Genomic DNA, 72,089 nt, shown 5'->3' on the forward strand with positions numbered 1-72,089 from the left:
AGTACAGTGCAAGAGAACACAATTTGAAAAAAATTACAATTAAGGATATAGAATAGAAAACTTGTTTCTTGAGGTATACTTGTTTGAAGTGCAAGTGTCTAATTATATTGGCTTATCCTTGCATTAAATAAGTTTTCAGGAATACTGAACCAATAGTCAATGTACAGAAAATGAAATTTAAATTTTTTATTGTTGTTGTTGTTGTAGGACTTTTGCTCAATTGAATGTGAAGGATTTTATGCAGGTATCATTACTGCTATACAACTGAAAATGGAGCTTAGGCAACCTTATTAACTATTTATTTAAACAATCACAGTAAAGGTGTTCAACACTTCAGAAATGTGTTCCATGTCTGCTTCTCATGGGCTCTTGAAGTAGCAAAGCTGCAACACTCTATCCTGCATAAGCATAATTATTATTCCAAAATTGAACTAAGAACAGGAGATATGGTAACATTTAAGAAAAAAGAAAGCCTCTCTGTGGAGGCTACAAAGCTCCTAAGGGCAACTGTAATTATTTCTTTAGAATAAGCAGATACAGACTATGTAAACTGTAAAGGCTTCAAAACTGCAGTCACAGCACTTCTTGTCAATAATCTATGGATCACAAATTGCCCAAAGGGAATGTTAACTCCATAAGGTGAGTTTTACTTTTTTGGAAAAACACATAAATGAATTTGGCATACTTAAAGGGCTTCTCAGGCAAAATTTCAGCTTCTTGTCTGTGCCCAGAGTAATTATGTACATATAGCAATATAGCCAGGCTTGGAGCCAGATGAAGAGCAGAAAAAAGATGTTGGTGATTTGGAAAATTTGCAGCAGACCTGTGGATATATTTGCTGCTTTGTATGATTTTACCTATGTAGTGGTCTCATAGGACCACAGAAATGTTAAGCTAAGAGAAGACCATTGATTAAAAGCCTTTGTTGCCTGTTTCTATTTTGCTCTGACAGAAGGAGAGGAAAGGGAAGAGGAAATAAGTCCAAGTCTTGGAAATAAACCTAAATCACCAGAGAAACATTTACTATTAATTAACTGGGCATCTTGATGAATTTTTATTTGGCTGAACATATTTTGACCTTGCCCAGACATCAGACAGATGCCACAGATATCCCACAGGCCACTAATAGGAAGGAAGGGGATAAAGGCACAGGGTCTATTCCCTTGAGAGGCCAAATCTGTCACTGCAGGTGGGACCTTCCTGGGCCCAGCCCAATTTTAATAGGAAAATGATATATGAGCCACATTGGTTTAGAAGCCAATTCCACACACTCTTGGAATGCTGGATGCCAGAATGGAGAGGCAGGGATTGGTGATTCATCCCAGCCAAGGTCACCCAGGGTGCAGGCTTGTTATGACACACAGTGTACACTCACTTGTAATCCGAGCACCGGATTAGTGCCACAGTCCACACTGATTAAAGACCTTATATAAAGACTTTGCTGCTTATAAATTTGCAAAGTCTTAAGTGTCTGGGATGAGACTCCCCGTATGTTTTATTTTCAAGGTGAACTAAATTCAGTGAAAAAAATGCTCAGTGTTTTCTGAGAATTGTTTTAGAAATAACTAAAAAAAAATATGGTTTATAAAATTAAAAGTATTTGATCAAGAATGAAAATGAATGAGCAGTATAATTCAAATTATATTTGTATGTAGGATCTCACTCCTAATGTTTTCAGACTTCACAGTAGAATTGCCTTAGCCCAGATTTTATGTATTCTTATTCTGTATCACTGTAGCTATTGTAAGATACAGAAACAAGAAGAAATTTACTGGCTAAAACAGCAGACATTCCACCAACACAGAGCCAAGGTAATTTTTTTCCTCTCAATATAGAAAAGATTGCCAATGGAATAAAAAAAAAGAAAGTAAATACTACAACTATAGAGAAACACGAGAGTTGAAATTCAAAAAGGTGAATTGTTTTTGAAAATGCTTATTAAAATGATTGCTCTCTACTGTTATCTTTACTTTGACATTGAGATAAATAATGAGAAAAAAATTTTAAAATGGTTCTGCTGAGATAACTAAGAAAGAAAAAAAATATAAAAGTAGATAAGATTTACTAAAGTGCTTGCTGCATTCCAATTTACTCCTTTTAAAACTCCTTTCTGAAAAATAAAAAGGAAAAGACTCTCATATATGGTACTATTAAGCAATTCTTATTTATTGATACAGAATGAAGAAATACCCAAAAATATATAATGTAATTTTCAAACAGCAACATTAATTTATTGGACTGGATAAGTCATAGAACATAGATACTTCTAGCTCACAGAAAATTTATATAGACCAAAAAGTTAAGCACAATGGTTCAGAAGGTGTGTATCCTTCTACCGTCATTGAAAATTAAAATCAGGAATACAATTATCATTCACAAGATGCTGTGTTTTGAAAATCAAATCCTCAAAGCTGTCTTTTTGGAATACCTTTAATACATATGTCCAATATAAACAATCCTTTCTCTTCTGCTCAGAAATATTTTCTTCACTTGCAACTCTTTTCAGGCAACAGTCATCAAAGAGGTTTTAATTCTTCCTACTCTACAGCTGGATGGATCTAACTTTCTAACACAGTCAACTTAATGAGGGAGAAAAGCAATTAAAATTGGGATTAATGACCTTGGCCTGATCTATGTCTGGAGGGAAATGAATCACAGCAAGGTACGTGGATTGTGTTCCTCCAAACATGGTTCACATGTCTAAATGAACTCTGTTTTAATCTTCAGGACTGTCCTGGTCATTGGGATCTCATTTCTAAACAATAAAATACTAAATTATCTTTTCTGTTCCCAAAACTAAGCTTTTAAGAAGAGATGGCAAGCCAATGGAATTAAAGAGGATATAACGAATATAAAGAAAAATTATGGAATTCTTCATGCTGGAAAAAAGGAAAGGAGACATGATTGAGGGCAAGAGGAATGCACTGCAGGCCTTGGCCAAGCCTGTGTGTTCCCAGTAAGTAGCACCTCCTGCTTCAGCTGCTGTAGGAAAAATATTGTTCTGGGCAAAGCATTCATCTCACCCAGAAAGGCATTTCTTGTGTTCTTACTGTTTTCAGCTACAGTTGTAAGTTATAAGTTATCCTAAAGTATACATTTAATCAATGGAAAGATAGAGGTGAGTCAGGTCTGATGAGTTTTGTAAGGTTTTTTTCTATTATACATATGTAGAAATTAAAGTGAGGCCATTTTTCACGCATAATGAAATTAGCCATATTAAGCTGTATATACAATCTTTGATTTTTTTTTACTTTAAGAAAGGCTGGTGTTCCCATAAATCTCCATCCTCCTGCTGCCCCTGTACAATGTATGCACTGGGCTGCCAGAGGTGAACAATGATTCCTTGAGAGAAAAACCTAGCAGCTCCCAGTCCACAAAAGTGCTGAGAAGTATGATATGGTTGTGAGGGCAGCTGGGATGGTGAGAAGCTGATGATGAAACATGGCTTTTGCCCTATGCAAGCCCATCAGATATGGGCACTGCATGCACAGCTACATTGCTAAGTACACAGGCCATGCAGTCACTATGTCTAGCTATGGCCAGATTTCCTTTTTCTAGGAAACTAGAAACTTTTAACATTTTGTTTATGTGTTTTGTCTATTTTGTAAATGTCTTTTAACATTTCGGAAAATTTATTTTCTAAATATCTTGGTTTTATTGTTTTATTCTCTGGAGTTCCTATATTTAGTTAGAAAATTCTTGAAACTGGCTGCACCAAACCAAATACAGGTTTTAAGAAAATGTTATTTTTTGCTAAGGTCATGGGGAAGTACTGAGTCCTTGAGAGACCCACACTGAGGGAAGTAGAACAACTGCAGCATTGCATTCCCACAAATATTCCCAGTTAATGCAATTGTTTTATAACTACTAAATGCAAAGAAAGGATTAACCCCAGGCAGAAGATGGGCAGGAGAATGGAATGGATCCAACCATACAAGAGGAAAGAAAAAAGGGGGACATGACATTATGCCATAGAATGCCACATTTCATGTGGCATACGAGACATTTTTTTGCAGCACAAAGTCAGGGAACTCACAAAATGAGGACAGACAGCAGACATCTGCCTTGGGAGGAAGCCAAATGGACTAGATACTGCAGCAGACAGCGACTGACTTATTTACAGCAACAACAAAGGAAATACCTATTTCCTTGAAGAGCTTAGCAGCAGGATTTGCTCAGACTTCAAACAAATCGGGCCAAAAGGCCTAGATCTTAAAGAAAATAAAAATATGCCAAATGATCAACAGGCTGGAGTCGTTCAGAAATTGTCTTTTGAAGGTGGAGCTGGACCAGGGCCACTTCACAGGATTGCTGTTAATATAAACTCTAAATACAAAAGTTCATGGAAACAGGGGGAGTAAGTTCCCCACCTGCTTTCAAACCTGAGCTTTGGAATCACTGCTTTTGATAACGTAGCTCCAGCTTCTTATATGAAGATTGTCAAAAAACCTTGCTGAAGTTGAAAGTAAGCTGCATCCTTTGTTTTTTTCTTTTGTATTCATCAGGTCAAGTAGTCTGTGAAAAGGAAAAGACAGCTTTTTAACTTGACATAACTTTCTCCATCAATTCATCCCATCTTTTTTTTTCTTTTCTTTTTTTTTTTTTTTTTTAATGGGCATTGCAAATTAAATAGTTAGCACTAATGTTTTTCTGACTATCAAAGTGAATGATTACTAAGTTTTCCTCTTCTTGCTGTTAGGTCTGTCCTTCTCTAAGGAGAACTGCCTGTCTTCCATGACATCTCAAGGACAAGTAATAATGCAAATGAGCTATCTTCTCCATGGACTCTCACCCTTCATAACCTAATTCTTTTAGTGCCATGGGAAAGGAGCTTTAGGAATAGGTAAAATGGATTGATCAACACATCACTGAGCAGACCTCTGGCATACTGAAAATGCATCTCCAAGCCTTGTGTATAATATAACAAGGCATACAGCATATTACAGTTTAGCAGCAATCTTTAGTCTCACTGAAGCAGAGGTAATTAAAATCACCACATGTACAGAGGCACTCTCAATTTTATATCAAAGGCAAACTTGGGACACACATACCCCACACTCCTTTCTGCTCCAGATTTAGTATGAAATAAGACAAAAATGTGGAAATAATTATCACTTTGATGCTGCAGGTGCTGTATGGCTCAAAACATCTATAACTAGTAGGTACTTGTTCTCATGCACTGCTGGCAGCTGAAAGATATTGCTGCTTCACTGATTATCCTCTCTGTCTGACTGAAGCTGTATTTTTTAACAAAGGTCTTTATTTATCTTTTCATACATACAGAACTGTTTTGATTGTGTGCTTAACTAATTTTTTTCTGCTTTCTAATTATCATTGAATCACTTGATTTCAAGGCATCTGTTGTGATAATACAGATATAAAATAGGTTTCATACAAAGAACTGAATTTTGTTGAAGTTAGCTCACACTGACTTAAGTTTGTTTTAATTCCCCATGAAAAAGCAGAATCAGAGCCACTAATCTGGGGAAATTCAGGTCCGTTGTAAGTAGTCTAAAAAGGTAATACACTTCCTCCACCTTGGTGGATGATAAGTAAAATATGTCAACTATGAAAAAGAGAACAATTTTTAATGTATATGAGCCCCATTCTTAAAAAGGTTGTTTTAATTTTTTTAAAAGTTTAAGCAGCATATTTATGAAATGGTTAAAAAAACACTCATGATAGACCAAGGTACATTTTTATGTTCGGTGAACCAGGTATCCATGCACAGAAAATCAATATTTTATAGTAACAAGCCAATCTCTTGTCTTTCAAGCTCTGTTTACTCATGCCTAATTACAGAATGTCTCTTGCAGTATTCCTATCAAATATTGCCTCAGATGAATAATGGCACAACATTAACTGAAACAAACATATTTAACAAAGGGAAAGAGCAGGAATGGTTCTATACTAAATAAGCTACAAAACTTTGGTCAGTATCATATAGAAGAAAGAAAGTACAAGGTGAATATAATATTCAATTAATTGTTTTGTCATTTACCTGGTTAAGACTTCCTAATCCATAAAAATCCCACAATTACTCATCTGCCTGCTAGGATTTTTAAGTGTTTTTCTTTCACTACACCTGCAGGTTATTTAACTCATGGCCTTACAACTTAAAAAACCCAACAAAACAACAAGGTGTAGAGATGATGTTTCCATGAGGCATTTTAAGATGTTCTTGAAAAGGACTTTGCTGACTTTCATCTACTTACACTAACAGAACACAGAACTACAAAGTTAATCGAACTATATCTTCTTCAGCATGACTCAATTACTAGTGGTCCACATGGTGAATCTGGGTTCATTAATTCTGCCAATACCACTTATGTTTTGCTGGAGGAATAAGGAAATGGCTTTTGGGGAAACAAAAAGTATTCTTATACCTTTTTGGAAAGGATGGGGAAATGCACAAATGCAGAGTAGCATTCTACAACTGGGATTCCTTGGAGAAGGGCTAAGGCTGGGTTGCCTTGACATATCAATTCCATAAATTTGATTTGTTTTTGAGAGAATAAAACAACTGTTAACATTTTAAAACAAAGCACCTTGCAGGGTGCTATGCTTTTAACTCCTCCTAAAAACCAAAGGACAAAAGTATGGGCCTAGAATACTAGAGGTCCAACTGCAATCCAGGATACTGGTAATAACCAGTGCCCAAATAGCCTCAGCAAAGACAGAGGCCACACTGATTCAACAGACCATTAATCTTAGAAGGGAAGAAGAGCTATAAGGAAAAAATGAACAAAAAATTAAAGAAGGTGTAAGGTGGCAATAAGGAGATGAGAACTACAGATTCTTGGTAAGAGAGTTCTTTAGGAAATTTAAAGATTCATTGCTGACTGTAATATTTTCAGGGAACAAAATCAATTTCTCAGGAGAAAAAAATCACTTTTTAGAAGAAAAATAATATTTTTTATAGAGAACACTTCTTTTTTGTCAAAATCTTATCCAGAATACTTTATGTATGTATGTCACACAATAAGGAGGGTTAAATTGGTTACATTCTAATAGCAATACCAGAAGACATTGTGCGATTTGATTTTAAAATAGCTGCGTCCTGACAATTTGCATACAAAACTTTTAATACTGCTGCCTGACAAGCTCTGTGAACCATTAACATGGCTTTCCAGCAACTCTTTAAACACTGGGAGTTCAAGAAGAGTGACAGAGAAGAAATGTGTTTCAGTTTTTAAAGAGGGCAATTATAGACCTGTCACCTAGATGCCAACCATATGCAGAATAATGGAATGGATACTATAGGACTATAATCAAGAATTAGAGAAGGATGACATAATTAATGCCAGTCAGCTTGGATTTGTGGTAAATATACTGCACAAAAATAATTCGGTTTCTTGTTTAAAATAAGGTTACAAGTTAAGTTGATAGTGGTGGTAAATAACACTCTCAATACAAAATATGTAGATTTCTATTTGGGATGTAACTTTAATAACATGCTAATTTTTATTATAACATTGCAACAAAACTCTTAAACTGAACATCAAATGGATTGGTGTACTTCCTAGGTCTCAAAGGGTTGGTGAGAGGAAATGATCATGTACTTGTGTGTAGTGGAAGTCTAGGAGAGGTTTTCGTTGCTTATAAACATTTTAACAATTCTGTTTATTATTTCTAGGAAAGTTATTTCTAATACAATTAAAAATAACAAAAGACTGAGGATTATTTAGGTAATGAGGAGCATAAATCACTGATACAAAGCAAACTGAATTGTACTGTAGGGTTGGCATTATGAAACCTGGCATTTGTGATGAGGCCGAATGTAGTTACCCATCTAGGTACAAAGAAAGTGCTTTCTGCTTCTATGGCACCAGCATCAGCTTCAGAAATTTTGTGGCAACACAGTTACCCTTGAATGCATAAATAGTTCAATAATGAGAAAGGGAAAGCTATGCTACTAGCTTTTTCTCATTAAAAAGTCATTAATGGAGAACAATGCAAATGTGATAGGAAAATCAATTAACCGGGAAATAAAGGAAAACAATAAAAGAAATGTAATTCCTTCAATCAAAACCTTAGGGAACTTAGTCTGACTTACAAAGAAGACCTTAAGGGGGGGCTACTAATCAGTTGAGAATCTTTCCAGATGGTCTTTTCAGTCCTGGCAACAGGACGCTGAGTAATTCAGAATAGATATAATTCCTCGTTTTTAAAGATCTAAAACTAGGCAGCTGTTCGAGTAATCATCCAATGTAAAGTATTCTGCATCACTAATAGCCTTCTAAATCAAGACTCTAGCTTTTATTAGTCATTGTATTATAGTGCAGAGAAGAATTAAATCCAGAAAGTACTAGAAACTCTTACTAAGTGCAGGTGAAACATGAAGGACGTTTTTTTCCTTCTGTCTAGAGCCATATGATGCTTTTTTGAATATTTTGAAATGTCTAGAATGAACTCTGGATGATTTCAATTTACTTCATTAACTTTAGGCTTTTTCATTTCAGAATGCTGTAATATATTCCTTACAAAGTATCTTCTAAGATTTAGAACATTCTCAATAAAACTAGCTGGATAATAGAAGGGTGAAAATACATTTAAAAATACTATATTTCTATAAAAACACTATTTCACTAGAAAGAAAAAAAAACCATTTTTCTCAACATGTTGTTTGTTAAAGTAATGAAATCATAGAATAGTTTGGGTTGGAAGGCACCTTTAAAGGTCATCTCCTCCAACCTTCCTACAATTAGTAGTGACATCTTCAACTAGGTCTGGCTGTTCAGAGCCTTGTTGAGCCTGGGTTGAATGTTTCCAAGGAGGGGGCATCTACCATCTCTCTGGCTGACCTGTTCCAGTGTTTCACCACCATACATTAGCCCTCTTTGAATTTAACATCATTGTGGATGCTGCTGAGAGTCAGGGAAAACAGCAGTCTGAGTTTTCCCAAGACACTCAAAGGAAAACAGAAGGGAACAGAATATGAGCCCAAGGAAGTAAACAGAATATAATTCTAAGATATTGTCTTTCTGGTAAGTAGAATATAGAAAACATATCTCTTAAATGAAGAAAGTTTCCAATATAAAGAAAAATATTCTGTTATGTATTTCACTATATATTCATCTTCCTCTGTAGGCTATAGCCTAGAAACATGCAGTTTGTCATAATTTATAGAAACAATAAAAGATGCAGTATTTTCATTAGACAGACATCAATAATCACAGATGCTTTCTTTCACAAACTAAAACACTGCAGTTTCACTCAGTTTCTGCTGTGATTTTTGAAGATTAGACAGGAAGATGCTAACTACCTTTTCTGCTTTATTTTTAAGGCAAGAAGTATATATGTGTCTGCTACTTTTGTCAGCTTGGCTACAACAGAAATATTCAGCAATCAGCATCATGAAGTGCCAAGAAATAGAGGATTAAACTGCATTTTCAAGCACAATTAGAGAATAACTTGATATATTGCAGCAACCTGACAAGTTAGTGTCAAGGAACAACTCCAAAATGTCAATCTGTCCTAAGAGGCAAAATACTAACTCCAGTCACTGCTGCCCCTTTGTCCATCATTACTTTGGTTAAGAAAGGTGTAGAGCAGATACAACAGGAAGTGCGGATATTGTACAGGATGCTTTTTCATGACAAAAAAGGAAGAAAAAAGAAAGGAAGAAAAGAAAGGAAGAAAGGAAAAGGAATTGCTAGATTTTGTCCTCCCAAGAACAACACGGGCCTGTCAAACTCAAATACCCCGAGGAAAACTGAGTGACTACTCCAGTTAAAATACTGGCAGACCAGGTTAGTTAATTAAGGTGTCTGATCAGGCACCTCGCTGCCACATAGACATTTATTTAGAAGACAAATGTTAGTGACTTGTCCTGTACAGTGTTTAGTGTAATATTTCAAGTTCTTTTCAGGGTAAACTTTGTCCTTTTAATTCAGGTCATTACTGTGCAATATAAGGTCTTTGAATTTGGCTTAAGAGAGTGTATTTTACAGATGGGGAAATTTCTGCCAACGTTGTCTTTTAGGTAGTGATTCCCTTTTAGCATCTGCTGGCAGCAGTGCCACCCAGTGACAAGAAAGACTTTTGTCACAGCTATTTCATTCGCACAGTACTTGTGGAGAATAGAAATCTGTTCTGTTACAGAAATCCTCACCAATGAAATAAAGAAATAATCTTTTTTTTTTCCCTTACTACATCTATTGAATGCTGCTTTGTTCTTATTTCTGCATTTCCATAATCTCACAATGCTACCAATGATTGCTGCCAAATGAGGTGCACTGATGATTGAGTAGAAAGTGGTGCAGTGTCTGCTGTGTTTCACAGATACCACTGATTATGGATCTGTTTGTCCTTCTGCATGCATATATATATATTACAATATGAAATCCTAGCTGCATTTTATCATCTCATACTTCACTATCATGGAAACGCTTCTTTACCTTTTACCCTGTGTGACCGTCATAGAAATTTAGCAGATGACTCTGATCCCTGACTGGGTAAATGCTTAATTTTGCAATCTTTTCACTTTATGGGAAAACACAATTCCTGTTAAAACTCAGGCTATGAAAACATGTCAATGAGGGATCATACTTGTTTCTGTTGAACACAACTGCCAGGAAATAACATGTAACATTGACTGGTTTGCATTTATGGCAATCACATTATGGCAATCACATTATGGCAATCACATTATATCTTCAACTCAAACGATTATTGATAGGACATGCAACACCTGCATTCAAGTATAGTTGAAACAAGATACTTGGGAATCAGACAAGAAATTCGTGCTTGTACTTTGTTTTCACATTTTCAGCCACGAATCTGTAAATATCTGAATTCACCATTTATATATTTGGCTTCAGTATTAGTAAATGCAGTTAGTGACAGGTACATTTAATTTATCCTCATTACAAACGGCTTTTCAAGTTCAGGAAATGTGTGCATCCACACACATTTTGACATGTAAATGATCACTTGAAAATTAATGTTTCTTGCTTCTGGCTTGCTGTCCCATAAACACTTTAATATTTATTATTCTGCTGAACTGCACATCTTCCTATAATATTTCCAGTGAACATGTTCCATTGCATATAGAGCTCAAATTGATCAAAAACCTTAGCATTTGATTCATATATTCACCTGAGCTGAAAAGTGAAAATAAAGACAGATGACTGTAATTTTTACTGTGCTCTATCCTGGCTTATGATGGACCTCCAATCTGAAATTCTAGTTAATAATTTTTGTTCATATGATTAGGAGTCATGCTTGAAATGCAGTTCTATTCCAGTTTTTCTTCCTTTATCTCAGAACTCTAAAATACATGGACCTGCAAATAGCATTACATTCAGGACTGCTGTCTCTCTGCACGGACCAGCAGTCACAACATAGGTGTTCACTCGATGACAACAGGACAAGAACAAGTTCCAGGATGAAGATGCAGCACATGAGCTCATTCAGTTACTCCAGCACAGCTCCTTGAATCCAGCCAGCTGAGTGTGCATGTGGTACAAACACAAGTCTTTGTTATCGAGGGTGTAGATATGGAGTGCAAGTGCAACCTCTTTGGTTCGAATTATGCTTTTTCAGTTATTTTTGAGACTATGTGATTTTGCACGTTCCTACACGTCTTTGTGGTGTGAACGTGGGGTTTAGCTACCCCTGCTGCTGCTCTTCTGGAATTGCTGAAATCTGCCATCTATATAAATTGCTCAGAGCAAGAGGGTGCTCTCTCTTTAATATAGTATGTAAAGCATTAGTTTAATTCCTGATAATAGAGGACTTTCTTAGATTTCTTGATATTCATGTACCTTAGGACAGTGAAGACCATTATCCCTTTAGCAATGACAGGATTACTATGTGTATTTGTTCTCTGCTATTGCACACAGTTATTTCAATACCTACAGTGGATCAACCTTAATGTGTGTGTAGCAGGGACGATGTTTTCCTCCAAACACAGCTGCTATACTCATATGCCTGCTCTGGATCATGGCTTTGGATTCTTGGTTCCTGTTACATTCATTCATCATTCAAGGACATACTTCTTCTCTATACGTTCTCATGAATTTGGCAAAGGATTATCTTTGTCCATTACTACCCAAATTCCATGAGATCAGCCCAGCAGTGAACTGTATTAGCAAATCTATTACTGCACAATCCAAAGTCATTTTACATGGAACACGTGTTGTCTGCAGTACCTATCACTTTTATGCAGCCTTTTGAGACCAAATCCTTCTAACTTAAAAAGGAGTATGAATTTCATACTGGTATCCCGAAATTAAACCTCCTTTAAATGACTTTGCCCTCAAAATTTACTGTCTTGCATTATTTGGCACATCTCTAGATTGCAAACATGATTAAATATTTGCAGTTTTCTTAGCTAAGTGGTCTGCTGGCATTTCTGAAATATTTTACATAGCTACAGCTGAAATCTTAATTAGATTGAACAAAAGAGAAAGGAGGAGTCAATATATGTAAACAGAGCAGCGACCCTTGCCTGTATGTTTTCCCAGGTCTGTGAAACCCTAATGCAAAAAATTCAAGGAAAAACAGAGGAGCACTAATAAACGCTAACCTAGGAAAGATACAAGCCAGAAAAATATCTGGAACAGGCGCAAACACTGTGATGGAGAGGAACACACGGAAAACGTATCTGAGAAAACGACAACATTCATCCAGAAATTAAACCAGAATTTAACAAAGTAGAGCTTTGACGGCCACAACAGCCACAGATGCCACGCAATAAACCCGTTTGTAATGCCACTACAGCAACATTTCGCGGCAGCAGCGCCGCACGCTCCGACCGCTCCCCTCAGCGCTTCCGCCCCGTCACAGCGCGGCCGCCGCCTCCGGCCCGGCCCTTCCGGGGCGCCCGTGGCCGCTGCGCTGAGCGGGGCTGAGCTGGGCTGAGCGGGGCTGAGCGGGGCTGGGCTGAGCGGGGCTGCTGCCAGCGGCATGGCCCTCGCCGGCCGGGCGGCGCTGCGCTGGGGGCCACGGCTGCCGATCCCCTGCCCCGCCGCCGGCCCGCTCTGCCGCCCGGGCTGGCTGCCCGCGGTGAGGTGCGAGCGGCCCTACAGCTCCCGCGGCACGGTGAGTGAGTGAGCGAGGTGAGCGAGCCCCGCCGCCCGGGCCGCCCCCGGGGCCGGCCTGCTGCCTGTGCCGCCTCTGCAGGCAGCCCACGGTGCCGGCCGGGTGCGAGAGCGACACGCCACTCCTTGGGAGAATTGCCTTGCTGGGGTTCAGGGCTTGGCGTGTCTCAGTTCTAGGGGCAGGTTAACAAAGGAGTGTGCTGCTGGTAGTGGGTACAGAGAATGCAGAATTCACGGGCCAGAAGGACATTTGACAGAACTCCCAGGTTAGGGATGGAACTAGCAAAGCCAACTCAGCAAGTGTGCTGAAATGGGCTCTGAAAAAAGGTAATTCTGGCAAGGGGAGATCGCAATCAGAGACCCAAGAAACGCAACGACTCAAGAGAAAGAGACCATGCCGGCTACCTAGCATAAGAAGTGAGGGAATCTTTTAACCAATAGAATATTAATTACTAAGACAACTATGTAACTTCTAGGCAGTGAACATTAATGCCTTTGTTTGCTAAAATGTATAAATAGTATGAACTCTTGATTGTTTGCTGGCTTTGTGGATTTTCCACCCAGTCCCCCTGTCTGCACAGAACAATAAATAAATCAAGTACTTTGACTTTGTGTGTGAATTGGCGTCTTGCACCCTGTGTGGAAGAATCTGTGTTGGCACAACACTCTTCTCGGAGTAGGAATTTCCTGCTCCGGGGCCTTGTCTCCCTGTGGCTAAAGCAGATCCTGCTTTTCCAAGCCGAGACACCTATGAGGGATTGGCAGAAAACGCTAATGAATGCTATGTACTGATGCTAGCAAAGAACACCAGGTTTACTAATTCCTTGCTGGCCCAGAGCTGTGTCCAGAGCCCGAATTAGAGAGATGAGATCTGTGTGTTGCTAGCATTGGTGGCCAGAGTTTTTCAGGAAAGTGTTGCTGATTGCTCTAAGGGGTCTCCTGGTTCCTGAAGCTCAAAGCTTTGAAAAGCAAGGAAGCCACTTTTCTTCAAAATATCTTATTACTATGAATGAGCATGAATAACAAAAACAAAAGTTCATTAGTGTTGAACCTTTCTATGTCAGGCTAGTTTTCTGCATTTTTAAAAATTTAGCCAAGATAATTGTTAACTGTAGCATTCTTTTCCACAGTCCGCTTGCTCCTTATGATAAGGTCACTGCCACCTGAGTCTCTTAGGTAATGGCTCTTTATTCATATCATGCTTGTGAAGAATAATGTCCTTAATGGCCCCCTGAATCCAATTTTCTTAATCCTTAAGTTTAGTAGTTTCACAAACATGAAACTGTAAAACAAAACTTTCCAGCTCCCTGTTTATATAAGGACATAGTACCTTTGACACACTTTCCAGCATACTTCATGATTTTTTAAAGATTAAAAAAATATGTCGGTATGACTAAAGTGAAATACTGGCATTTTAAACAATGGTGACAATTTAAGTTCTTGTATGTCTGTTCAACTTGTGCTTCTTCTGGTGAAAAATTAATTAAAATAACTAATTTGTTATTTTAAAGCAGTCATATTGTATATAGAAACTGTAACCATGATTTATGAAAAGAAATTCCTGTTTTTCAGGAAAAATTAGATATGTCGATGTATCCTGTTGAAAGCATTAGAAACTTCAGTATTATAGCTCATGTAGATCATGGCAAAAGTACACTAGCAGACAGATTGCTGGAAATTACAGGTAAGCATTCTCATTTTATACTGCCTTTTCTTGACATGGAAGGTGGCATCTTAAGTTTCTGTACCTTTGATTACTAAGATTTCTAATATTTTTGCTCTTCTAGTGTTGCTTTTGCTTTTAGGCTCTCAGTTGTGTAGTGTTACAGATATATGGACTTTGTGGTTGAGGCCTGCCTACATGTACGTGTAAGGAAGTGTGTAATTAATTTAAAGAAGTACCTATTTTGGAAGGAGACTGTTATAAATGAGAGAAAAAAGTCTCGATATTCAGCAAAATTTAGATTGCTTTATTTGATACAGAAATGCAAGCAGCGTGCTGGGGAATGCGAGGGGTCACCGCCCACTCCACGCTCCCCTGAACCTTGGTTTGCAGCCTCTTCTTATACTGTGGGCTCTCGTTGTTCACAAATTCACAAAACCTTTGGGTGATAATCAGTCACAGATTGCCATCCGGTCCTTGTAGATGACCACCAGGGAAGTTCTGGAGGTCTGGTCTTTGTAGATAACCACCAGAGAAGTTCTGGGAGTCTGGTTTTTGGGATAGGCAGTATTGATTAGACAAAGGTAGGAAGGGCTTTTTGGGAAGTCCGATTTCGTAAGCTGGTAGCCGATACAACTTACTTAAAAAACATAATATAATATAATGTAATGTAACATAGTACAACATAATTTAACATAACAAGGTGATTTTAAACAGAATTATTTAATCATATAATTTCCTTTATCTAGTGTCCATGCTTCACTTCAGAGTTTAGTATTCTGGTTTATGCAAACCCCAATGCTTTTGTGATTAACACGAATCTTTTATCAATTGTCACAAGACTGAAAAGGAGTTTACTTCCTTGTGCAAGATGTCAGTCCAGCCATTCCAATTTATGATGTTTACTGCCAGTGGTTGAGGTGGACAGAAGGACAGTAATGTCATGACCTGGGAGTTCTGGACTCTCATTTAAGGGTGAATGAAACAAAACCAGGGAGGGAAGCTTTTGATCAAAGTTATTTTTTATGATTACCTGCCATGTATCACTGTGAGCACTTTTTTTTGATGCCTATGATGGAATGGGGTTTTGAATTCAGGTCTGTCACTCTATGCTGATGCTCATCTTGCAGTTGAGATTGATTTTAGAGCTGTAGGCCACTCCTCTGCAGTGATAGGTGAAGTTTCCTTAAATGTCAAAATTACTTACAACTGAATGGAGTGTTTGTTTCTTCTTAATCTCTTAGATGATGTTTTCTATCCTGCTTATTCAGGATAGTATTTTGTGTAACTTTATTGTGTAAACTTTATTTGACAAATGTAAAGAGTTGATGTACAGTTTTGTTTTTGCTTGAAAATTTTAGTTTAGCTTAATTGTATGGAAAAGCGTCATTAGCTCTTGGTTAACTCTTGGTTAAATGCATTTACAAGATATATGTAGTAAATAAATCTTTTTTTCTTTTCTTATTTTTAGGAACAATTTCTAAAACTGACCGTAATAAACAAGTGCTGGATAAACTTCAGGTGGAACGTGAAAGAGGAATTACAGTTAAAGCACAATCTGCATCTCTGTTTTACGGTCATGAAGGAATAAACTACCTCTTAAATCTTATTGACACGCCTGTAAGTTAAATGTAAACAGTGTTGAAATCACACAAATCTTAATGTCTTTATAGTTGAAAGTGGAGATTTATGGCTTCTTGTGTTTATTCAATTCCTCTTTTATAAGAATGAGAACGTATATACAAATGAAAACAACGTAGTACAGAAATCTTTGCAAAAATACCTGAAATTGTGAACATTTGTTTTCTCCATAGGGCCATGTAGATTTCAGCTATGAAGTATCACGGTCACTATCTGCCTGTCAAGGTGTCATACTTGTAGTGGATGCAAATGAGGTGTAGTACTTCATTCTTGTTTTCTATTTAGTATTTCAGGATTTCCTTAAGCTAGAGGGAAACTAGGTTGTGGGTTTTTTTAGTTTTTCTGGCAGTGTTTTTGCCCCTGGTCTATCTCCATGAACGTATTATGTTGCAGAAAAAGAGTAATGGGATTTTAAAGTAGTTGCATGTAGTCAGTCACCTTTTATTTATCCATCTCCTAAATGAAAGAGTTGATAGAATAGCCAAGTAACCTTGAATTGTATAGTATGCCTTAAAATACTCCCCAAAATCACACCAAAACTGAGGAAGTTTCTGTGTTAAACTTTAAAATGTTATTTTCTAGGGTATTCAGGCTCAGACAGTAGCAAACTTCTATCTTGCCTTTGAAGCACAGCTTTCAATAATTCCTGTCATAAATAAGGTAATAAAGTTTTTAGTGTTTTCTGTTAAATACTTGGGTTGTTTAAATGTGTATAGTGCTGATCAGAAATGTAACCTTGAAGATAATTATATAACAAAGTAAGTTCTTCATTATAATATTTATAGGATTTAGATATAACATTATTAGAATGTAATAGGAATTTTCTGTATTTGCTGCCTGTGTAAAAATTTACAGTAACTCTGCGAAATTTTTAATTTAATGAAATACATTTAGGTATTTTAAAAATGTAGCACTTCAGAAGATGCTTAGTGGTGGACTTTGCAGCGCAGGGTTTATGTTTGGAATTGGTGATGTTAAATATTGAGGAAATGACATGAGTAGGAACTCAATATTTAAAAAGCAGAGTAAAATTTAAATGGAATTCTAAGTGTTATTTTCTGTACAATTTTGAGGGCTGTGTTATTGGAATCAGAAGATTAATTACTGCTCAGCCTTATGTTAATTGCTTTTTGTAGATTTATATTGTAATTTATATTAATATTTGTTCCTATAAACAGTGTAGGTAGCTCTTAATGATTTCAAAGATTTTTACCAGCTCTTGTAGAAAGGTGTTTTCCTAAAGACACGGTATTTACTCATAAATACATGAAGGTTCTTTGTTGTACTTTTGAAAGATACAGTACTGGATGATGTGGGAGATGTGATTGCTTTTATATTTAGCAGTTTGTTATTTTGCAGATAGACTTGAAAAATGCAGACCCTGAAAGAGTTGAAAAACAAATTGAGAAGCTGTTTGATATCCCTACAGATGAATGTATAAGGGTAAGATCTCAAAGTTTTATAATATGGCTGATAATATATCTACTTTGTAACTAATGAGTGACATGATTAAGTGCTCTCTGTCCTCCTATTTTTGTCTGACATAAGAATTTCTTTAAAGCTTTTCTCCTGTAAAAGTGGAGAAAATTAGCTTTCAGCTAAAAATGCTAGTATTTTTTGAGGAATGGAATCTGAGATTTTAAATTATTTCTCACTGTCAGTCCGTAAATCGTTTTTGTTTCTATCATAACAATAATTACCATTCACAAAAAAACCACCAACAGTATAATTTACAATCCAAGAACCATTATTTAGTAATAGCATTCTAGAGTGTCCTTTTGAGTACTTTTATGGCTACTGCCACTCATAAAATGGGTGGCCACCAAAACTGTCCAAGTAAACATGACACTATTTAATTAATAAGTGTAAGACTTATAAAATTGTTGTTGGATTTGTTTTAGATTTCTGCTAAACAAGGAACAAATGTTGAAAAAGTTCTTCAAAAGGTTATTGAGAAGATCCCACCGTAAGTCTGTATTTAATTATGTATCTAATTAACCTTATAAGGTAATTAGGAAATTATACATTACATTTATATGGTATTGTCAGCAGTTTTACACTTAATATGCATCCGATTTAGAGAAAATACTTTATAGAGAGATATAGGAGAAATAGAAGGAAAATAGTGACTTGTACTTAAACAGGAGAGGTGAATTGATCAGTAGTGAGGTTGAAAAGCAGAGGAACGTTTTCTTCACCTCTGTCTTTACCAGCACTGTTGAGCTTTAGGCCTGGGGAGCAAAAATGCAGGTTGATGCACAGACCCACTGTCAGCAAAGAAGGAGTGGGTATGTGAACTATTACAGGAGCCTGACCCCTACACATGCATGAGCTCTGATAGTATCCACGTGAGGATTGTAGGAGAGCTGGCTGTGTTCTTGCAAAGCTCTTTGTAATCTTTGAGAAGTCATGCAGATAAGGGGACATCTCAGAAGAGTAGAGGAATGTTAATGTCCAATTTACAAGAAGGGCTTAAAGGCGGATCCAGGAATTTATAGGCCCATCAGTCTTACTACAGTCCCTGAAAATGATATAGAACAAATCTTCCTGGGGGCTGCCACAAGTCAGATGAAGTAAATAATTGGGAAAAGCGAGCAGGGATTCGCCAAGAGTGTATCATGCTTGACAAACCTGATCACCTTCTACAGCAGAGTAACCTGCTGTGTGGTGGGAGTGGTAGACACTGGCTACCTGGCTTTCTCTATACCTGGATCTTTAAGGTTTTTTATAAGGTTTCTCACAGATTCCTGGAGAAACCACTGGAGTCTGGAGTGGTCTGTGTTGTGGGTAGGGAACTGTCTGACAGGCTGCACCCAGAGTGTGGTAAATAGTCCTTTTCAGACTGGCCACAAGTAGGGTCTGCCAGGGATCAGTATTGGGCTCAATAATTATCATAAATTATCTGGAAGTTGGGATGTGTACCTTAATGAAGTTTGCCAGCAATACCAAACTGAGAGGGGAAGTAGACAATTCACAAAAGCAGAGCTACTTTGCAGGAAGACCTAGATAGGCTGGAAGAGTTGGCTAACAAGAACCTTATGAAATTCAACAAAGGCAAAGGTAGTGCATCTAGGAATATGTAATTCATGAATGCAGCACAGACTGGAATCTACCTAGCTGGGGAGCGGCTCTGTGGAAATGGACCCAGAGGTCAAGTCAATGTGAGCGAACAGTGTGCTGCTGCAGCAAAGAAAGACAATAACATGCTGGGTTGCCTCAACAAGGACATCACCAGCAGAAATTAAGAACTCGTTATCCCACTCTGCTCAGTGGTGGTTGGTCCACTTGGGATACTGGTGTTCAGTTTTGGTCCCTGCTATGCAGAAAACGTGAACAGACTGGAGAGGGGCCACAGAAGAGCCACAGAAATGATCGTAAGACTGGGCAGCCTGCCCTTTGAGGAAAGGCTGAGAAAACTGGAAATGTTTGGCCTTGAGAAAAGAAGGCTTAAGGGAGACCTTTTGCCATGTTCTGATATTTAAACAATAGCTACAAAGAGCCATTGGACTCATCTCTCCAGGAAAGTGGTGGCTTCCCCAGTGTTGGATACTCTCTGGTTTGTTCGAGTAGGGTGCTGGGCCATATTGTTAAGCCTGTGATTTTGCCAAGGGAAGTTGGATCAGGTGATCCTTGAAATCCCTTCCAACCTGGTATGATTCTATGAAAGTGTTTGGGGTGGGCATGCTTGCTCATTCAATACTGAATGGAAACACACTGCATAATATATTGCCTTAATTTTTTTTGGTGACAGACCTCAATGTAATACTGCTGATCCATTGAAAGCCTTAGTATTTGACTCTACCTTTGACCACTACCGAGGTGTCATCGCTAACATTGCGCTCTTTGGTGGGGAGATTACAAAAGGACAGAAAATTGTGTCTGCACACACAAAGAAAAGATACGAAGTTAATGAAGTCGGAATTCTGACTCCAAATGAACAACCAACACATAAGCTGTAAGTAAAAACTTCTTACAGTGAAACAAATCATATATTGGGGTAAGCTACAATATCCTGCATTTCTGTTTGATTTTTGCTTTGAGAGGTAAAAACTTGGAGATGTCTAGGTTTGTTCTTGTTCTTTGGTGGTGGGTTTTTTTATACTTACTATTTGCAATTTAATGCTCTGTGTAATTATTTATTTTGGGCATGCTGAGGCAGAAGGTTTTCGGGAGTGGTTTTTGGGCATTGCTGTGGGAGGATTCCATTATCTTCTGTAGTACATGGAGCATCTGGACAGCTAAGTGTTTAAAGGCCCGTGTTCGATATTCTTATTCAGCTGTCCAATTTATTTCTAGGAACTGCCTTGTTTGAAAGTGGAAGGGAATGGGGCTTCATCTTAGTTATTGCTGCAGCATATTTTGAGGGTGGAAAACTTAAAGTCCATGAATGCAAAAGCTTCCAGAAACTGGCTTCTCAATGGCAGCAGTGGGAAGAAAATCAGGTACTTAGAAGTAGTGGAGAAGTTTTACCAGTTTGCGTCCAAATACATGTTACTGACTTTACTGAGGGCATTCTCAGATTATATTACTGTGTCTGGTGGGTTGAACAGTCACCAACCCAGCCAGCCCCTTCCTCACTCCCCCAACCCTAGCAGGATGAGAATTGAGAAAGTACTTGTGGATTGAGATAAAGACAGTTTAATAAATGGAGAAAAAAAAAGAAATAAGTGATGCAAAGACAGTCCATTATTCACCACCTCCCTCAAGCAGACTGATGTCCTGCTAGTCTACAAGTAAAAGCTACCTTGGAAAGACTACACTTCTTTTTTATTGCTAAGCATGATGTTCTGTGGTATGGAATGCCCTTTTGGGTCTGGTGTCCTGGCTGTGTCACCTCCCAGTCTCTTGCCCAGCCCCATCTGTTTGTTTGCAGAGGCACAGTGAGAAACTGAGAGGGCCTGTTCAGCAATACCTGAACATTGGTATGTTATCAGCACTTGTTTTAGTCACAGTTCCAAAACGCTGCTTCATGCAGGGCTGCTTTGAAGAAAGTTACTCCATCCCAGCCAAAACCAGTACGCTATGTTTTATTCAGTATTTACCATGTATTCCCCTCCTGTTAGCATAATATGCTGATGGAAAGTATTTGTCTAGTGGTGTATGAGACTTGCTGTGCTGGCAGCTGGGAACTATTCTGATTTCTTTGTCTTAGGAGCGTCTCAAGGGTCTAGCTCCAGCTTTTAGACTGGGAGCAACACAGTATTAAAAATCTAGGATCATAAATGTACTGTTCAGCTGTAACAGAAACAGAACTAGTTGAGAGTGTTCACAACTCAGAGGTGAAACAAATCTCCCTTCTGGGCTTTGGATCTGGGCTTTTAAGGGGGTGATTTATTTGAATTTCTGGCTGGGCTAAATCAAGTAGGAAGATAGTAGAAATACTGCTAATGCCAACAATCATGTCCATATAATAACAATTTTATTTAGCTATGCAGGACAGGTGGGGTACCTGATTGCTGGAATGAAAGAAGTAACGGAAGCCCAAATAGGAGACACACTGTTTTTGTATAAACAGCCAGTGGAGCCTTTGCCTGGCTTTAAGTCAGCGAAGCCAATGGTTTTTGCAGGTGAGGAGTAAATCAATATAAAGTGGAGCTACATTTTTTTTAGTGACAAGAGTAAGAGCTGTTAGAGCTTTTAAAAGAAGACATGTATATTAAGAGTTGAGAGGATTATAATTTTAGCCAAGGTGTGTCACTTATGTAGATTTGTGTGTTTTCCCTGTGACGTAACAGGATTAATAATAAAGCTGACTGGTTTTATATGAATACAATACAAACATATTTTTGCCTGGGGTTATTGTTTCTAATGCCAGTAAACTCTTAATAGCTGGACAAGAAGGGTTGAAATGAAAAAAACAAAAACAAGAGGGAGTTCTTTGTCTTGATACAGGTTTCTGTATTTTTGTAATGTGTTGGTTTTTCTTCTTTTAAAACTTATCAGCTGTTTCATTTTTGTTAAATGTGGTAAACTGCCAGAGCTAATATTCAGAATGATCCTGTAAAATATTTGACTTTTTGAGCTTAAATAGTTCCATTGAGCTGTTGCTACTAGCTTCAGTAACTATTACACATGCTACAGAAGAAAAAAAAATTTTAGAAGAAAATTCTGTAAATAATTTTCTAGACTTGAAAGCATACTTGAAGCAGTATGTAAAACTCATTTGAACTGTCTCATGGAGACTCAGTGAGTGTTGAAAAGTGTAATCTTGTAAATAATGTTTTGTGTGCATGTGTGTTGCTTCTTGATGTAGATGACATTTTTTTAACATACAAGGATGAGAAAAGTGAAACAGTAGAATCTATATCAGGCAGTAGTAATACAAATAGCTATTTTTATTAATTTCAAAAGAAAAAAGAAGTATTTACAACTTTGAAATCATGCTTTTTATTTTTCACTCACTCTTAGCTTTGAGGGAACATCTTGTGAAGTCTATACATTTACAGTGCAAAACAGTGATTATACTCAACTCCTCCATAAATGTGAAGGATTAGATGAGTACAGTGATCCTGCCATTATGGTTTAGATGTCAAGTGTGAGGTAATCTAAAACGTTGTTATGTTTTGACTAATTTTTCTTTGAGGAATAAAGAATCCTCATGTTGTTTTTCACATTTTAAAACAGATGGAGCAGAATTCTTGATTTTATTACTCTGTTAACTGTAAGTGGCATATTTGAAAGCTGGATGCACAGTAGCTAAAGCTCTTTGTCACATCACTTCTATTTACTATATTTTGACAGGAATGTATCCAATAGATCAAACAGAATATAATAATCTCAAAAGTGCTTTGGAAAGGCTGACATTGAATGACTCCAGTGTAACTGTTCATCGTGACAGCAGCCTTGCCTTAGGAGCTGGATGGAGGTGAGGTTTTCGTGCTGCTTTCATTTTTGAAACTGTTGATAAGTTGAGAATGCATGTTTAAGCAAACTGAAGGTAGAATTACACTTAATTCAAAATTAGGAGCTGTAATTCAAATTAATGATAGATAAAGATCAAAAGCATTTGATTTTCTCATATTCTCTGTTTGCATAGAGCATGAAAACTTTTGTGCTTAGTAGTTTTTGTTCTCCAAGACTTACATTATTCAACTGTAGGGTTATTTGGTCTCTTGGAGGTTGTTTGTATATTGCTATACTAGCACTGTAAACATGCTGGAGGGTGAAAAAGACTGCTGTGAAATTCCAGGGGGTACACAAATACTTTTACCAACAGGATATTTATTTTCCAGATTGGGTTTCCTTGGTCTTCTACATATGGAAGTCTTTAATCAACGTTTGGAGCAAGAGTATAACATGTCTGTTATTTTGACTGCACCTACAGTTCCATATAAAGCTGTTCTTTCCTCAGCAAAGTTGATAAAGGTATGTTAAATTCATTTAAAAAATATGTAAATAGCAGTTTAAAAGCTTCCTATAATAAGCATCTAGAGTCTCTTTTTAAATATAGGTTAGTACTGTATTTTATAGTAAGCATTAGAAACGCCAATATATTACTTGACTAGTTTTCAGTTTTTTTAAAGGATGTTAGCTGCTCTTTCCCCTTTCATTTCAAGCACTCTCTTTTTATGTCATATACTTTTCCTTGCAAATATGAGTATAGGACACATACCTTGCTATATTATTTTAAGTGCTTACTGACTGGACTGCATTAAAAGCAGGTGAAATAATCTTCCAGGCTTTATCCATCAGAAAACATGAACATTTCTAGGAATAGCTTGTAATGATACTGTAGATTGACAGGGGCTGGTGAAGGAAAGTGAGATCTTTTGATCAAAATTAAATGGGTGTGTGCTAACTTCATTAAACTGGGTGCAAATAGTATTACTGTGTTTGAGTTTTAGAGAGAAAAAGAGATGGACTTAGAGCATCTGGTGACAGAGGAGGCTGCAAGTTGACTGGCTGATTATTCTGTAAATTACTAAAAACTTGTATAAGAAAGGTTGCTCTATTTACAAGGTGTGAGGCACAGACCTTTTATCTCTCAGGTTGTTTTGGCTTTTTACTCAGGCAGTATAGCAGCTGTGAATGAAGCAGTCAACACCTTTGGTGTGTAAGTGATTCTGGACTGTTGATGGGGGATTCTTTTCAAACAGTACTGGAAGTTGGGTCCTTGTCAGTGGAAATGATGTAATCACTTGCTTTGGAGGAGAAGTTGCATTTAGACAATAAGCAGCATAACCTTCCTTTTACCTCAGAAGGTTAACTCCAGCCCTTACTGGGATGTTGGACTGGAAAAAGTAGGTAATGAAAGCACTTACATAGGAATCAAAAACTTAATTTCTAAATCCACTTCAGCATGTGAGGCAGCTTGAACCCAAAGTTCTACTTAGAGAACAAAGTCCCCACCACTGAACTCTAAAGTGTTTAGAGCAGGTCTGTTGAAGCTTCAGGATCTTCCTTCTTACTTCATCCTGATCCACAGTAATAGTAACTGAGAGGATCAGGATGAAGTAAGAAGGAAGATCCTCAATTTACAAGGGAGAAAGAGACCTGGAAAGATGGATAGAAAGGTTTTTTCATATCTATAATTTCCCAAGTAAAAAGCTAATTTCTATATAATGATGTTTAAGGATATGCTGATAAGGGACTTCTATATGTATTACAGAAATCTCTTCTGAAATCATTCATGTTTTAAACTTGGGTTGCATAATGCACCAATATTTTCAGGCAACTGAAACATTTTTTAGCATTTTTTCAATGCTATATTTGTCTCCTTTGCTGTTCATTTTACTTACTCCTAAAGTTACAATATCTGATTTATTTGCTTGTTTTCAGGAGTATGGAAAAGACCAGATTACTATTATCAACCCTGCTCAGTTTCCTGATAAACTTTCAGTATCAGAATATTTGGAGCCAACTGTTCTTGGTACTATTGTAACACCTCAGGAGTATATTGGGAAAATAATAACCTTATGTCAGGTTGGTATATAGTTTTAATTTTTTTCTTTGCATTTTTAAGCTCTTCACATCATACTTGAAGTGAAGACACTAGATAGTATGATAATAGATATTAGTACTTAATACTGATAAAAAGTCTGCAGCAGGGGAAAAAGATATATTGGTTTTTTTAGAAATATATTCATGGAAACACAACTTCTGCCAACACTTCTGACTATGTATCCATGTATTTTTTTCAGTACTTCGCTGAAAGTAAATTTAGGATAGTGGTGGCCAAACACATTTGCCTAACTGTATTTGGAATACTTCTAATGTTTTAATGCCATGCATATTGTGTTTATATTATTTCTTCATAATATTTTTCTTAGCTTATAACATTCCAAAATGCATAATACAAAGCAGTACAGTACTTGTATGTCAATACAGTAAGGAGTAAAATCTATCAAAAAGAATTCCTAAAATAACTTTAAGAACGTGCTCCTGGGAGGAAAGATGAGCCTGCAAGTCCTACTGTGGCAGCAGTAAGCAGATGCTCTTAAGGATTTCAGAAATTCAGCTTTTAGAGAGCAAAGGCTTGAGTTGTATGTCTAGTTTAGTTATAACCACTTCATCTGTTACAGTGCAATTTGTCCTGAGACTTCAGCAAAGTACCAATAAGAAAGTTACATTGGGGCATAAATACAGGAATTCTCTTGTATAGCTTGACTGCTGTTCATTTTAGTTTGCTTTGTATGTTTTTGTAGAAAATTTCAAGGGAAACTGAAACAATATTTATTTGTCTAGGATCGTAGGGCAGTCCAGAAGGATATGCTGTACATTGATGAAAACAGGGTTATGCTAAAATACCTCTTTCCACTGAATGAAATTGTGGTGGATTTTTATGATGCTCTTAAGTCTCTGTCTTCTGGCTATGCAAGGTAACTACCTCCCTTGTTCCCCCTTCTCCTTTCCCTACCCTGGACCCTGAAGAGGGGTGGCATGGTGAAAAAAGGCCTCAGGAACAGCTGTGGAAGGGCATGAGTGAAGAATATTCCTTTATGATGGTGCTGCAAATCTAGCCTCTCCTCACCTTGAGTGGATTAGTTTCTCTGTGAAAATGGATGGAAATAAATCTGAAAAACATGAAAAGGATGTCACTACCTAATAATCATTGTCCTTTGCAATGTGTGTGTTTTTCAAGGGCACCCTCTGGCGTGGCACTGGCTCATCTATATGAATAAGACTTAAATGGTCTGTCCTTGTCTGAAGTGACACTGCACAATTTTTTTTTAATGGAATCACTGAAACTGTACTACTTTCTGTATGAACTGTCTCTTGGTGTAAAAAAGAAAATAACCACATTGATTATTTAAAGCTAGTAAAAACAATGTGGTATTTAAAACAAACATACATGCTTTATTATGTGAAAAAAGAAAATTGTGTGTATTTTGAGACAAAATTTTCTATTGTGGGTGGCTGCTATGAATTCAGAGTCTAGTACAGTGCTCAGATGTTTGTGCAGAGCATTTGAGAGTTTAATGGAAGGGAAAACGTTGCATAATGATGAGTTTGTGCCCCAGGAGGCTCAATAGCTGTCACAAACCTGGTATGTTGGGATGTCATTAATGAGATGTTACACAACAGAAACCTAATTACATTATTTATTTTATAAACATAACAATGAATTTCACTGAAGGACTGAATTTGCTTTATGTTTTCTTTAATTATGTCTTATAAACTTAAGTAAGACATGTTTTGCCCAGAATTTTATATATATGCAGTAAAAGCCTAAGTAAAAGTGGAGAGGCAAGATGGAAGAAAAAGAGGGATGGAAATTTTGAATTTCCTCTCTCGATCTACCTCCCCCACTACATAAAACCTAATCTGTTTATTAAGAACCACCTCATTAGCAAAACTATGCTGGGTTTCCTTTGACTCAAGGGTGATTGCCAACAATGTTGCATTATCTCATTTATTCGTTTTCATTTCCTAATTCACTTCCTTAATATAGCTTCTGTATGTAGTACTCTCGGTAATCATATTTCTGTTATATGGATCTATTCACACATCTGTGGTTTATTAAGCCAACTAAGATAGAAGTTTTTGGAAATAATCTCAAAATATTTTCCCCCTCTCTTCTGATACTTCCGATTTGATCCAATTAAAGTGATTTTGATAATCCTCCACAATTATACTTACACACAAGATTGATCGATCTGTCTGTCTATCTATCTATCTAATCTCTCTATCATCTGTCTATTGCATACATCACCTCTGCATCTCTTGCATTTTAAGAATTTTTTGCAAACTAACACACAGACAGCAAGGCCTGCACCTACCAAAGAAGAAATCTGCTTTGGAAACTAAGTGAAAAACTTAGTTGTCAGAGACAGTGATAATAGGGGTCACATAAAAAGTTTGTTAAATGAGAGGGTAAAAAGAAGACAGTCCTAGGTTAGTGTTTGATTCCTGTGACATTCAGGACATTGTTCAAAAGCTGTGTTGATGGGTTTTTTGAGATTGCATTGAGCATGTAGATTTCTAATTGCTCATTAGATTGGAAAGACATTCTCAAAGTCAACATGACATCTTTCTGCATTGGTTTCTCGTCTGAAGATACACTGACACACTATTAAAAACTACTCCCATTTTATTAAAAAGTTCAGGTGTTTTATTAAGAAATGTATCTATGGAATAAAGAATGCAAAATATAATTAGTACAATATCATGACTAATTTTTTAACTACTTTTATTTTTTTAGTTTTGATTATGAAGATGCAGGTTACCAATCAGCAGACCTAATCAAAATGGATATTCTTGTGAATGGAAATCCAGTTGAAGAACTGGCAACTATCATACACAAGTAGGTTGACTGGATTTCTTATACAAAATAAATAAGACTTCCTATTATTAGTCAATGAAAACATTGTCTGTTAATAGGACTTGATGATCTTAAGGTCTTTTCTGACCTAAATGATTATATGATTCTAAATGACTCTAGGTATATGTGTTACTCTTAATATGACAAATGTGTATGAGCATTGAAGATTTTTCCATATGACCACCTTTATTACCACTGAAAAAGAGAAGCATTTCGTAGTATGAAAATTAGGAAATACATACCATAATTAATAGCAATTTTTTACTTCCCTTACTCAGCTTAAGTACTGGATATCGTATATTTGTGATAAGAGCAAAGAGAAGTAAATGTAAAACGCTAATCTTCTGAAGGGCTGAAAAAATTAAACTACAGACTAATCTAGGAGATGTCAGATTACTAATTTATGGTGCTAAATACTGACAAAAAACTATTTTGTTCTCCCAGTAATTCCTGTTCCATAGAAGTTTGTTGTTACTTTGTTTCCAGACAGAGTACCAGGAGAATGTAAATATTTACTGGATACAATTACCTCAGACTTTATTTTGTCAAACGATTCAATTTCTAAGAGTATCTCAGGCATTAGAGGTGAGAATAAAGCCTTTCGTGTTTCCAGCCTGTCCCCTGTCTTCTCACAAAGTTTTTACCAGGCTCTCTTCTGTAACTTCACCATCCCTTTCCAGTAATGCCTAGATTAACTTCTATGGGTTGTTTGGTTTTCATTCTTAAAATACTCATTTGTAGTTGCTAAATATTTGTATATTTTCATTTTTTTTTACAAAACTGCAGTATTGAAATCCATGGAATTCTGTAACTGCAGAAGGCTGACATAGGAAAATAAATCCCTTGCCTTGTTCAGTGGACCACGGGGCTGAAGGGGAGTAACTGTCTTGCCTACAATTGCTAGTTAATGCATTTCTCATAAGCCTGCAGTGTTTAGCTATCTACCTGCATCTCCTACTCTGAAAAGATGCAAAATTGAGTGGGCCACCTTGCAAAAGTTAATTATTGCTTTAACATGTATTTTTTGATCAATTTAGCCTGTACCCTCAACTTTTTAACTCACTGAAACTGACAACCTTTCTTTTTGCTTTAGATTTCAGTTGGGTTTTTTTTTAAACTTGTAGTTGCATTCATTCTGCTCTTGCTGAAGGTATTCTCAGTCTTCCCACTGTAAAAACTGCATCTGTAAGAATTACGGTGAATTACATTTATAGAGAAAGCATTACAGAGATTACTGTAAGCTCAGTATTAATACAGTCATAATTTGTTTTTAATGTACAAGTAAATATATGTACCTCTTCAAACTGTAACACTCAATGAACATGACTTAAGTATTTCATGTTTAAACTGTATACAGGTAGCAAGGAGTCACATTTTCAATACCTGAAAACATGGATGTTGGTAAAAAATGTCTGCTCAGTAAGGGTATTTTGGTAGAGAATAGACCCATTCCTTTCTAACGGCTTATGAAAGTGTCTGTTAGTAGCTTCTTTAGACCTTTTGTTGTTTTCTCTTTCCAAAACCTGAAGCATATGCAGATGCTGAGTATAGCTGGATAATTTTTATTAGGAGAGACAAGAGTATGTCAGTTTATTTTTTTCTTGTGATATAAAACCAGACTTTGAAAGCATTCTGTAATATGTATATTTTGACTGCTTGGGCCTACGATCAATGAAAATTCTCCTTGATCTAGTTTAAAATTTCACTTGAAGCTGTGGCAGTATTCAAAATGTCTTCAGTGATGGATAGTCAGAGTGTTTTTTATAAATATTTCATATGATATATACTGAGGTTAATACAATCACCTGTTAGTATGAAACTGGTGACATACAGAGACCACTTACTAGATACAAGATTTTATCTCATCAGCTTATCTTCTGAGTTAAGAAGAGGAAAACCTCTACTCAAGTCCTTCAATCAAACAGTTTGATCTGTGGATGTATTTTTATTGTTGCTGACCTTTTTTTTTCAGGGATAAAGCATATGCTGCTGGTAAACTCCTGTGTGAACGTTTAAAAGAGACTATTCCTAGACAGTTGTTTGAAATAGCCATCCAGGCTGCCATTGGCAAGAAAATCATTGCCAGAGAAACGTAAGTAAAGCCCTTCTATTCCCCCCTTTTTTTTTTCTGTCCATATTTTAAGATATGTAAAATATAGACTTCTAAATTCTTACCTGGTTTTATACATCACAGGGCTTTGATTTTGCTATAAAGTTGTATTTTTCTTGTATATGCTACTTGAAGAAAATACACCACATTCGAGCAGTGACTAATTTTGAATTAAATCTATAAAAAAATAATTATTTTTTATTTTAGATTGCTTGTGGTCAGAATTGCACTTAGTGGATAAAGTGTAACTTGCAACACCCATTGTCCACTTCCTCTTCGGCAGTGGAAAGTTTCTTACTAATGAAAAAATCAGTTAGTTGTGGAATACTTTGCTGTGAGAGTCAGCAAAAAAATAACTGATGTGTGCTCTTCCAAAGGAAATATGTTGCAGCTGAACACAAAAACATTTTCCTAGCACACGCTTCTTTAAAGCAAACCATTTCCTTGATGTTTCTCATCACATTTTTCTCTTGCTGTTTAAATAGGATTTAAATTGTGGTAAAATAATTAAAAGTCAGAATTCAAGCAGAGGTGCTGTAAGAATTTGTTTATATGTGTATATACACATGGATGTTACACTTCCTGTGAGTCATAGCAGAAATTCCAGATAAAAAGGCAAGATTGCGATTTCTTTGTGTACATATTATACATCCTAAGGGATGTTTCTAGAACTGAAAACTGTGGATTACATCTTCTGTTTAAAACTTCCATCTTTTTATACGAAACCTGAAAATATTATGCCAAAGTACCTTACAAAACTAGTAAAAAAGCCAGTAACATTTTGACAACTCAAGTACTTAGCTTCACATGTAGATATTCTAATATGTTAAGGTGTATGTGTTACTTTATTTTGCAGGCTGAAAGCTTACAGAAAAAATGTTGTGGCAAAATGTGTAGGTATTTTTTTCTCTTTTCTTCATGTTTCTGACATTTTTAAACCTTACAGTCATGCTAAGATGATAGGCCAATTTCTTCCTAGAAACCCAGGAAAGACATGTTCTGCTTGTGCTCCTAAGTGTCGGTGGAATTTTAACAGATACTTTTTACTTTTTAATACAATAAGCTTGTAACCTCTTGCTGCAGCTTGAAGAATGGACCAGATAAATGGCTTTTTCAGTGTCTGTTCACTCCCATCTCTTCATCATTTTTTAATAGTTGTAGACACGCAGTAAATGTGTGTGTCTGTACACAGGCATATAGATTTCAAGTTTCCTTCATGCTTCCTGAATTGGTTTTCAGGTTATAGAAGGAAATATAAATGTGCTTCTTTAGAGACTTTATTGTGATTAGACTTCTACTTAGGTTTGCAGTTATACATTGTAATAAAGCTTTATTGCACAATAGTTGACTATGGACAAGACTCAACAAAGCTATTGGAAAACTGTGATGCCTCTTATTTAGCTTGGATTTGACTCTCTCAAGTGAACATATTGGAAAATATTAAACAAGTGTCCCTTTCTCACAACTGCAATATAATTCTTCTCCTAGGCATAGCTGTGGGATGGTGTCTGTTCAACACTGTACAAGGGGTTAGTTTGTTTTCCTAGATTTAAGCACCTAATCACTAAGCACTAGTCAAGATGTCTCAGTGTATCTGAGCTGGCTGGCATCCTGCTGCTCTTCCAAGGGGATTTGGATCTCATGTGTTGTCTAGTGTCAGCAAGACTTACAGGAATGTATATATTTAGGTGACAGAGTTCGACACTCAGTTGTCCAAATGAATGTGCTTGTTTGCTTCCTTGTTCTTTTTAACTAGTGGCCTTTAGGCCAAATTATTTGAAGTATAAAATAATCTTTTTGTCAAGATATAACAGGCTTTTCTGACTGTTTTTGAACCGTTGAGTTTTGTGCTGCTGGAATGTACTGTAGCTGCAGCTGTAGTATAGTTAGTTTAGTAATTTTTTTTTTTTTTCACAGTATGGTGGAGACATTACAAGAAGAATGAAGCTTTTAAAGAGGCAAGCAGAAGGCAAGAGGTTGATGAGAAAAATTGGCAATGTTGAGGTTCCAAGAGATGCCTTTATACGTGTTCTAAAGAGAGAAACTGACAAATAGAGATCAGTGACATCTGATCATTCCTATCACGGCAGCTTTTTGCAGACAGTAGCCACGTGAGCTAATATATGATTTATCACTGTGAGAGGGAACATACTTGACTTTAAATGAATTTAGTGTGTATGGGAAGATGAATTGAAAGAACTTAAAAATGTACATATATACAAAAATATATTTGTAGATTATTATGAAATTAAAGTTACATGACTGCATCTAAAAGCTCACATTGTATTGTTTTTCATTTTATTTCACTGTTTTCATACTTTTAACACTAAAATTAACATAGCTTGGGTTTTTTTGCATTGCAAGTCTATATGAGAGGAACTATATGGCAGAAAGGTTATAAAAATAATTTAAAGGTATGTATAGACAAACAATGTTGTGTTGGTTTGGTTTTTTCTTTTAAAGTTTGAACTGTTGGCACAAAAGTATCAAGCTGTTTCCTGTTTTACTTTCTCCAAAGTTGCTGTTGTCAGGAAATTGTGATGATGGGAAATCATGTCAGATGAAAAAATCAAAACTTTTTAAATTTACCACACTGTTTATTTTACACTGGTTGAAGTGTGTAAGTTTACCATTAGTTCATCATAGCTATGCTCACCTCTGGGCAAATGATAAATTTTAATATATCAAAATACAGGATCTGTAACTGTTCCACTAGTAAGACCAATTCAGGTCTTAAAAAATTATTTAACACGAAAGTTTGGTTACAGCATGTCTTGGTGTATTTGGTGAAATTTTATTTATATTGTTTGCATACTAAAGTTTGTCAGTGCGTCCTCGGTAAAATGCTTTAGTAGTGTGCGTAACATAAGGTGTTACTTTTGGACCTGTACACAAAGCAATTATAAACATAAGTTAATTTTCTTGTTATTAAATATATTTAGAGAACAAATTGCTAGTCATACCTACTAAAGTACTCAATCACCAGGAGATTTTGCCCTTAAATTTTGGCTTGTACCTACACATTAATCATAAGCTAGTTGTTTTGTTTCAGCCTGCATACGAGGAGGAATTGGGAAAATCTTTGGAGGGATGGAATTGAACAGGATATGTTCAGGACATGTTCCCTTTCAACCTCTACTCGTTTCAGAGCACAGAAAAAGGGGGAATTCTGATACTTTAATGGTTTGTTGTGGCTTTTTTCTATTTGGTTTTTCTGTTTGGTGATTGATTCGTGGTTTTTTTTGTTGTTGTTGTTTTAATTTGAAGCTGTTTCAGGTGCACTGAAAAACCAAAGATCTAGATGTGAGCTAGGTATCTGTACATCTAATAAAGGTACCTAAGCTGCTGCTACTGACCCTGAAGGAAGGATGCTGTGGATAAAGGCTCTCCAACATATTTATTATCTCTCCCCTGTAAAAAGGTAGCATTTAAGGAACTACGGATGCAGAGATATATACTAGGAGCAAAGGAGCTGAAATGAGGTCCTCCCCACTCCTTGAACTAGAACTATAAGAAAGCACTGGTTCTGTACTGAGGAATAAGGCAGAAGCTAAAGGTAAGCTAGAGATTATTCAAACAGTAAATCATATCCTTACTGAGTGACACATCAAGTGTATGTTACCTAATTGAGTTACACAGATGCATAAAGCTGCCTTGAGAATCTGTTTTAATTTTACTATAGTCACCTGAGGCAAAAAAAATATATAAATTGTAGTCTTAATTCTGAGAGGACTTGTATATCAGTTTTGAGAGCAAGAACTTTAAATGAACTGGTTAGTACTTGTACAGCACATGAAGTACTAGTTTTTTATACAAAAGTACCTGATTCTATGTAGTTACTTTTTCTTTTCCCCCTTTCCTTTGAACATACCTTAGAATGAGAAAAAGAATAAAATGGTAATCTTGATGTGCTAGGCTGAGTTTGAATTTACTCTTAGGACCTACTGAACTTGAAAATACTTGCTTTACCATTACTGCAGTGTAACAGGTTCAATTTTATGCAGCTTAAAGGGTTGACTTGCTACATCCTATAGCACTCATAGTTTAAATAAAAATAGCGTAACAAGAGAAACAAGCTGGAGAACAACAAAAAAAAAATGCATTCAGGTTCATTAAAGAGGCAGAAACAGTCCCAGACCCACTCAAAGACAGACAGGTTCTGCTGTACTAAAGTGACCTTTGTTTCACAGAAAGTCGAGTAGTTAAAAAGGGAGGAAAGATACTAATTCTGTGATCTCACACATCTTGAGAACATAAAGGGCTTTAGCAGGTAAGGTTGTCAAACGAGGCACATGACTGAAAAATGTGCTGGAATAAAGAACATGAATATTGTTTCAATAGAATTCTCCATTTTGCCATGTGAAGGATGATCATCAAGATAAAAACACAATTCAATTCCTTTAATGCTAACCTAAAGTCATTACTGCTTTTAGTTATACAATTGTTTATAAACTTGCTTAGCTGTAAAGGCTAATGACAAACCTAACATTGCATTTTGAATCATATATTACATTCTCTTGAAAGGCAGTCTTTTCAACTTTTTTCCCCATAATGTTGCATTATGCTTCAAAAATACATGTGCATAAACTGAGCCTTAAAGCTGAATGCCTGTTTTAAATGTGTGGAAGATCAATGTACTGTTGAGAATTGAAACACTAGGCCTGGCTTAAACACTGCTATGGATAGATTCTTCCATGCTTTTGTAATTTCACAGAATCAGAGAACAGTCCAGATTAGAAAGGACCCTGTAAGCTCATTTATGAGAAAGGTGAGCTTAGATGAGACTCTGCCACATCCCTGGGGAGATGATGTGATTTTGTAATAAAGACTACATGCCTGTCATTTATGTGAAAAGTAAAATTGTTGAAGTTACACTTAGTTGCACTTTTTGCAGTGAGTATTTTATACAAGGGCTTTTCCAAAAGAAGTCTTCATCAGTAAATTCTTCTCTTTCTCTTCTGGTGCCTAATCAGTCCCTGAAATTCTGAACGATTTCCTCATGACAACTTATATTTGAAATGAAACAATTTTGAAATCAAGAGATTTATATTTAAGTTTTACTTATATTCAAAGTAGGAAATAACATTCCTTGTAACAGCTCAATGTTCATAATGATCCAATGAAAAAGTGATTAACAGTTGGCTTTAAATGATCATTTGCAGACATCATAGTCCTGTAAATTAACCTCTTTTCAGGCATTTAATTGTAACATCAGTTATATAATTGACTGGGTACCTCCAGGAAGGAACACTGAGATTTATCCTTATGTATAAAGCTTGATTACCAAAAATACAAAAGTCCTAAAGTATTTTGAAGTACACGAGAGGAAAAAGTGCTATTGTAGAAGTTTAATATTTTTATCCATGGAGCAACTTGTAACTTCGAAGAATTTGGTGCATTTTTAGGCACTGTTTTTTGTATCTTCATTTGCCCGAAATATACAGCAGGACTTGAGATGCCCAAAAACTGTTTAAGACAAATTTAAGGCAACCAAGTGCAAAAGCTCAGTGTACATTAGATATATGTAAACAGAACATTTCATAGTAGAAATTGTACAACTCTTACAAGTCCATAGTATTAACAAAGGCCAAAACCATTCTGCCTAGAGACACAAATGCAAAATGTAGTTACACTAACCAAGCCAAAAATTAAGAATTCTGGGAAATGAAGTGTCATCATCTTTAACATGAGGCAGATGCAATACATTGCTGTGCTAGAGTAAATGCTCTGCTTTTCCCCTCTCTACATAACATGCAGTCTCTCCCAAGTTCGTTCTGTTCCATTTAGTGATGTACCAGCCAACAGCAGAGCTTCAAATGTTAAAACAAAATGCACAACACAGCAAACAGATGGAATGTGAATGTACAGATATTGGACCTTTTTAAAAATACAGTACCTAGGATTTCCCATTTTAAACAGTTTTCAGCATATTGCATAGCAGTGAACTCATCTGCTACCTAAAACTGTTGCTGCTGACCCACATGGAGTTCCTCTTCAGTCTTCTTTCAGTTTTCTTTCATACTGTACAGTGGGTCCACAAGCTTATTGTGCACATGCATTAAACCTTGGGGGGAAAGCAACAATGCCAGCTTTACATTAGTTATACTTTGTTAACATGTCCTTCTATCCACATTTTTATTTGGAATTTGCTTCAAAGTACACATTTTAAATAGTTCATTGAAGGGAACAACAATGGCTATTTAAAGTAGTTCAGAGTCAGAGACAGCAGATATATTCCTGTATCACTTGTGTACTAATGACATAATCAGTATCAGCTGAGAAGGGACCAGACCTCTGATAACAGACCCAAAAAGCACATCTGGAATACTTCCAAATGAACTGAATACTTTTTTTTTTTTTGGTGTATTAAAAACTGTGTAACAGCAATGTAATTTCCTCACACCACAATTTGCCATAAAAATCAGATGCACACTTCGTGAGACTTTTACAGCTTGAGTTCTTTCGCAGTGTTCTAGCATTGTGGTAATACTGTCTTTGTAATAATAATCATGCACTTGTGGTCCTGGGCAGGCAAAATCAAATTAAATAATCCAGACTCTTAGTGCAGACTCAATTTCAGCAGTTCAACTGTTTTCTATTCTAGCTGGGTTTTTTCTTGTCATATACAAGTCCTCCATAGCTATGATTAGGGGAGTTAATTTTTTCCTCTCCAACTTCTTTAATTATGGAAAATGCTGAATTGCAATTAATAAAAAAAGATGCTTCCTTCTTAACTTTGCTATAACTTAGTAAAAATGTTACCTACATCTAGGTATGTATGACATTGGATCACTGGCAGGATTTTAACCTCATTTCACCTTGAGGATTAATAACAGTAATGATCGGTGTTAACAATCCACAAAGTAAAAGAACATTTTAGCAATGAACTAAAAGATTTAGCCTCTAAAATTAAAATATGCAACACTAAAAGTAATTTTCTTAAAAACCATGAAAGAAATCTCACAGTACTGCATATTTTAGCAATAATCTATGGCAAAGAATATTCAAATATCTTTGCCACATGATGCAGCTGGTGGCAACCTTATCTCACTGCAGCAACATGAAATTTGAAATAACTATACAATCTAAGGTCATTACTGTAGGTGACCATAAAAAAAGGCATCTTATGCAGCATCTATTACTAATCACTATGTGATTATTTAATATAAAATACAGATGTTAGATCAAGTCAAATATTTTTTCACTTTTAACAGTGACAAAAACTTAAGTATACATTTGACATAAAAGTAATTTGTCCAGAAAGAGTAACAGCTGCATACACTACGCAAACTAGAAACACGTTTTGAGCTTTAAAACATTAAATTTCCTACCAATATTTTCCTCTTCTAAAAAGGGGAAACGAAAAGGAAATAATTACCCACTTCCTAGATGCATGAAAAATGGTTACAAAATATTGCTTCTGTCATACTTAATGAAGAATATTTAAATCCTGTTAGTGAGAGTGTTACAGGAAAAACAGTGAGAAACAAAAGATTTTTTTAAAAGGAATGCACCAGACTTGGTAGATGCCAAAACAATTATTTCAAAGGAAAGTCCCACTGTATATTCAAGTATGCTTTGAATAAACATATTTTTGCACACAGTTTTAAGAAGACCATGCATAAATATGGAAAATATTATCCTGAACTAACTTATCTGCAGATAAATTAGTAAATTCAAAATTGATTATCTGTTTCATTCTTCATTTCTCTTTTTCCTTTATTTTCCCTTTTTTATTAAGGCCATAAACACACTTGATAATTTTAGCCTATTATAGGTTTTTAGAAAGTTAGAAAAAATGTAATAGGTTAAACTATTTACCAGCTAGTGTGGTATTTGATTATAAAACAAACAAACAAAAAGAAATGCAGTTTCATATTGCAAGTTTTAAGTGAAATCACTACCATAGATAGCAGTATTAAGAACTACCTAGCTTCCCTAAGAAGTCTAACCTGAAGATTCAGAAATAATTCTAAATTTGACCCACACTGATTTATCCTCCATCTTATAAGGGGGAAAAAAACTCACTGATTTTAAAGTAGGTAAAATTAAGTAAGTTTAGAGTAAACCATCTTTTAAAAAGTTCTATTGCTGTGTATTGCAGGGTAATTAAATACAGTGACACAATAGCAGACATTCATAAACTGTAGCCCTTGATATTTTTTAAAGCAATGTTCAGTGTCATACCTATTGATTCTATATTAGGTGTGTATTTCCCAAGCAAAGCCTCTGCTTATATAAAATACAGGATAATGTTTAAAACTTATCCAAGCAGTTAGAGAAGTTTCTATTTGAAAATAACAGTAAGTACTATCTAGCAGTGTGATACAGGAAAAAACTAACCCTCCCTCCTACCCCACAAATACATAGCAAAATTAACAAGCTGGCCGCAAGAGGTATCAGGACAAAAAAATCACAGAAATGTTTGAATTGCAGTCTAATACATATATGAGCACTGGTGATATAATGCTCTAAAAAAGAGCTTGATAAATTACAATCTTGATCTCTGATACCTCAGCTACTACAAGTACCCATGCAAGTGAGAAAGACAACTGAGTCACACAATTGCAGGTGCTGTGCTAATACAGTCAGGAGAAAATTACTTTTCTCAGCTTCTACTGTCTCAGTGAAGTGGAATTCAGCCTAGGAAGTTTCAATTACTATTAAATATCCCGACTTACTTTAAGTTTGCCTCAATATAGCAACTACAAATATGAAAAACACACACAGTAAAAGGGTGGAATGTTTTCAAAGGCAGTATGGATTGTTACACTAATTGCACATGAAAAATGTCCTCAGGTTGCTTCAAAGTCTGTATCACAGTTTACTAGACATCACATTACAGCACATAGCAAAAGCAGCATGGAAATGTGTCAGGATTAATAAATGTAGTAAGATTCTTTTAAGCTAAACTTTCCAGTATACTTAAGACCTGTATTGTGGAATACCAGATTGCTGCTGTTTGAAGTTAAAGATTACTAAACCATTGTTTCAAACTGGAAGCAAAGGAAATACTCTTCCCAAGTAGATGTGTTTGGAATGTAGGTAGCACAAGTTATGCCTCTCGGCCATTTTCCAAACACAAGACATAAGTTAATATTTAATATTTTGACTATATAATATTATACATTACTGACTGCAAAGTGTTGGAAGGCTCAGATTTAAATCAATATAATTTCAAATCTGTTGGTTCTGCGTAAACACATGACCCCTGATTCAGTGCTCACCTTTAAAGTACTTCACAGTTTTAACTCTTAGTTCTAAAGTAGCATCTTCATCACACACAAAGATAGTGCGAGGGTGTTGCTGGAAAGCAGAAACTGTCCACATATGATTGACTCCTTCTTCAATTGCTTTGTACAATGCAAAAGCCTTGTGTGCACCTGTTATAAGAATCATCACCTGCAAAACAAAGGTCTCTTTACTTTCAATCCCAGTATCAATACCAACTAATCTTGAAAACACACATGCAACTAGAACTAAATGATTTCTTACTTCTCTAGCATCCATCACTGTACCCACACCAACTGTTAGCGCCATAGTTGGTACTTTAGATAAGTCTCCATCAAAGTATTTAGCATTTGCCAAAATGGTGTCCATTGCTAAAGTCTTTAATCTTGTTCTTGAAGACAAACTTGATCCGGGTTCATTGAATGCAATGTGGCCATCTGGACCAATGCCTTTTCAAAGTTAAAAAAAATATATCATTCCAGACCTGAGAGTTAACACATATCCTCAAACATTGTAAATAAATTAAAAAGGGCTCATCCTTTCCTTTTGGTTCCCCATTTTCAATAAAAACTTACTTAAGTCATTAGAAACTTGGACACCAACCATTCTGTTTTGGAATTTATACTGATTCTTTGTTAGTCACAGAACTTTCTTACACAATAATTGAAAGATCTGGGTTTTAGTCAAGTTACAAAAACAGCGATTAAAGAATTAGTGTGCATGCTTGAATTGTAACTAACCATAGAGCATTTCCTCATACCTCCAACAAACAGATCAATCCCCCCTGCTTCTTCAATTTTCTTTTCAAATGCATCACATTCTGCCTGTAAGTCTGGTGCATTCCCATCAAGGATATGAGCATTATTCGGATCTATGTCAATATGCTTAAAGAAGTTATTCCACATATAGGAGTGATAGCTCTCTGGATGATTTCTGGGAAGCCCTGAAATCATTTAGAGTGAAATTACCATATGACAAGATTTAACCAAACAGCCTAAATTCTAGTCTGTGTTTAGCTGATGCAAGGCATGCAAGGCAAACCTGAGTCAAATAAAGAAAGATTTGAAACTACATTGAGAAGAAAGGTTTCCTGTTGGCACATACAAAGTAGCTGGTTTACATTCCCCCCACATACATCTTATTCCAGAGTGTAAAGTCTTCAACAGAAATACAGTCCCAATATTACATGACAATAAAATTTCTACAGAAGTACTGTAAAGCACTGAATTTAGCCCAGTGTTTATTTTTGCATTTTTGTAGATAAAGGAATAGAGAAAAATGCTTATATGAGTAAAAACATTCTAGACTAACCTGATACTTTGACAAAGTTTTTAATAGTTTTTATAAGGAGAAAAAAAGTACAGTATGTTCTCAAATAATAGCACATCTTACCTACATACTCATCCATGTTGAAAGTCTTTACATATTTGAAAGAGAGATCTCCGTTTTTGTGATACTCTATCAGCTTTTTGTAGCATCCCAAAGGTGTACTCCCTGTTAAATAAAGTTTTTGTTCTGTGTGTCTGCACATTATCAGTGTATTTAAATTCTTCACAGTCAAATTTTGCTACAATGCTTTTTAACATAGAAGCAATCTGCTGTTTTCCATTTCGTATTTATCAGTTTCTCAAACTATCACAACTCTTCACAGAAATCAAATCCATATTTTAAAAATAGTTAATTATCAAAAATAATACTTATGTTCTTTTAAATACTACATCTGCTAGCAGTGATACAAACATTGTTCTAGGCATAGTTATTTACAAAGACTGAATAAAACTTGCCTGTTGGTAGACCAAGCGTGAAATATCTTCCTTGACTTGGCTTGAACTGGATAATACGATTACAGATGTATTTGGCTGCCCATTCACTAGCCTGATCATAATCTTCAAGAATTACTAGCCTCATTATGGCAGTGAGGAACTTGTATGATAAAACAAACTTAAACCTGGAGAAAATGTTGAAGTTGTAAAAATAAGCACCACAAGAGTAGTTGTAAAACTCTTAGCTTATAGAAGAGATAAAAAATCATCTTTCATACCAATGACTTGCATTAGCATACCACACTTCTGCAGTGCTAGTTCAAGCTGGACAATCAAGAGAAAAGCCACGGAATCTAAATTACAAGATTACAGTCAAAATATTTATTAAAATCCACAGACTAATTTAAAGCAATTAATAGGAAAAAGCTAAAACAAGATGAGAACAAGCCATTTTGAATATTTTTGTCAAGTGTTACCATCAGAAAAGAGGAAATACTCAAATACCGAGATTAGTTCCTGTTTCTTATGACCAGCTGAATGCCTACAACTTTTAAAAAAAGACCCAGAGTAATCCCATGTTTCTAAAATGAAAATACCTAAATAATTAAATCTCCTTTCACTCCCCTTCTAGCTCCTTAACAATGCTTCAGTGAGTTTATTAATCTGCAAAAAAAGTTAAAACATTAGAGATACTTGAAATGTTCACAATTCACAGGAAAAAATACGATGTTACGTTTTTACTTTGCCACATAAATTTAAACACAAATTTAAAAGGCTTTGTGTACAATTGTATCAACTTTTAAGATGATACAAGAAAATAAGCTTTGTTGCTAGAAGTATACAAGCATTTCTTGCATTTAAGCAAAACTAATTCTTTCATTAATTTCTGTTTAACAGAGTCTGGTAATTACTCCAGAAAGGCTCTGAGGCTCTTTCACCAGTTTGCGATGTGTTACTCTTCCCAGGTCTGGGTGTGCTGGGCATTAGCCAGAACACAATTGGCAGAAGCCTAGGGCCTCCTGTGCGTCAGACCACACTACTTTTAGCTGACCCAAAACGAGCGGCTGGTTTCAAAACAAATACGAATTAAAGTACTTAACAGGGTACCATGTTTGTCCCACTAAAGAAGGAAGAAAGTGATCATCACCGTGTGCTGCCTGTGCCGCTCCATCGCCCTACACAGCTGAGCCGTGACAAGTCAAACTCACCTTGGCCGAGGCCACGCTATTCCACACACACACAAAAGAGTTAACACACATCCCCGAGAGGAAAAGCAAGCCAGCAATAACAGACGCCGCGTCTTTAGGGCGGTTTCATAAAATCCCAGCAATTTTTCGCTGGGACCATGCGGATGCTTTCCAAGAGCAGGGACGGGACACACGGACAGCAGAAGAACCACTGCGAATTTTCGGCTAAGACACTTGGGGTTTTTTTGTTTTGTTTGGCAATGGGCGTCGGGGGTGACAAACCTACACTGTCAGAGGAAGAGACCTTGCAGCCGGAGCGCCGCCGGCACAGCAGCCCCGGGCCCCGCGGCCTCCCCTTCCCCGCCCGCGGGCACCCGCACGGCCGGCGGCGGCGCGCCCTGCCCGGCCCCGCTCACCCGGCACAGCCCGCGGCGGCCACCACGGCACCAGGACGAGCAGGAGGAAGATGAAGATGAGGAGGAGCAGGAGGACGGGAACCGCCGCCCGCCCCGCAGCTCCCGCCCCGCCGCCTCTAGCGGAACCCGGCGCGCGACCCGGAAGCGCCGGGCGAGGACGGGAAATGGGCTCCTTTTCCCGAGTGCATTTCCGGGAGTGTGTCCCGGACAGGCCGGGAGCGGGACAGCGCTCGGCCCCACAGCCTCTTGGAGCCCCTCTGCTGCGGAGCGCTTTGAGATCTTAAGGGAAAAAGGTTCCCCTGTAACCTAAATGTTTACGTGATGCAGCTGCAAAAGAAGCAGTGCGTAGTTACTGGAAAAAAATTAATGAGGTGAAGCATCAGCTTCTGAGTGAATCAAAGGCTGACTATCACCCGGCAGTGCCCTTGTGGCCCGGAAAGCCGGTGTTATCCTGGGGGTGCATCAGGAACTATAGCCAGCAGGCCGAGACGGGAGATCCTGCCCCGCTGCTCAGCCCTGGTGAGGCACATCTGGAGTGCTGGGTGCAGTTCTGGGCTCCTCGGGACAAGAAAGACAAGGAGCTACTGGAGAGGGTCCAGTGGAGGCCACAAAGATGATGGGGGGGTCTGGAGCATCTCTCTTTAGGAGAGACTGCAGGAGCTGGGCCTGTTTAGTATAGAAAAGAGAAGACTGGGAGGGTCTCATCAGTGCATAAAAATATCTCAAAGGCAGGTGTCAGAGCATGGAGCCAGACCCATTTTGGTGGTGCCCAGCAACAGCACGAGGAATAATGGCCATTAACCAAAACAAGAGGTTCCACCTTGACAAGAACTTCTTTACCTTGAGAGTGGCAGAGCACTGGAACAGGCTGCCCAGGGAGGTAATGAAGTTTCGTCTGTCTGGAGATGAAAAACCCACCTGGACACATTCCTGTGTCACCTGCTCCAGGTGACCCTTGCCTCAGCAGGGGCATTGGACCAGATGATCTCCAGAGGTCCCTTCCAACCCTAACAATTCTGTGATTCTCTTTTTGCTTTAAAAGCAGTCAAGTAATTCCATAGCCTTAGCTAAGCTATAATTTAAGAGGTGAGGGGCGATACATCTTGATGTGTGGAAAGTGATAATAGTCTGAAAGGGTGGTGCTTCAGAATGGAGTGGGGAAACAAGTAGGAAGGTGAGCAAGCAACATAATTCTGAATATATGTGTATGCATGTACTATAGGCTTCACTGAAACCTTACATTAATAGAAGACCAGGATAAATCTATTTACTGGGCAGGAGCATAACTGAGGAAAAACATGATCGAAGGGTAAAACAAGGAAAGCTAATAAAGGGGAGTGTGTATTTAAAAAGACAAAAAAAAGATAATCTGGTGTCATACATGAGCATAGTGATACAATTTTTTTTTGTCAAGACTGAGTTTAGCTCAGTTTGTTAGAGCATGATGCTAATAATACCAAGGTTTTAATGTGGGTTTGATCTCCATATAGGTCATTCATTTAAGACGCATCCTTGCAGGTCCATTCCAACTCAGTATATTCTGTGATTCTGTGAGCCTGTCTAGCAAGGTTTAGAAAGATTGAGAAATACTTTGCCAAGGGCATGAAAAGTGTGTTTGCAAGCTTGTGAGAGAAAACATGTATTTCTGAGGTCTCTGGGGCTTGGCAGGCAACCAATAAAAATACCTTTCACTTGAATTGAACTTTCTAATAAAAACTATTTTAATTCATACATGTTCTTCTGATAAAGTCTTTATCTCAGAAGTTTTACGAGGTCCTAAAGAATAGTGTTTTGCATTTTTTGAGTGATGCTTTGAGCCTCTGCTGCTGTCATTGTTTTGGAGTGTACTTGCAGTGGAAGTGATTTTCAGATTCCATGTAACAATCTAAGTTTTGCCTCTAGATTTCAATTCTGGCTTTTTTCCTAGCTCTGTGGGCTGCGTGTAACCCCTCAGTGGTAAATTACTGCATACAGCAGATTAGTTAACACATTTCTTTGGTATTACTACACACCTAGGTACCTACAAGCCTGAAATCACACCCCTCCCCCAAAAGCTCTGTTGGTTTCCACAGCTTGATTTTTTTTTTTAATCACTACAGAAAATCTCTTAAAATTCAGGTAATAGGCTCCCCCTTGTTTCATATTCTTCAGGGGGTCTGAGAATATGTGATGTACTGTTCTACACTCAGTGGAACTTCTCCATTTTCCTACTGCCTCTAAATTTGGAATGGCAGCTTGTCTGTGCCTTTTAGCAAACTTCACAATGCTATCAGCTGCTTCTATTAGACAAATTCCCTGTCTTTCATAAACGTATTCAATTCTTACTCTCATTGATCGTATGCTAATACCTAGGTTATGATTTTCCAAGTCATTCTTCAGATTTTCCTTTCTAATTAGTAGCAGATGAAAAATGCTCTATATACACTGAATGTTGTAGCTAACAATTACTACTTAAAATGCTACTAAAAAAATAAATCTTAGTTCCTTATTACATTTCATTGAGTAGCATAACTAGAGATTTCAAAGCGTCTCAGTTTTTTGTTAAAAGTATCTGTTGCTTTTGGAAACAGTCTTTCTGTATTTATTTTATTTTATTTTCTAAATGGCCCTTTATTTTAAGTATTAATTAATTTACTCTACTCATGGTGATCTGATTTGTATACATCTACTATGATCACATTGCTTTTTTTAAACCTGTGTTTATGTAACTATGAATTTAGACTGCATGTACTTCAATAGTGCCCAAACTACGTTGAGCTTTACCTGAGGGGAATCACCTCAACTTCAGGTGAATCCAGACTTTTAACAAGGGTTAAATGTGTTCCTTCACATTCCCACTGATTTAGTTGGCAAAACAAAGGATCCTGCACAGAGCTGGGACCAATGAAGAAAAATTACTCAATTGTAATTGTGTTGACATGTAGGTTGCAACGAAAATATTTACCAAGGCGTTAAATGTAGATATTGTAAAACAAGTAATTGCTGAAAATACTTTTTTTTTTTTTTTTTAATATTCACTCTTATTACCTTGCTGAATTAAATGCTTCTATTGAATCTGGCTGAGGTGGGGTAATTTTCCCATAGCATCTCTCACAGTGCATTGCATTGGTTGCTAGAAGGGTGTCGGTAACACTCCAGTGTTTTGGCTGCTGCTGAGTAGCTCTCCACAGCATCAAGGCTATCTCTCCAACATTCCCCCTGGCCAGGAGGCAAGATCTTGGGAGGCCAAGATCTTGGGAGGGGACACTGCCACGACAGCTGACCCACTGACCAGAGGATATTCTGTAATGTGAGATATCTGCTCAGATACGACATTTAAGAAAGGGCTGGAGAGGGGGGTGTGCAGAGAGGAGAGAGCCTTTTATAATATAATAATTTGAGAGCCTTTTGTAATATAGTAATTTGTTATTATGGTGTTTGTGTTCCAAAGCAGCTGGTACACACACTGAAGCCCTGCTTCCCGGGAAATAGCTGGACATCACCTGCTGATGGGAAATAGAGAAAAAATCTTGTGTTTTCATTTGTTTCCATGCACAGCCTTTTTCTATCCAACTGCCTTTATCTTAATCCATGAGGATTTTGTTCATCTTTTTTTCTTCCACACTGTCCTGTTGAGGATGGGAGTGATAGAGTGACTTGGCCTGCACCTGGTGTCCAGCTAGGGTCAACCCACCACAATTCTGCTGTGCAACACCTGTGCAATCAAGCGTAAGGATACAAAATAACATTACAGCTGAGACCTTTTAGAGGGTGGTAACTGCGAGGTCAGAAGGAGAAAAACTGTGGTGAATATTTTTTTTCCTAATTTTCTTAACTGAAAGAATGTGAAGACAGTGGTTGTTGCCCCTGGTACTTCATTTAATGCCACAGGGTCAATAGCCTGTTGTTTTCCTGCCATTAAAGCAGACTGAATTTTGGTAACTTCATTTCGCTTCTGGACATAAGCCTGAGGAGACCAAATCCACTTGGCATTTCTGCTTATTTCTCACAAAGACTGAAGATAGTTTCACATGTGCATTACATCCCTGTTCTTGCCACTTTCTTCAAAACTTCCCTGGTTAGATCTCGCCACATTTCTATCAGCTGGGGGGTACATGGCATGGTTTGGGGTTGTTTTATGCAACTAGCCCAAGGGAACAATTTTCCAGTGAAATAGGAAACATGAGATCCTATGATGCCAGGATGGTGTCAGCAGAGACACAAATGAAACATCTAGCTAATATTTAGCACCATCTTAATTTTCATAGGCAAGGTTTTGAGTCAGTTTGTGAAGCTCTGTGCAGTAATAGGTAAGTACTCTATGTTTTTGTTTTCCATTTTTGTTCTTGTAATGTGTGGTGCTTCCTACATGGATTCTGGTGGAGTCTGTACTGAAACAGTCACTCAGTACCAGCTGGTTGGGAATGTAGTGGAGGTCACTAACAGAGTAAACAGTAAAGGTGATGAGAAGAGTTTATTGTATTATCACCCGGTTAGCTTTTTTCTGGTGAACTCTTCAGTTCTTCTGAGAATAGGGGTTCAGCGTGGGAGTTACTTGGTACTACTTCATTTTGCCACGTAGAAAGATCTGATGCTGATTATTTTCCTGTCTGCCTGAAGTACCAGGATATTTCTCCACAGGTCTCTCTGCCAGAACAAGCAGGCAGAGGTGCTTGCTACATTCCCTCCAGATCAGATCCCTTTCTTTTACTGATATGTCAGCTGTGTCATATGTATGGGTGCACATATCAATGACTGGCTGTGCCTCTGCAGTGTGGAACATTCTTGATGTATGCAGGGGTGGTGAGAGAAATTTCTGATAGTGCTCTCAGCTGCTGTTAAAGCCTGTTCCTTTCAGAGTACACAGTTTAGACTGGGCATAGAAATATACAGGATGTGTTTAATACTCCATGCTACTCCAGATGTGCAGATGGGAAATAGGTTCCCTGGTTTTGTAGTCAGGCCATTCCATGCCAGTCAGCTGAGTGCTTAGGCATGTGTCTAGTATATGCTATTTATGAGTATCAAGAAACTTTGTGAATCCTTAATGCTCATGAAAATATTCTCATTTGACTGTGTTTGTGCAAAACTAAGCCAGCATTTAAATTTTCATGCTAGGCATTCGCAGATACTGGGAGCTAAACAGAGAAGTCATTGAGTGTCAATAAGTGTTTTTTATTAGTATTTGAAAAGAAAATAATGTTGCATCCCATTTAAGATTGTTGCTTTTTTTGTGCCATGGACTTTGCCTTTTGCAATTTTTTTTATTTATTTAATAAAAGTTTGGAGAGATCAGAGCTATAAAACATAATCAAGAAGTGCAATTTGGACCGGCTCCCGGTGTATTGAGTGAAGGTTTCGAGCACCATCATTGGCAGTGATGTTTTTTAGCCTGTTTGCCTGTCCGGGCGCGGCTGTTCGGGCGGGCCGGCTGCTGGCGCTGCGCGGGGCGGTGGCGCGGCGCGGCCGCCAGGTGGCAGCAGCGACCCGCGCGGCGCCCCAGAGAGCCCCGGGGCTCCGGGCGTTCCTCGCTCCGGCCGCCCCGAACACGCAGAAATCACCTTTAGGCTGCTTGGAAACATTAATAAATTCGTATCCATACCTATGTAAAAGGCTCCGGCACAATGGGATTCATATATTGGTTTTTCACAGCTAATTTATTTCGCACACAGCGAAATTTATTTTTGGGAGCTCTGCTGGTGTCCTCTGCCGGGGGGCCACGCTCTCTGCCTAGGCTGAGGCGTGGCTCGGGCACATCAGAAATGTATTTACACCTAGTTTGCAGAATGTACAGCGAACTGCTGGTGGGTGTTTATCTGGACCCACTTGGTGTTTTCTGTGCTACCATTTTAACTAGAGACTTTTTCGGTCTATTCCCACTTGTCTGCACAGCCCACGATCAAGTAGAGCTTAGAAAATGGTTATCACACCGTGCAGCTGCTGCAGTGTGGGTCCTGCCCGGCTCACTTTCCTGAAAGAGAAGATAATGGTTCTTGCCCAACCTGGGGATGTTACAAAAGAACTGAGAAAACAGAGAAGGCTTGAACAAATTCTTCCCCCGGGAGAATTCCTTTTTTTGTAATCCCTACGAACAAGAGCAGCTGCCTGTCCCCAGAGGGGGGCTGATCTCTGCTGACTGTACCATTTCAGGTTATGTATGTACCTGCTTCAGAGACAAAACAGCTGATCTCCAGGTGACTCCCATTACAAACCCTTTTTTCTCTCTGAGTGCATAACTGACCGCTTTTTTGGTGTGATTTTTTGTGGTTCTATGAAGAGACTTAGGGATCTCCTTAGGAATGCAGAATGTTGCTGTTCCCACCCATTCTACCCCTGTCCTGGGACAAGTCAAAACTTTCCTCAGACTCTGGCGCTGGGAAGCATTCATCATTCTCATCAACTTTTTAGTATAATTTTGAACTTTGAGAGAGATAAATTGTAACAAAGTTAAATGTTCCCTTTAGAAATGTATTTAAATGTCTTAAAACTGCCTTAGCTTTTGGCAGTTACGTGATAAAACATGGGATGAGAGACAATTTGGACGTGACAAAGCATCCAGAAAGTATATTTTCACTGCACAAAACTAATGGTTTGGTATATATGTGTGTGTGTATATATGTATGTAAATATATATATATATGTGTGTGTGTGAGTGCAAAATAGTTTGTTATTTGACTTGTCAGATCTCTGTCGCCACCTCTCAAACCAAGACTGTGGTGATCACCAGTGAAGAGGTGAAAGACCTGAGGCCAGATTTGTCCCTGGCTCTCTAACATTGTATCCTGTATTTCTTTAACAAGGTCCGTGTAGAGTCAGGCTTTCCGAATACACACTCATTTTTTAAGATCTAAAAATATACAGAATGCAACCCATTTACTTCAAAACCTGTAAAATCTATTCATACTCTACAGGTAGGATCATACTGGCACAGAATTTTAAAAAATGTACATGTCTTAATGCACCTCAAGGTTAGTGCAGTTTGTGAAAGGAAATATATTTTTGGTTGACATTACCTTTGGTTTTAAACGTTGTTTATTGCAGACACTCGGGTAAACTTGAACCTATGCCAGGATCTGGCTTAGGTAGGCAGAAAGTATCCACCACTCCAGTATCTCCTGCATCTTCCAGGAGCACAGAGGGACAAATCAAATAGTCACAAAGTAGAAAAAGCTGGAAAGCACAGGCAAATATTTAGGATGGCTACCGTTTGCTGAGCTTTCCTGACACTCAGAGTTGCACCTGCAAACAATTTGACAAAATGAGTTCACCTCTCTCTCCCCGTGAGGGTGGATGTAAGGGTGGCACAGGGATCCGACTCACCCAAACAGGGAGTTAGGGTGTCACTGCTCCTTGGTTAAGGGTTTGCACACAAGGTTTTATGAGTCTGCCTCTCCATGCTCAGCGTGCCATCCTCAAACATCACACTCTTTCCACCTTCCCCTCCTATTCTTTCCCTGCTGAGGCTTTACAGTGCTTGATGTCCTTCTCTGGCAAGAAGGATGGGGCCTCTCCTAGTCTTGGTTTGAACGATATAGACAGAAGCTAATGACAGCTTTCAGTGAGTAATTTACCCAGTTACATATAAAACTAGTCTTTTTCATAGGCAATGTTTATGGCAATGGCCCATTTCAGTTAGTTTGTATGCTATCAGTGATATGAATGTTTTGTGTTAGTGGAAAACATCTATTTTGTGCTGAACTCTTTTCAGAAGTTTCAGATTGGTGGCTGCCTGTGTGTAGTAGGACAGCAGCCAGGAAGTGGGAAGCTGTTTTCTTCAGGCTGCCCTAGCACTCCCCCAGGATGTTTAGATAATGCAGAAAAGAGGCTACATATTACCTGCTGTGGCTTTCTCTAGGGAAGAAGGGGTACTGTGAGAGAGTACAGGATATACTCTGGGAGCTGGGATGACCAATGGGTTTGTAAAGTGTGTGAAGAATTTGTAGACCCTGGGCGTGACTTGTGCTGCAATGTAGGTAATGTGGTAAAACTCACTCTGCTGTTTTGATCCTGCTCTCACCTTAGGGGTTTTTACCATGGAAGGACAGGGGACTCTGCTTGTGGCCATACAATTGAGTAGAAAGCAAGGTGGAGCAGGCTTAGGACAGGTCTTAACATGTGGCAGACAGGCCTGTATTGATTATTTGGATAACCATATTTGGCATTTTTAAGATGTTTTCCTCTTTTCACCTATGCAGAGCAGAAATGGGAATTATAAAGGGTGCACATTTGTGAGTGATAATAGCAAAAACTTTCAGAAACATTTTTTGGCATTTCCTTTAAAACTCAATAAATTAAAAAAAAGTTTTGCAGTACAATTAATCTCTAAATTTTATTAGCCTTATTCCTAGAATGACTGTCCTGCAATAGCAATGAGCCTATGTTTCCAATTGTTTGTTATCACATCTCCACCTCTCTACTTTTCATACCTCTGGTAAGGTTAAAAAACCTTAATAGGAAATAAAAAAGCATCTTAATGCTGTGATATGTTTGTGATTCCATGAGGCAAATGAAAGTAAGACTTGCTCTGAAGATGAATGATGGTTGCAAATTGTGATTTTAGGTGGTGGTCTGATTTGTGGCTGGACCTGTTGGAACTTGCACATTCCACCTTGAGTTGCTTGCACTCTGAAATTCAGTCTCATGCCTGTGTTGTTACAAATGACATCTGTTTCAGTAACCTGCAGCCAATGTTCCCCATGAGTTCCTGTAATTGCTGTTGGCAACTGACAGAGCCAGATTATGTCTAGGAGTAGGTGCTCCTGCTGATTTCAATTTAGGCAAGGCATGAATCCACAAACAAGAAGCCACAAACGGTTGGAAGGAGTCAGCTCATAACTGATTCACTGATGTATGTTGGGGTGTACTGAGAACAAATCACATGGATGGGTTTTTTCCATACAGATGGCTGCTTGCTAAAGAAGACTTTCTCTGTTCATTCTGGAGATATGTCAAATGCTCTTAGACTAAGAATAAGGGACAGTTCCCTCCATCTTTTTAGCTGCTTCCAATTCAAAAACAAGTAGCACCCACAATGCTAAATTCCTCTTCCCATCGTAGAACCTACTGGGCTAGATGGACTATTTGATCCATTGAAGAAGTTCTTGTATTTTTATAAAATATTTTACCATAAAATTAAAATCGAATTATAAATATTACTATACAAATAAATATTATATTTTATTATATTGAATTAATATGATTGTATAATGTTAAAATTTAATTAGGAAACTAAAATTTGGTTGCCTTAGAGTTTATCTGCAGATGGGGAAGATTCCTGACACAGAAGCCAGAACATACTGTTGGTTAATTGTTGCTGCTCATGGTTTTATCTTGTGTTTTCGTTGTTCCTCCCATGTTGTAATGGTTTAATCCTGCATTGTACCATTGTATCCATTGTATTTCTAGTTGCCCTGATTCCCGCCATTACCCCTGTCAATCCACCCTAGCCCTAACCCATTTTCCAGAGCCTTCCCTGTCCGTTACCCTGATCCCTTCCCACTCGGTTGTCAATCCCCCCTGGCCCCTCCCATTCTTCCAGAGTATTCTGTGTTAATCATCCCCTCCTCAATGTACCATTGGTTGTATTGTATTGTTCCCGCCTATGTTTCCCCCAACTGGTTAATGATGTATGTAACCCCACCGTATGTTACACCTCCAAGTTACCCGGATTGGATATTGTGTTGTACCCTTCCACGGGGGGCAGTCCCTATTTAAGTTTCTATCACCCTCAGATCCTTGCCTTTCGTGGTGTCCTCTTCTCATTCCCGGCTGCCTCCCTCCTGGTCTCCTAATAAACCCTTCCGAGAACCACCAAGGACTCCTTCACTCCTCTCTGGATGCACGCATGGCCATAAGGATTCAGAGCCCTACCCACATTCCGGGTTCCTTGCTATCCTGGAAGTGGGCCACTCTCAGCACTGGTCTGCCTGTGGAGTTAGCCAGGACGAGCCAGAGCAGGGTGGAATAGGGAGCTGCATCAGTTAATGCCATGGAAAGGCAGTGTAAGCTGGAAATACAAAGAAAATCTGAGAGAACCTAAGAGAAAAGTGAAGATGGGTTTGTAGGAGAGAACCACTAGAGAGATACAGAGAAGGCAATGCAGAGAAAAAGTAAGATTCTAGTGCCTCCAAAGCAGAGAACCCATCCTGCATGAGTTGCATGCCATTTCTGAGCACAGTGGTCCAAAAAGATTTTGTCAGTGTTTAAGTTACTTCTTGCAGATTTTCAGTCATGTGCATATATTGAATTTGTGAAGCCTTTTACCTCTACAATTTTAACTGTGCTTCTTGAACTACTCCATCTCATTTAACAAATTTCCCCCAAAAGCCTCTTGTTTTTCCAATTCACCCTTCTGTTTCCCCATCAAAGCCCAAAATGCAGTGATTTCCTTTCCTTCTCCAATTTCCAACTTAAATGTTTTGTACCTCCACCTCTCTCCAAATCCACAGGGCAGCTGGTCTGCATGGTTTTTGGGGCAGTGCACATAAAATTCAGTGAGAGGCAATGGGTTGGGCAAGAGACCCTTCAAATCTGAAATGCCTCACTTGAGTCCCAACTGCTGACACCCTGATGAATCAATGGATTTAGGGTAAGCAGCACCTAAACTGTTACATATTTCACTGCATAGTTCTGGGGTTATTTTGAAAGACACTAGCTTTCCTGCATTTCTCCTAGGTCAGGAGACACCAAACTTCTGGCTTGGAAATTCCTCTGATGATCTTACACTGCATAGGATCACAGACATATGTTATGCTGTGCTATTTAAGCATGTAAATTTAATCTGGACAGTAATTGTGAAGTAAAATTCTGATTCAGAGGAAGGATTGTCAAATCATTTGAAATTTATATTGCCTACCTGACATTTTGAATTTATCTGTATTGTTTATATGGAAATAAGCAGAAAAAAAAAACCCAAACAAGGAAATGTTGCTGATTTTTATCTTTTTTCTTTTTCCTTCATCCTAATTATTGTTATGAGGGAAAATTTGCATTTTTCTTTATACTGAAGAGAGGAATATCTTGTGCATCTTATTTTTCTGATTTCTTAATTCTGGCACTTGATATGACCTGAAATACGTTCCATGAAACATCCATTTTACTCAGAGAATCGTGGGATCATTAAGGTTAGGAAAGAGCTCTAGGATCATCAAGTCCAAGCATTAATTTGGCATTGTCAAGTCCACCACTAAACCATGTCTCTAAGCACATCTATGTATTTTTAATATTTTTAGGGGTGGTGATTTCACCACTTTTCCTGGGAAGCCTGTTTCAATGCTTGGAAACCCTTTCAATGAAGAAAATGTTCCTGATATCTGATCTGAACCTGCCCTGTCACAACTTGATCCTGTATTCTTATTTTATCATTTTTTACCTGGGATTAACCTCCTTTCAGGTAGTTATAGAAAGTGATAAGGTCCCCTCTGAGCCTCCTTTTCCCCAGACTCAACAACCCCCACTCCCTCAGCAACTCCTTGTCAGACTTGTGTTCCAGGATGTTCATGAGTTCCACTGCCCTTCCCTGGACATGCTTCAGCACCTCAATGTCCTTCTCAGAGTGAGGGGCCCAGAACTGAACACAGGCTTCAAGATGTGACCTCACCAGTGTCAGAGGTCCATCACTGCCCTTGTTCTGCTGGCCACACTATTTCTGGTACAGGCCAGGTGCCATTGGCCTTCTTGGCCACTTGAGCACAGCAAACTTGTGTTAAGCCAGCTGTCGACCAGCATCTCCAGGTTCTGTTCTGCTGAGGAGCTTTACAGCCACTCTTCCCCAGGTCAGCAGTGCTGCAGGACCCAAATGCAGGACCTGGCACTTCACCTTGTTGAACCTCATACAACTGGCTTCAGCCCATCAATCCAGCCTGCCCAGATCCTGCTGTAGACCCTTCCTACCTTCCAGCAGATCATCTGCAAACTGACTGAGGATGCCCTTGAGATTACCATCCAGATCATCAATAAAGATATTGAACAGGACTAGCCCCAACACGGAGCCCTGGGGAGCATCTCTCACGATTGGCTGCCAGCTGGATGTAACTCCATTCTCCACCAGCTCCATCCAGACAGTTTTTACTCAGTGGACAGTGCACCCATCGAAGCCATGAGCAGTTTCTCCAGGAGAATGCTGTGGGAAATGGTGTCAGAGGGTTTACTAAAGTCCAAGTAGACAGCATCTACAGCCTTTCCTCATCTGAGTGTGTCACCTTGTCATAGAAGGAGATCAGGTTGGTCAGGTGGAACCTGCCTTTCACAAACCCAAGCTGGCTGAACCTGATCCACTGGCTGTCCTGTATGTGCCGTGTGATCTCCTGTAGCCTCTTATAGCACTCAGCTGCTGTGTCCTGACACTTGCACAGAAGGGACTTCTTGAAAACTTCTAAAAATCTGTCTCTCTTTCCCTCTTCTTATCTGTCTGACTCTTCAGCTAGTAAGGTGCAATACCATGTAATAGCTACCAAACCAAAGACATTTGATTGACCATCTGCGGGAGAATGGTGCCTTTTGCAATTGAAACACTGCCACCATTTCTTTAGGAGTTTGAAGGCTTCAGGCCGCACATCTATTTGCATACAGGAGGAAAACATTCTTTGGCATCAGATGTACAATGTACTACACTGTCAGGAACTAGGATTAAAGGGTTTGCCCTACCATCTGTCAGACTGTCATTTTCAATAAATGCTATGTCACTGTGATATTATTATGGCAGAGACACTGCCATAGTAATATCACAGTGACACAGTATCTATGTATTATCATAGTAAAAGTAGAATGCACATATCATCCTAGGAGGATATTTCTAAAGTAAAAAGAAAAGGAAAAGTGTGGCAATAAAAAAAGAGTGTTTTTTTGTTTTTAATTTTGTTTTTCCACTGTTGGAGAGAAAAATGGCCAGAACTTGAGAATTTCTATGGAAGCCAAATACTGGACAGTGAGGATAAAATCTTTCTTCTTGACTCAGTTACAAATAATACACAATATGTCATAGTCATTTGAGACCATCACATATGACATAATTAATCCAAGCCTTGGCCTTTTTTCTGTGTTTATCCGTGCTCCTAGCTGGGAAGGCCACAGCCCAGTGAAAACAGTCACGTAATCACACACCACTGTTTCTGCTGCTTTGCACATAGGAAGGCAAAAGCATTCCAGACATTCTGTTGCTGGAGTGTTATTTTTCATGGGAACTTACTTAGACTCCTAGAAGGTATGGGCAAGTTCATATTGGTGTTTTGACTTTGTGTTGGAGATGCAGCAGAAATTCTAATCTATGATCTTTAATTCATAAAGTAATTATTTTGTCCTTGGAAAATGTCAAGAAAGAAATTACAGAGGCTGCTGTGGGTAGCTCCTCTCAAACTGTCAGGTGATCTGTGCAAGGCAGTTCAGGATTTTCACCAAGACTTGACCTGCTGTATCTACATTTCTCTGTCTCCCAGAAACACACATGATCTGGGATTATCTCTCAAAAATACCCTATGCTCCTTTCTACAGCTAGGTAAAATTATAGCACCTTTATCAGAGATAATCCCTTTGTATTTGGTCTTAAAAGTAGCCAGGTGGACTTTTCTGTGTGTTAATGCTGGTCAAGAGTCCCTCAGCAATGCAAAATGCAGACAGATGTCTGCCCAGCAAACTGGGTACTTAGGAGATACAGCTGAGATACAGCTTTTGAATGCTGACTTTCTGGTTCCAGCCAGAAAATGCACACCAAGACATTAGTGCTTGGCAGCTCCTGAGAACCAAGGCAAGAATTCCAGAGATTCACATGTTGTTCTTGTGAATATAGGGGATTTTGTTCTCCTAAAATGCTTTTTCTACCTACAATTTTTTTGTGCAATCTCAGTGCATGGAAGCTTTACATTTCTCTTACAGAATGTTTTTTTAGTTCACTGTTTGCTGCTGCCAGTGCTAGGTTACATAACTTGCAGCATGATAAGGATCCCTTCAATAAAACAGCAACCCAACCATGAAATCATGATCTTTTGATTATGTTTAAAGGAAGAGCTTGTTTTTCTTCTGCTGTTGTATTGCGCTGTCCTTTGTCTTCTGGTGTCATTGAAACTAGGCAGTCATAGGTACAGTTGCACAATATAGGAGATGAAACACTTGTATAGTCATTAATAAAATGACGAAATTGTTGACAGTTCTGCTGCTGTCTCTGCCAATTACCTCATTTCCATTCTAGGAAAAAATTTGGACCACTTTGGGCTAAATGAGACATTCTGGAAAACATGGTGGTAGGTTTTTTGTGCCAGAAGAACACAGCAGACTGTAAAACACTATAGGTGCTACAGGTGAGCAGCAAGAGGAGAGGTGCTTACTGGTATCTCCAGAGGCAAAACATAGATCAAGGTTTCCCACTTATGTTTTGGGTCAGGAGGAAAAATTTCAGTATCTGTTATTTTGCTATAAAATACAGATTAATAAATTCGGAGTGATAAGTTTTATTTCCAGGGAATAATTCAGGACGTAAATAGGCCATAAGTCTATAGGGAATCACTAAGTCATTAAAAAGCAGTGATCTTAAAGAGAGCATTTAATTCATTACTCAGCTTCAGTTGTAGCCATATCTTTCCAGGCTGTTTCTTGTCTAGACTGTTTTTTAAAACCTTCTCTGGTGGTTATTTCATAGTCTCCTCCAGTGCTCAATTATCCTTGCTATTTTAATGTCTGTTCTGATGTCTAACCTAAATTTCCAGCTTGTGTAATTTGATACAATTACATTTGCTTCTTACGCAGAGGTCATGGCATCAAGGATTCCTTTTGTCATTGCAGACGCCTTTCTTCTTTTTGAAGACCACTCTGATGTTTCCTCTCAGTTCTCCCATCCCTAGACAAAACAGCCCAGAGTCTTTCAGTCTTGATAGATCTTTTTTCTCCTTGCTTCTGTGTAAGAGAAGAAAACAGCTTGCTTTTCCCATTTTTCTTGCTAACTGCATGTTCAGAATATTAATCATGTTTCACCTTTTCTGTTCAATAATCGTTTGGTATGATTTTCTGAGTGGGTCTGAAACCTGTCTAACAAAGATACAATAGAGGCAGAAACTGCTCAAAAGTCATACTACAAGAAAGTAGAACATACAAGCTTTGGATGTAGAGTTTAGTTTAACATCTAAGAAAGAGTTGTGTGTGAAATGAAAAGAAGTGCATGAGATATCTCAGAGGGAGGTAACTGCAGCCTCAGCATTCAGGTTCTCTTCCCCATCCCTCTCCTGTCTTCTGTGGGAACCATTTTGGTTCTTGCAGCATTTCTGCAAGAGAGTTATGATTAAACTACAGAAAGTTACACTCACAAAATTAATTGCAAATCTCTTCTAAAGAATTGGAGAAATATAGGGCTTTTGACCTTGTAATGAAAAAACACAATGTTTTTCTTCTCCAACTGTTGAAGAGTTACTAAGTGTAAGTTAGAAAGACAACAAAGCCAGAGGGAGAGAAGGAAGGGAAAGAAGATTTAGTGCAACTTCCTGACACTGTCACTGGTGGGTTTGGGGTCTCTGTGAGACCCCCAGAGAGCCCCAGCAGTCCTCAGTGACAGGACAAGCTTCCAGGCCTTGCCCAGATAGAATCTGGCTTGTGGCTCGCCCTCAAGCCAGCAGTGAAGAGATGGGAACATGAAGAGAGGCACAACTCCACAGTTTATTCTATGAAGGTATCCAGTCTAGCATATACAATGGTTGGGATTTCTAAAGGGGTTTTTATTTCTTTTGGGGGTCTTACATTTTTCACCAATTACCAAGGGAATTTTAATTTCTAACCATTCCATGAAGGATTTTATATTCAAAACAAGTCTATAGCTACAAAAGTAAAATGAACCACTAATATTACAGAAAGATAACAGAGGGGTCTGCAAAAAAAGGGGGCTGAATTCTTTTTGGAATTCATCATTAAGCAAGCAGTTTCTTACCTTTAGGATATTGTCTTCCATGGGGCCTGTTCTAGGGACAAAGAGAGGTTTTCTGCTTTGGGAATGCTTTCTGCTCCCTCCACATGACAGAAAGAATTTTCTGTGAGTGACAAATAGAGAGGAAAGTTGTTTTTACAAACTTTGTAGCAGCAAGCGTCAGTGCAAGTGTGTTTAAGTTTGATCCTTCAAAGCATTTCAATTTCTGGAAATTTGGTGAAAGCACAAAATAGAAGGAAATGATTCAGGATAGTTACAAAGCAGGGAAAGTAGTGGGTGAAACTCAGATAATATTAAATCACTCTTTCACACCATCAAAAAAGGAAGCAGAACCCATTTCCAGGTCCTTCCACTTCACTAGCAGTGAAGATGAAGATGATCATGATTGAGTACTGAAAAGATGGAACAAATGTTTTATTTCTACACAGATATATCAGAGTGCCTTTTCATGAACTGTGTTGTTCTGAAGGGCAGAGCTGACGTTTCTGACGGAAGGCTTTGCCATTTAGTTAAGTCCTTTGCTAAAAAAGCTGCATTGAACTGAGTTTAAGGTCTATCTAGAAATAAGCAAATGATAGTATTGTTAGTGTATCAATAGAAATGAATCATCCTTGAAAACTAAAACTGTGAATTACCTGTACATATTGGAGAACTGGTCAGAGATTTGCTCTAAAATACAAAATTGGTAGACCACTGACTAATGCAAAAAAAAGAAAGTAATATGTGCCAGTTTTTCCTACAAATCTACCAATCCTTTCTGTGCCCTAGAAATGATGTATGAATGCAAGCTGCACTGGATGAAACTTCTGTTCCTTCTGATGTATGTACTTCAACTTGTACTTTTAGTGGAGTCCTTTCTGTTTAAAAACAATCCAAATATCCAATATTTAAAGAAAGAGTAGTGTACTAAACAGTTGGCAGTGTGTCACAGAGGGTGCATTAGGCAGTGGAATGACCTGTGTTCAGTTATGTGAGAATTGTTTTGATCTGGGGACTTTATGTTCTCCTTACACATTTTTCAGCAATGAAGTGTGTGCCAGCAGCTGCCCTGGGTGCACACCATGTGTTTCCAGATTACCAGAAATGCAGAGCAGTCATCTGTGTGCCTTGCTCAGAGGCAGTCAGCCTCTGACTCATGTCTCTCCAGCCAGAGCTTGTTTTCCTTTCTGGTGTGTTCTGCAGTCTGTTCAGTCTCTTGAGAATTAAGAAAACTCACCTTTGCTGTCATCCTCACTTTGATCTTACTATGTAGATATTTAATTGCTCCCATGTGCTCAGGACAATGCTGTGATTAGAGAGTAATCCTCGAGACTCTGAACTCTGTTACAGGAATGCTGGCAAGAGTTTTTAATCAAGTGTCATGAATAATATTATGCTTTATGCAAATGTATGTCTTGGAGCAAGGACTACCTATGGTTTGAATATATGGCCATACAGGTTGCTTAAGAAACAGAACAGAAAAATCTGGGCCAGAACTTCCAGTTTGTGCAGTGCTTAGGGCAGGAGGTGGGGAGCACCAGCTCCGAAATTCAGAATGAGAGGGCAATACATGTTTTAATCAGGACAGTCTGCTTCATGGCAGCACCTGCATATTCACTTCCCTGCTGGATGATGAAGCTGTATTTGGACAGTGGCAGACTGTTTGCAACAGAGTCTCTCCATCATGGTGCCACGAGGTGCAGCACAGACTTCTTAAGCTAGCAGCAGCAGCAGGGAGCTACCTAAAGATCATTGGGATACCAATGGGCAGGGACTTTTGACAAGGGTGTGTAGTGAAACAACAAGGGGTAATGGCTTTAAAATGATAGAGAGTAGGTTTAGATCAGATATTAGGAAGAAACTCTTACTGTGAGGGTGGTAAGACACTGGAAGAAGTTGCTCAGAGAAGCTGTGAATGCCCTCTCCCTGGAAATGTTCAAGGAGAGATTTCATAGGTCCCTGAGCAACCTGGTCTAGTGAAAGATGTCCTTGTCCATGTCAGGGGGGCTGGAATGAGACCTCTAAGGTCTCTTCTAACCCAAGGCATTCTATGATTTAGTTGTGGTTTATAAATTCAATGAGCTACTACCTGATCATGACAAAGGATGAGACATTTCACCAATCTCTTCGTTGGAAGTCAAAGCCATTAAACAAGTAACTGGACAACATTAAAGCCTGAAATAGAAGACAGAAATCTTTATTAAGGCACTACTTTTACTACCTTTCTACCAGGAAAACCTTTTGAAGGAAGGAAGGAAGGAAGGAAGGAAGGAAGGAAGGAAGGAAGGAAGGAAGGAAGGAAGGAAGGAAGGAAGGAAGGAAGGAAGGAAGGAAGGAAGGAAGGAAGGGAGGAAGGGAGGAAGGGAGGAAGGGAGGAAGGGAGGAAGGGAGGAAGGGAGGGAGGGAGGGAGGGAGGGAGGAAGGGAGGAAGGGAGGAAGGAAGGAAGGAAGGAAGGAAGGAAGGAAGGAAGGAAGGAAGGAAGGAAGGAAGGAAGGAAGGAAGGAAGGAAGGAAGGAAGGAAGGAAGGAAGGAAGGAAGGAAGGAAGGAAGGAAGGAAGGAAGGAAGGAAGGAAGGAAGGAAGGAAGGAAGGAAGGAAGGAAGGTCGAAAGCTTCTGAGGTCAGTGGAAGATTCAGCTCTGGTGTATCATCACCTCTAGATACGGGGGTCATGCTAATGTGTTTGAACAGAGATTTCCTCAGGAATGACCACTCTGTGGTAGTGATTCAGTGCCAGCCCTGAATATGGCTGGATAAAATCCAATCTGAGTGTAAGATTGCTGTGTAAAAGCATAATTACTTGGCTGTTAATGTCAACAAAGTTGTGTGTGGGAAGAATCCCAAGCATGGTGTATCACTGCAGATGCCAAGGTAATCCAGGGTAAACCAGAAAGGCTGACCTTCCTTGAGTCCTAAACTGTGGATATTTCTGGTAGCTAGGGGCTATGTAATTTACACTTTCCCACATTTTAAATGCTAATTTTTGTTTTTGAAAGCTTAAATAAGAACCAAACAATGACTGTATGCCAGCAACTTTACTCTCTGTCTCTAATGAAATCCAGTTGTGACCTTACAATAGAAACTGAATCACTGCACTAAATCAACTTCTGGTTCAATATGCATCTATCCTACCTTTATGCTAATGAAGGTCCAGGCATGGAGCAAAAATACAAAGCACTACAGAAGCATTAAGTTTTAGAAACATTCGAGATGAAGATATCCCATCAGGGAGAGAACCAAACTGAAGAATGGAATAATACATCATGTGGATGGCAGTTTGTATAAAGCAGGGAAGAAAGCAAAGAAACAAATGGGACTAAGAATGTAAGGAACAACTTTGAAAGTCTGGTCCCAGTGCAGCACCTGCATAGCAACAGCACTTTAGAAAGCCTGAAAGGGTAGCAAAATTCTTATTTTGCTCAGAAAATTTTTGAGAAGGAAAATGAAATGAGCAAGTAAGGAGATAAAACTGAAGACTTTTTTTACTTACAGGGACTGCATACAATTGAGAAGCTAAGAAAAATATTGTATAGCTGCTGTTACCACTTCCCATTCTGTCTGTCAGCTATGCCAATCCTAAATTATAGTTCAGTTAGCATTGAGAAGCACTGTACACACTCACACTCTCTGTACAGTTATTCAAGTTACATTTTAAATTCAGGCCTTAATAACTACCTCTCCCCTGCTGAAGACATCACGCCACAGACCCCACTGTGTATTATTAAGTTTGGGGCTTCAGTACAGTGATTTGCACAGTTACTGGGATTCTTCCTCTCTAGACTTCGTGAACTTTCTGGCACTTAAATGAAGTGTAAAGCCATTAAATTTGAAGCACTTTCTAAGCCAGACACCTGAGTTCAGCTCACAGGCATTTCTACACTGTGTCACCACATACTGAAGAAGAAAACTGCATAGAAATATTTTGTATTATGAAAGACCTTTAGAGAGCAGCTTGCCATTTCATGTAGTCTTGTAAGGTTATTGCTGTGTAAAGCTCACACTTTAACAGCACAGGGTGAGCAGTGTTGCATCCAAAATGGGGGTCTCTGACCTCTTTTGGTACCCAGGTTGTGATCTGGGCTCACCTAAAAACAATGGCCTATAAACAGTAATGTCATGAATGAAAATGTCTGGGAACTGTTAATCACAGGTTAGGCACAACACATATGTTCTGGGTGAAAAAGAATTGTGAAATATGATAAGAAAGAATCTCCACTTCCAGGTACAGGTCCTAAGAGGGTAATAGTAATGTGAAAGGAGTTTGGACCAGCTCTAGCTGCCTAAGTTAGGCAGCTGTATCCTTTTCACTTGGGGTCTGCAGAGGGGCAGTTCCACATCAATATATACTGATAACATTGCCTTTTAGCAGGAGATAAGAGCATTTCAGTGTTTTTATGGGATTGTTCAGGGTAATCTCATGGTATACACAGCAGAATAAACAAAAGACATTTTCAGACTTCTGGGAGATGTCATTCTGCTACCAGAATATGTACATTTAAATCTCAAAATAGAAATTTTTCAATTTGCTCTTTTGCGTTTTTTTGCAGCTCTCAGCCACAGCAATCTAACACGCCTTTGCATGTAGAGGTGGATAATATCACAGTTAAAAAGTAGTGATTTCTTTAGTAATAGCTTCCTTACTTGCTTCACTTAATGACATCTGTAAGCTATGCTACTAGTTCCCTTTAGAGAATGTATTTGCATGCCCAACTGCTTTTTGAAATGTAATTTATAGGGATCAGTGAGTGACTGACACACATCTACTAAGACATAATAAAACTCTATGAATATAAATTACTGTTTTATCCAGGATATTTGTCTGAGGCCCTGTTTCATTCTGTATTTCAGAAACATTAAAGAAACTGCAGATCCATGTTACAGCTTTTTTGGTGACCAACCTAGTTTAAGAAGTTCCAAAGCCTTTTTCATCATTACTTCTGAGAGGGTATCAGTTCCCTCAACTGGGCTGATTCAACTCTTTGGTTGTACCTAGATTGCTAAATGATCAATTTAGAAAGAAAAAAAAAAAAACAAACCCAAACCATTACTTATTCCTGGCTCACCCAACCTGTATTATTTTGCTCTTTTAACAGGTTTCATTAACAGTACTGCCAGAGAATCGTTCCCATAAAAATGATAAATCTGCTGTGTAAGTCAGGAATGAGTGATAGGATGAAATGTCTTACCCTGTGTCTGGTGCTAAGAAAATAATAACATGGAGCTTGAGTTTCAGTGTGGAAATTGTCCTTAAAAGGCAAGACTAGGTATATGTTTGTTAGGTCTTTGCTTCAGAAAACAGCCCTGGTACTCTGCAGATTTGCATTACATCAGTAAAGACAACATACCTTCAATAGCTGAAAGAAATAATCCCTAGATGCGTGGGCCTAGACGTGACTCCAGGCATGCCTGGGACTCAGAGCAGTTGCAGCAGTGTGATCCTGATGCTGTCTCCTGTCTGCTATTGAGCACTGAGAAAAGCAGGACTGACACGGAGCCTCCCTCCTGCTCTCATGGGGACAGTTTGGACAGCATATCCAAATGGGTCATCTCCCACCCACCTGCCTGCAATAGGGGCAGGAGGGGGAACTTGGCAGTGGCTGCAGCTGAGGAGCAGCAGCTGCTTGCATGGAGGGCAGGTACATAACACAGAAGGTGATTTAGAGCTCAGTCTCAGCTGCCAGGCTCAGATAATCTTAAAGTCCTTCTTCAAGCAGGACTTCTAAAGCAGTAGAGTGATAAATGACAGAGAAAAATGGATAACTATACATATATCGAGTTGAAGAGTGTTTCACAAATTCAAAGTTGAAAAATCAGATTAGTTATTTTCAAAATTTTTGCCTAGAAGTTCTATTTAAGGTCACATATTGGAATATAATGACTATGTAACATGAAGAGGAAAAACCATTACATTTGAAGCACTTTCCTTTGAACTAGGATTTGTAGAAGGAGGAAGGTATGGCACACAGTTTAATAAATGTGCAAAGAAAAATTATGCCTTATCATAAGACCAGCAAAATTGTTATTGCCTGGTACTTTACACAATGATGCAACCCTATTTTAGAAACTCAGACTGCAAAAGTGCTTTGGCATATAAAAGAGATTTTTTTTCTTATTTTCTATCAATCAAATGATCCACAGGAACAGTATAATCTTAAATTTGCTAGACCTCTTTATTTGAGGCCTAAAAATGCATTAAGCTGTGGCTGTCCTAAGTAGCTAAGCTCCCAGGTCCTGCTGAAATTCTTGTGGAATTTGCATGCAGGGCTATGTGGTACAAATGCCTACAAACATCTTATTTAGGATTATGTTCAGAAAATTACTGATGAAACTGATACATGCTTCTTTAGTTTTAACAGCAGCCAGGCAAACAGTGATCGTAGAGATCCATTTTTCCTGCCTGCTGTAGTACCTTCTGTATTAGCCACTCAGTCTATTTGGAGACAGAAAACCTCAATTCACCATGTCTGTAGTAAATGAGGCCCAAATCATATTCCCAAGGTTCCTTCTCTGGGTTTCCCTTCCTGGCTATATTGGCTGAATACATGCAATATAAATGGAAATTGAAAGTCTCCCATATGCTACTTGAGTGAAATCCTAAAGATGGTACTGTCACACTAGCATTTTGAGTATCACACATGTATGGCCCTGCTTTCTCTGTCACAAGTATTATGTGACACCTGAGGCTTTTCTTATTCACAGGCTAGCATTTTTTCTTTAGTTCTCTAGACTTCTAGAAATACTTTCACTACTCAAGGATTCCTTTACCAGAAAAAGTGAGAAGAGGATGACTTCTTCCTCTGCAACCTTAAATTTATTTACATAGTTTTCTTCTGATAGTGTCAGCATTAAAAAATGTGAGATATAGCAACAAAAATCTGGGTTTTTTTAATGATTTGTTAGAAAACAGTAAGCTGCTGAGTTCTGACCAATGCACAGTAGGACAGCATATACTTTTTCATGTCAGCACAATCAGGAGATTCCAATTTGTGCTGTCACCATTACAGGCTTGAGTGAATCTTGTAACAGCACTCTGCTCTTTCAGAGTCACAGAGTGGTTCAGGCTGGGAGGGACTGAAGCAAAAATCAAAGGGTTAAGATATTAGCTGAGGGATAGGAGTAGAAGCAATGTAGAAAGTAGCTGAGCCAGTAGAGCTAAGACAATAAATCACTTGTTTGGCTTTGTTGTGTCAAGATGGGTGGATGGGATATTGTCAAAGTGAAGAAACTGTGACTGCACTGGGGCCCTGAAACCAGCCAGAACCAAGTTGGGAGCCTGAGCTATGGCCAAGGGGCCCAAGAGTCTAGCAACAAGACAAAGGTGAAAAGTTGAAGGTGAGGAGGTCTCCCTGACTTCATCATTAGAAGACCACTGACCCATTTCAAACACCCACGAACCCATTTGAAGGAAAGAACTGCACAAGCCTAAAAGGACTTTGGGCTCATTTTAATATGAAGCAGGGATGGGGGGGGTTAGGTAATGCCTATGTATAGGTGTATTGGGTAATTATATGAATATGTAAGACTTTTGTGGACTAAAGAAGGCAAGAGCCCTCTGTATTTTGCACATCCGTGTGGGAGATTTCTCCCGGCTATGCCCAGTGTTGTAATAAACATACCACTTTATAACTTTAACTAGTTGGAGAGTCCTTGTTTCTGCATCAGGACCACAGTGGGTCATCAGGTCCTACCCCCCTGCTCAAGCAGATTCATCCCAGAGCACACAGCACAGGGCTGTGTCCAGACAGTTCCTGAATATCTCCAGTGAGGGAAACTTCACAAACTCTCTGGGCACTCTGTTCCAGTGCTCAGTCACCTGCACAGTAAAGAAGTTCTTCTTTATGTTCAGGTGGAACTTCCTGTCCATCAGTTTCTGTTCATTGCCTCTTTCCTATTGCTTGGCAGCACTAAGAGCCTGAAACCATCCTCTGACATCTTATGTTTAGATACTTCTGCATATTGATGAGGGCCTCTCTCTCTTTTCCAGACTGCAGGCCCAGCCCCCTCAACCTTTCCTTGTAAGAGAGATGCTCAAGTTACAGTAGACACCTTCAAGACAGAGCCACACTTGTATCTGAATTTGGAAAATGAGATAGTTCACTTCCCTCCTTTGCAATTGAAGACTGAAAATATGTCACATACAAAGGGAGAATGGAACATCTAACTTATTAAGCAATGTAATCCTAAGTATTGAGATATTACCAATGTAAACTTTTAAGGCCTGATAGTGTATGTATTGATAAAGTTAGGGTGGAATAGAATATTAGATATTGGAATATTTGTATAGATGTATATGTGCAAAAAATAATGACTTGTTTCTAATTTTATCACCTTTATATTTTGATACAAGTACTGATTTTGTGGTTGACTTTAATCCTGTTTTTAGGTGTTTTTTTTAATCAATATAATATATCTTTTAAAACGGAGGAGGCATGTTGTTATGCCAGTTGGCAGGGAAAGAAATCAGATCACTTAAAAATCATGCCAAATCTGTGAAGGAAGAGTCATCTAAGAAGTCACAAAACATGGGTTAATCCCCTCATGAGTGAGCATGAAGAAGCACTTTTGAGTACCTGGCAGTGATTTGAACAATAGGAATTCAACCTGCACCACCAAGACAAGAAAGTTCTAGGAGGGAATGGAACCCTGCTTCCCTGCACTGTGTGACTTTCAAAATTTCTGGGAGTCTAGAACTGATTTATGCTATTGATTTTGAGCATAGGGTAATGCTCTTTCATCTTAGTTTTGGAATGAGCTTGACTAAGCAATCTGTAGGTGTACTTGCAGGTAGCCCTGGACATCTGGTAAGTGCTTGCTCTGATGACTTGCATTGGCTTTCTCTAGCACTGGTAAGCATGTGAATCGTTAGCTTGTTATTGATCACTGCAGAGAAATGGTTTAGAAATTGATATCCTTTAATAATGTATTGTTTTAGAAGCAAAGCTGGTTTCTTTTTTCCTAAGTTCATACAAGCTCTACACTTCTACATAGGTTGGTTGTATAGGAAAAATCCAGAATATCAGTTTAGTTGTTTAGAGCTCAATTTCAATTCAGAGTTCAGATGCTGTCTAAAAGAAGACAGTATGTCTTTCCTTAGTCTTCCAGTGCCAATATTTTCATTGTCATTCATAGTCCAGCAATGTGTGCTTTTAATTTAGCTGGTAAATCTTCTACAGCATGTGAAATAAATTGCTATGCCCATTAGAGGCATTGAAAAATGAAGGATTTCATTTGGGAACCATAAAATTTCAATGCTACTGATTCACTTTCTGGATTTTCAACTTAACAGATTTGATTTATCAAGACAGAACTATGATTTTTTTTTTAATGTGATGGCTTGAATACATGATGTAACATGACATGGCTCACTTACTAATGGCAACTGTTAAGCAAAGCTGATGCTGTCTTATATGCAGTACTTGGAACAGATGCACATGGTTTCTGTTTCTGACTGGTGGCTAGACAAAATGAGACAGTAGTTGCTTGGCAGCACTTAGAAATTGTTTGACAGATAATGGATTGTAAGAACTTGGTTTCTGTAGAGCAAGAGGGCTTGGAGGTTATCCCTGCTATCAAATTACTGCAGGTTTAAAAAAAGCTTGCTACAGCAAATCATTTAGCCTTTCCACACAACAAAAAGCCAGGATGGTTGAAGCAGTGGAAGGAGATTAACTTGCACTAAATCTGTTCCTACTAGGGTGTTTTTAGATTGCTGAATTCTCAAGATTTTTTGTAAAGGACAAACCATACCAAAAGATTTTGCACTCTTCCCGTGTTAGGAAAAATTACATTTTAAATTATGTAGGTTCTACTGCTTTTTTCCAAATCACAGATGGAAACAATGGACAGCTTGGTGCTCAGCTTCTTTGCTCTGTTCTATTGGAGTACATAAATTGAGGATTGCTTGAATGACCATGTTAATTTTTTTAAAACAAACAAAAAACAGACCCAGAAGCTCCTGGTTTTATGTGGATAATTACATTGTTTGGGTTAAATTAAAAGTTGCAGCTTTCTGGGATTGTAAAGGGGCAGTTTGCCCCAGATCATTAGTGTCGGAAGACCCATATAGAAATTGTCCTGGGATCACACACAGATGTACAGTATTTATCTGTCTTTATTTCAGCTGTTTCTGGGCTTGTGTGTGTGCCTGGCAATTCTGTGCTTTTAATAAAGTCTGCCAGCACAGGAGAATTTACAATCAGGAAAAAGGGGGGATGAGCAGGGTGTATTACTGGGAAGTTAGCAAGGCAGACTGTGACCCCTGCTGGGATTCCAGTCCTGACCAGCACTCTCAAGGTAAGGAGGGAACATTGCCCTTTCCAGTCTTATTCTAGAATATCTTGTATGCTGAAAAACCAACAGAAAACAGAAATCCTTTGTCATTAATTCTGGTTTTGTGCTGCATAAATATTTTTCAACTAGCATTGCAGATGAGCTTGTGAGTTTGAATGCCTCAGCCTTGAAGGATGGCTTTTGGAGGACTGAAAATGTGTGAGCTCAGGGTCCTCCTAACCTGATTTAACTGCATATGGCTGTGCCCTTAATTGTGCTGTCAAGGGCAGAGCATTCACAAGTCTATTTCACAGCCACATCCAACAGGGAAACTTATTATCTCTCCTGAGTATTTGACTGAATTGAGGTAATGTGGATAATGTAGCTCTGCCTTTGAAAAACCAGCTTGCAGTCTGCTGTCCAAAGGTGATTAGGACATTCAGAACCCTGCTACTGATGAGTTAGTACCAGCTTTTTGCATCATAATTATCTTCTTGCAAACAAGTTAAAAAAATCCCCAAAAACAACTGCATACAGGGATGACACTGCTAATTCATGTCTACAGAAAAGGTTAGAAAAAAACTAAGCAATCACAGCTTAACCAGCTGAAAAGGTAGCACATAAAACTGTACACAAAGGCACAGTTCCGATTATGAAAGAGACAGGTCAGTGTCTGGAAGAGAGAATGACCTTGCTTGTTTAAGAATTTATAACATACCTGAACTCCTTGAGACCTTTGCTGCAAGCAAGGACAGCTCACAGTGCTGACACATTTATTTCTTTTAGTACTAGAGAATTAACTGCACAATCATACTTGTTCTCAGAAATGGAAAATGCTCTGGAGGAACCAAATGGGCACTTGAAAAAATGTCGATTTTTTCTAAAAAGGAATGACATCTTCCATCTGTAGAGCACCTTTCATCTTAGCATTGCCAGCAATAAACAGGAAAAAAAATCTGAAAATGCTCGTCTGAAAATGCTGATGCTTCTGAGATCATCTAGACAGACATTCGCTTCCTCACTGTATGGCAAGAGATTGCAGCATATGGAATTGTATCATCAGACAACTACCTCAAATGCCCAACCTCCTTCTTTCCTCCTTCATAAGGCATCAGTTCCAAATAGCTAACAGAATTGTCCTGGAAACTATGAAGTGTAAAACTACCTGGAAGAACCCCCTCATTGATCTCTGACACATGATCAGTCTTCTTACAATGAGGACAAAAGGATTTATGCCATTTCTGCAAAACTTGGATGATGCATGGAGCTCTTTGCTAGACTGATCACTGCCTTTGGAACCATAGGCTATCCATCATCTTCTCTCCATATGCCCAGACAGCCATCTGTCAGGGAGGCTGATGTCAGCAAATTCAAAAAAGGAGCTCTTATGTAGCCTAGCTTTGAGGGTGGCATTAGTGGGAAACTGGACAAAAGATTTTGGTCTGTGTGATTCTGCACTTGTGCCCTAAGCACTCATACTGATTCATTGCCAGTAAAGAAGAGGTCAAGTATATCCTTTACACAGTTGCTATAATATTGTAGTCACTGTATTTTTCTCTGCTCCATTAAAAGCCCATGAAGAGAAATTTTACAAGACCTTGTATACTGTGATTTCATAAGGCTTCAAAGGAAGGATTTGACTAAAGAGAGTCAAATGCATCTAAGACAAAATCCATATTTTCTTATATTTCTAACTTCATGGCATTAAAAATTCCTTTGCTTGTAGTAACATTTATGTTTTACTGTTCTCAGTGCAGTTACCCAGGCATTCCTCATGCACCCAGAAGATGTTGCTAATGCAGCTGAGCACAAACCCTTCTCAGCCACACTGCAGCTACAGAAGCTGCAAAAGAAGATGTATCTGTAAAGGAAAAGTGATGTTTCAAGTGATTTTGTTTTCTTTCATTGTTTACCCAAACTTTCAGTAAATTACAAGTCTCTCCAGGTTTGGATGTTTCTATTGCACCCACGTATAAAAAGTCATATTTCACATGGCAGCTATTATGACATATTGTTTATCTGCACTTAGAAGCTGGAAGGCTCAGCCTATATTATGCTGTCTAAACATTTATTTTGCAGACATAGCTATAAGAGCTCCCTGACCTCCTCCTAAAACATACCAACCTGTTTGTTTTAGATACAGATAATATCTGTATCTAAAGTCACCATTCCAGTACCTGGAAGGTGGCTTTAGATACAGATATTAGCAGGGGAATTCACTGGAGAGCACAACACACTTTAAGAGGCAAACAGCAAGAAAAGGTGACTCAACAAAGCTCAGTACACCTCATGTAACTATTATAAATTTTTGTACTCGGTCAAATAAGATATATATATAAAGCTAACACTGAACTGACTGTCAATCAATGTGTCATCTTCTCCACAGCTCTGCTTGCACACAACAAATAGATGCCTCATCCTCGTTTTGGGACTGAGGAAAAGCCCTGACCTGAGACCCAGAGCAGAGGCCTTGGCAGAGTAGGGAGGCTGTGAAACACCCAGCAGCCCTGGGCACTCTGCAGCTGCTCAAGCACCAAAGCCACGGCGGGGATTGCACTGCTCAGTGTGGTGGCAGACTGCTTCTGTCCTTGCTGAAAGGCAGCCTGCTGTGCCAGCTCTGGAGTGAACAATAAATGGGAAAGGGGAGAGAGAATGGCTGGTGAGGGTGGCCTTGCTGATCTGATGGCTGAAGCAACTGCTCACTTACCAGAAACAAGTCCTGCTCATTTCTGAGGCCAGTCTGTGCTCAGCTGACAGAGTGGACAGCCAGCAGAAAACATTATTGATATTACTCTGAAGAAATGACTTTTCAATGAGGTGATTGATATTTAAATAGGGAGTATCTGGATTATTTCCTCCAAGCTCTCTCAAGCTGAGAGAGAAATTAATAACAAGGCTGGTGTTGAAGTCAAATATGTTAGTCAGTTGATGTCTGTTTTGACAGAATCCTATTCTAAAGTTGCTCTTCTAATAAACTTTGAAATGTCAGGAAAAGTTGGGGAATACTTACAATTTTAAGCAGAAAACACCATTCCTTATGCTAGAGGTAACTGAATTAAAGTAAAATTTAATTAAAGGCATGTGAGTAAGAAGATCTTAGAATGGTGGAACACCTAGGTTGGAAGAAAGCTCAAAAAATCATCC

At 38.3% G+C, this 72,089-nt stretch overlaps 2 protein-coding genes across 7 annotated transcripts; one reads left to right on the forward strand and one right to left on the reverse strand.

Annotated features, from left to right (window-relative positions):
* The first annotated feature begins 12,822 nt into the window (after positions 1–12,822).
* Positions 12,823–36,785, forward strand: GUF1 (GTP binding elongation factor GUF1). 4 transcript variants are annotated; one of them, XM_088163315.1, is made up of 18 exons: positions 12,966–13,047; positions 14,177–14,222; positions 14,619–14,730; positions 16,181–16,329; positions 16,524–16,604; positions 16,933–17,010; positions 17,710–17,793; positions 18,252–18,316; positions 20,102–20,305; positions 21,778–21,917; positions 23,092–23,215; positions 23,583–23,715; positions 25,129–25,272; positions 26,035–26,168; positions 27,992–28,093; positions 30,084–30,203; positions 31,078–31,114; positions 32,139–36,785. In XM_088163315.1, the coding sequence occupies exons 3-18, from the start codon at positions 14,631–14,633 to the stop codon at positions 32,274–32,276; spliced, it is 1,833 nt and encodes a 610-aa protein (XP_088019441.1). In that variant the 5' UTR covers positions 12,966–13,047; positions 14,177–14,222; positions 14,619–14,630; the 3' UTR covers positions 32,277–36,785. The 4 variants fall into 4 exon arrangements, 3 of the variants coding, with proteins under 3 accessions (XP_014726573.2, XP_088019441.1, XP_088019442.1); XM_014871087.2 differs by lacking the exon at positions 14,177–14,222 and having other exon boundaries at positions 12,823–13,047; XR_015803079.1 differs by lacking the exons at positions 14,177–14,222; positions 31,078–31,114; positions 32,139–36,785 and adding an exon at positions 28,598–28,696 and having other exon boundaries at positions 12,823–13,047.
* Positions 35,265–42,979, reverse strand: GNPDA2 (glucosamine-6-phosphate deaminase 2). Of its 3 annotated transcripts, XM_088163318.1 has the most exons (8): positions 42,819–42,962; positions 41,812–41,878; positions 41,237–41,400; positions 40,845–40,946; positions 40,213–40,395; positions 39,717–39,901; positions 39,449–39,623; positions 35,265–36,285 (listed from the first exon to the last, which is right to left on the reverse strand). In XM_088163318.1, exons 3-8 carry the CDS (start codon positions 41,358–41,360, stop codon positions 36,227–36,229), a joined length of 828 nt encoding a protein of 275 aa, XP_088019444.1. In that variant the 5' UTR covers positions 41,361–41,400; positions 41,812–41,878; positions 42,819–42,962; the 3' UTR covers positions 35,265–36,226. The 3 variants fall into 3 exon arrangements, with proteins under 3 accessions (XP_088019444.1, XP_014726577.1, XP_088019443.1); XM_014871091.2 differs by lacking the exon at positions 41,812–41,878 and having other exon boundaries at positions 42,819–42,979; XM_088163317.1 differs by lacking the exon at positions 42,819–42,962 and having other exon boundaries at positions 41,237–42,707.
* Positions 42,980–72,089: the final 29,110 nt, after the last annotated feature.

Source organism: Sturnus vulgaris, chromosome 4, assembly GCF_052056855.1.
Source record: "Sturnus vulgaris isolate bStuVul1 chromosome 4, bStuVul1.hap1, whole genome shotgun sequence".
NCBI lineage: Eukaryota > Metazoa > Chordata > Aves > Passeriformes > Sturnidae > Sturnus > Sturnus vulgaris.

What these genes read in the sequence shown, in the direction of transcription:
- GUF1 (XM_014871087.2), top strand. Translation starts at nt 12,913, where the DNA reads ATGGCCCTCGCCGGCCGGGCGGCGCTGCGCTGGGGGCCACGGCTGCCG. An exon ending in AAATAATAACCTTATGTCAG is followed by an intron (nt 25,273 to 26,034) that starts GTTGGTATATAG and finishes TTATTTGTCTAG; the next exon opens with GATCGTAGGGCAGTCCAGAA. An exon ending in CTGGCAACTATCATACACAA is followed by an intron (nt 28,094 to 30,083) that starts GTAGGTTGACTG and finishes TTTTTTTTTCAG; the next exon opens with GGATAAAGCATATGCTGCTG.
- GNPDA2 (XM_014871091.2), bottom strand. Translation starts at nt 41,360, where the DNA reads ATGAGGCTAGTAATTCTTGAAGATTATGATCAGGCTAGTGAATGGGCA. An exon ending in GATTGATCTGTTTGTTGGAG is followed by an intron (nt 39,902 to 40,212) that starts GTATGAGGAAAT and finishes AACTTTGAAAAG; the next exon opens with GCATTGGTCCAGATGGCCAC. An exon ending in AACTGTGAAGTACTTTAAAG is followed by an intron (nt 36,286 to 39,448) that starts GTGAGCACTGAA and finishes TTTCCCCCCAAG; the next exon opens with GTTTAATGCATGTGCACAAT.